Here is a 72,089-nt window from a genome sequence, read left to right as displayed (position 1 = left end):
CTAGCTGTAGGGAACATACCACACCCCTACTAAAGCATCTCCTCAGGCTTCCAATGAGTTTCCGGGCTCAATTCAAGGTGCAGGTTGTTATCTATAAAGCCCCATATGCTTTGGGTCCAAGCTGTCTTTGAGAGCACATCTCTTTCTATGAATTGACGTGGGCTTTAAGATCAGAAGGGGATGTCCTTCTCTTAGTTCCACCACCATCTCTTGGTGAGGATGAGAGAGAGAGGGCCTTCTCTGTGGTGGTTCCCCGGCTCTGGAATACCCTCCCAAAAAAGATTAGATTAACCCCCATCCATCAATCCTTTTGTTCCAGTCTGAAAACATAGATGTTTAAACAGGCTTTTGAGGATTACACTCTGGCACTTTAAGTCATGAATTGATGCAGCTAGTTTATCCTTAGATGTTCTGTGTTTTTGAATTATGTTATTTTGATTTTATGTTATATGTGTTGATTGTGGCTTGTTATTATAATTTTATATGATATTGTTTTATATTCATGTACCATTTTATATTGTATTTTGCATCTTGTGGTGCTTTTGTAAGCCGCCCCGAGTTCCTTCGGGGAGATGGTGGCGAGATATAAATAAAGTTTATTATCATTAATCTTTATTATTATCAATCATAATTAAACAGGAAGATATAGTTAATGTATCATTGATGTTTTCTGTTTTTCCTGCTTCTTAGCAGGGAGTTGGACTGGATGGCCCATGAGGTCTCTTCCAGCTCTATTTTTCTATGATTCTATAATGCAACAGCAATGAATTAAAACTGAAGTGTTTATTACAATAATTCTCAAAAACTGCCTTTGTTATCAGTTGTCTAGTGCAACTTTTAAAAGAAAAAAAGCAGAGTAATAGTTTTAACCTATCAATTATTTCAATAGCCTTTTAGGGGAGACATTTGGGTTGAAGGTAGCAGTAGTGGAACTATTTTAGTTACTACTAGATGAAGCGCCATTCATCAGCCTTCTTGCCTTCAAGGATTTTTGACCTAGAGCCCATTTATTGCATTATATTTGACATATAATGCTGTGGCGCAGGCTGGTGAGCAGCCAGCCAGCTGCAGCCAGCTGCAACAAATTACTCTGACCAAGAGGTCATGAGTTCGAGGCCGGCTCGGAGCCTATGTTTCTCTTGTCTTTGTTCTATGTTAAAGGCATTGAATGTTCGCCTTATATGTGTAATGTGATCCGCCCTGAGTCCCCTTTGGGGTGAGAAAGGCGGAATATAAATACTGTAAATAAATAAATAAATAAATTTAGTGTAATGGCTGCATCCTATGGAATCCTGGGGTTTGCCATTTGGTAATAACCTACAGCCCTCAAGCTGACAATTCTAAATGTCTCTTCCTAACCTCAGAATTCCAGAGCTTCATAGGATTTAGCCATGTCAGTTAAAGTGGAATCATATTTTTATAGTTGCATAATGTGAATGCGTCCCATGTTATGGAAACCAAAAGGCTATTGCCATTCTTTTTCACAATGGTGATGGTGGTCAATAAAAAGTTTATACCCTTATTGTTCCCCAAAACTTAGAGTCAATCAAATTCTTCCTCTCAGAAAAGAAATCATTGACTACTTCAAAACTGGGCCATAAACAAGGACAGTTCAGCCACATGGGTACTGACTGTTGCATCTCTCTCTGGACTGGTGTTGTTTGTTTCTTTCTTTGGTTGGTCAGTTGATTGAGAAGAACTTTGTGCCAATGGCAACCATGTAGGTAAGAGATGTAAAGCTACAGACACATATACACATATATGCACACTAAACTGTAAAAGACTGCCAACAACAATAGAATAAAGGGTTTATCTAAACTCAGCATCTTAAAGACAGCAACAAGACAAGAGGAGCTAAAAAAAACTTCTGCGTTCAGTTTTCCATGTAACTTGATGTGTATTTTGGTACAGCTTTTCTTTCTTTACCTCCTGTATAGATCCAGCATTTATGGAAGGGATTAAAGATGAGTGAACCCATGAAACAAGCTTAGATGGGTGTGGTTCAAAGAAGGAAAGGGGGAGTGAGAAAGAAGATGGAATGTGTACAGCATGCAGGGGCGGTTCAACTGCGAGGCAATTTAGACAATTGCCTGTGGGGCCATCCTCTAGGGGGCACAGTTGAGGCACTCCCACGTGCATGCGCATGCGTGCGTGCGTGCGCACCACCTGCCTCCTCCTCCCAGGGTCGCTCGCCTTTGGCTCTGAGCCCGCCTTCGGGGCCTGTGGCCACCTTCAGCCTGTGGCTGCCTCCGGGGCCAGGCCCACCTTAACCCACACCTATGGCAGGCATCCTCAGAGGTTGTGAGGTCTGTTGGAAGCTAGGTAAGTGAGGTTTATATATCTGTGGAAAGTCCAGGGTGGGAAAAAGAGCTCTTGTCTGTTTGAGGCTAGTGTGAATGTTGCAATTGGCCAACTTGATTAGCATTTAATGGCCTTGCAGATTCAAAGCCTGGCTGCTTCCTCCCTGGGGGCATCCTTGGTTGGGAGGTGTTAGCTGGCCCTGATTGTTTCCTGTCTGGATTCCCCCTGTTTTCAGAATGTTGTTCTTTATTTACTGTCCTGATTTAGAGTTTTTTTTAATACCAGGGGCCAGATTCCCTTTCAGTGGCCTTTTAATTATCTGCCTTGATATTCTGGGTTATATGGCTATGTGGAAGGACCCTCAGGGCTCTTCCACACAGCCATATAACCCAGAATATCAAAGCAGAATAACCCACAATATCTGCTTTGAACTGGGTTATCTGAGTCCACACTGCCCTATATCCCAATTCAATGTTTGGTGCTAAATTCGTAAATATAGTAATTCCTACATAACATTGCCATGTATTGAACGGCTTTTCTGTTGATTTGTTGTAAAACATGATGTTTTGGTGCTTAATTTGTAAAATCATAATGTAATTTGATGTTTAATAGGCTTTTCTTTAATCCCTCCTTATTATCCAACATTTTTGCTTATCTAACGCTTTTATTTTTCAGTGATTGGTTGGGGGGGGGCAAAATTCTGTTCGCTTACACTTGAAAATTACCTAGGGCCAGCCCTGACAGCATGACATGTTCTGAGAAGTAAAAGGATTGGATCGGTCCTCTGAATGCTTCAGTAAACACTTAATGTAGATATTTGTGTACATGTTAACCTCATGTATAATTCAAGGACAGGTTTGGGGTCAAAATTATGGAATATGATATAACCCATGGATAAGTCTAAGGCCATTCCATGGAGAGGGGAAGTCACCAACACTACCCCCAAGGGACCAGCCAACCGTGGCCACTGCTGCCATTTCCCTGCCTAGGCATTCAAAAACCTAGGAATGTCACACCATAGAGAATAGAGGGGGTTGGTGCTTGTTTTATGTTTTCCCAAGATTGACTTATCTCTTACCTTTCACCATTCTACTCAAGAGTTTCTTTTTTATACAAGAGTTAAAATACAGTGCATACACTTATCTGTAAATAAGTCAACACAGGATTTTTAGTAAGATTTCTTTACTGATGAGCAACTAATATTCACAGCTGTTAATTGTTTGTGTTTCTGAGATCTCATCATCATGACAAATAATATAAAATTGGTGGAAAAAGATAAAGAATTGTGTTCCTGAAAGACTTGCATTTCTCCCTTTAAACAAAACCATGCATCTTGTGTTCATGCAAATGACTTTATTTTTTGGAAAGCTGAATTTCTAGACCCTTCTGGTAAGGAGGATAGCAGATACAGCAAGACTGTCCACTCCTGAGTTACAATGTTGGGCTGGGATTTAACATAAAAAGGTTTTAGTCCTTACTGAGTTATGAAACTAACTGGTGACATTGAGACTGCCTATTTCAAAAGGCTGTTGCGAAGGTGACAGAAGAAGACAGGGAGCCATGTACCTCACTTTGAGCTCATTGAATGAAAGTCTGAATGTAAGTGTAACTAAAAAGTAAGAAATAAATAACAAAACCTACACATACACCCAGTTAACTCTGGCATATAAATATTCTGTGCATGTGCTCTTACAGTGCTGTACAACCCACTCTATTAGAGAATATGCCATTAACATTTTAGTAACCATTTAGTGCCCCATCTCCATGGGAACTTGGCAGTCTGTCTGTACCTGTCCTTTTCAAGTCTCCCATCGAATGTGAACCCACACTTTTTCATGGGAGTTGTGACTTTAACTTGAGAAGTAGCACTGACACTAATTAGGCATAGTTGCTGATAACACATGCTCCTTGATTGACAAGCACAACACAGAGAAGCATGCACACATCTCATTAACATGCCCGCCACCCAAGAGCCATACTATTCATTAGCTAGTAATTATTTAGGCAAAGCGCCTTCAGAAAAGTTTAACTTGGGTATCATGTCATCATTTATGAAAGAACCAAACTTTTCCTCCCTGGAAGTCAGACATAATTTATCAGACGAGCTATTTATCTGCTAATCTAAATTCTAACCAGCTCTCTTCCTTTGGTTCATTTAGTCCTTTTATCATTTCTTATCTTTGCTCCATACTGAAAATTCATAAAGCCCAGGAATTCTGTCTTAACTTGCACATTGTGTATCGCACTGACAAGCAGAAAGGATCAGATATTCTAGAAATTTCAAGATTTAAATTTTGATGAATCTTAGTGCTGAACCTGAAAAGGAAATTTCATAGCATCAGATCTTTTTGTTTTCTCTCTCCTTTTGTGTTTCCGTTCTTTTAAAAACAGTCTTTTGCAGGCTAATTCTAAAATATATTGTTGAATGGAAAGAAATAAACATGAACAAGAAAGCTAGAGACACATTACTATCTGCATAGAATGGGTAATTATTCCTCTTCACCATATCTGAACATCTCATAATTAGAAGACATCAAAAATAACAAGAAAATTTCATTTAAGAGTCCAGAAATTAATTAACTGAGTTACATTGGCACATCCCCTTGTAGCAATTCACTCTCAGATGAAAATCATATACTGGATCTAGGATTACCCATGACTAGAAAAATCAGGAATAGAGTTACTGTAAGCATGATTATATCTGTTATCCATTAAGATTAATTCCATTACTATTTAATCTATGTATATATGTGTATGTTCTTCAGTCTCATCTTTCTCTGTGTGTGTGTATGTATGTGATCATCTGAAAACGGTTCCCATCATGGTGGGCACCTGCTAAGGTCCTCACATCCCAGCAAGGAACCCACTTCTTGGGGGTCTGCTTCTTGTTGTGGTTTTTTCCTCATTCTTATAAGGAACTGAGAATAAGACAAAGAGAAAGAGTAGTATCATTTCTTTCCCTCTCTGTTTAGCTGCTGAGGGAATTGGGTCCAAAGAAAGAACAAAACTTTCTGGGTATCAGAAGATTGCAGAAGGAGTGGAAACATTTCTAGGGAGTAGTACTGAAGGCATCTTGCCCAAGACCCTCTTGCCCACCAAAATCTTAAGGCTGCATTGTTCCCTGATCCTTTTTTCAATTCAAAATTCCTAGCTGTTTCTGAGCTGAGGCATGGAGGTCTCCATATCCCCCCAACCACAAATAGATGAAAAGGCAAATTGAAAATGGTGTTTTAGAGGTGGAAAAGGAACTCCACAGAAGTGCTTAAGCAGTCCCTCTGGGCCAACTTTTTTTATTCACACTAATTTACTACCATGGATGTTCTGCCACCTTATTACACTTGGGGCTTTTGGCCCATTGCTACTCTTTGGGACAGGGTTTGCCAAGTATCATCACATGACACAATAATAAATAATAACAACGTTATTTGTATCCCGCCACCATGTCCCAAAAGGGACTCGGGGTGGCTTACAAGCATGTGGTAGTGCAGTGGAAAATACAATAAAGTATAGTTAAACATATAACAAAATACAGTAATGCACATAACAACTGTAAACAATAACAATGTCAGTAACATAAAACAGATATACTTAAAAGTATAAAACCCCTATTAATTAAAATGGTTTGCCCCCAGCCCATTCATGCCTGAAGTAGCAAGAAAGTGTTGCAAGACGCTTTCTCGCAAACGACAGGAAGGTAAGTGACTTTTGGTGCCTTTCACCAATGTGATGAGGGAAAGAGCAACGCAGCATTGCGCATTGCCACCTTTTTCTTATCTGATGGGGGCAGGGCACCAATGCGCCTTGTCCTTCATGTGATGGGGAAAGAGGGAGGGTATGTGGGGCACCAAAAGGCACCCCAAATGCCTTCTCTTTGGCCAGAATAAAATGGAGGGGGAGAGAGGTTAATGTGATAGTTTTTTTTTAAGATGCCTGAGCTCTTTTTTTCTCTGGAATTGATAGAACTTGTAGTATGACATGTATGGAAGTCATTAGACTGTGGAAAATTGTTTTACCCTAATCCCATCCTCCCTACTACCTAAACATCAATTCCCTACTTTCCCTCATGAGGCCTATGTGTCCTTCGTTTTTACACTTTTTCACTATTTCACTCCAAAGCTTTTGTTTAAAAGCTGCCCAATTTGTTTCTTTGTCTCATATATATCCTACTTTTCTTTCCCTCAAGGATGCAATATAGCATACACTGAAGTACTGTACCTTTACAACAAGACCACAGGATAGCTTGTTCAGATACAAGATGTAGTTGTTCTATGTACATATAAAAGTATGGATGCTCTGGAAAAGAAAGATGTGTTGACATTTTAGCAACTTTCCCAGTGCTACAAACAAGAAAAGTTTGACTTCAGCTCTCCCAAATCCAAGTTCAACATCTGACTTGCGATACACAATAATCATACCACATTTGTAGATTCCCTATAGAAATTGTAATATTTTACAGATTCTATGTTATCTCCAAGAAATATTTTCATGCATTGCATAATTAACAATAAAAATGTCTATGAATATGGCATTGAGAAATATTTGTTTCTTGCAATGTACGTAGCTTGAAATAATGGGGAAATTCATAATCATCTCATTTAATTTGGTTTGGAATTTTTTTTTAAACACACACACACACATTTTATTATTACAGCACCTAGGTGCTGTACTTGTTCAAATAATTTCCTTAACTGACACTAGGATTAGCCTTGCAGGATAAACTGCAACCTACTAATGTTTCATTTGGAGATCTATAGGTACCCAAAGTTTGGACCTGATAGAAAATTAATAGAATATCCTTTCTTGAGAATATAGAATCACCAACACCAGCAGCAACAAAATTGTGAGAACTGAAAATAATTTTTCATCATTTAGTTGCAATTATACTGTAAAATTACTGAAGTTTGACACCACTTCCTCTTATGGCTCAGTGCTATGGAATCAAATGAATTGTAGTTTTAGCCTTCACTACCAAAGACTGAAAATGTCTTGCCAATCTGCAAATCTCATTATTTCATAGCACTGAGCTATGGCAGGTAAAGTAATGTCAAACTGCACTAATGCTACAGTGTGAATGCACCCATTGTTATAATTCTGTATAGATGGAATGGTATATTGATTTATACTGTTATGTATCCAATGCATCAATATGTGTTATTAAATCTTTTCTGGCATTTTCAATAATATGCAATGTTGTCTTTCCATACATACATACAAGCATCCACAATTGTTTTTCACTACTTGCAGAGAGTCTAAAAGTCAAATACAGCATTTTGTACTTCAGCTGTATCTCAAAATTCAGTTTAACTTGCATTAAATAATCAATTCTATCTGACTAGGTCTTGCTTCCACAACACCCTTGGTGCCCGGCTGTCAAAAAACAAAGCAAAAGTTCTATAAGTCTGGAAATCATGTTTTCCTTCTTATCAAATATAGTTGCTATAGACCTTGCACTGTGATTTTTTAAAGAAAGGATGACATCCAATGAACATTTATTTTAAAGAATGAATGCATTTTTAAAAACAAATGCATGGCCAGAGTAAAATAGGACGGCTGTGGTTTGGAGCAGTACAGTACAGGCAGTCCCCAAGTTACAATCAAGATAGGTTCTGTAGGTTTGTTCTTAAGGTGAATTTGTACATAAGTCAAAACAGGTACATTTTAAGTGTAACTTCAGCCAAAATATATGCTATATTTTAACTTTTGGATAGGAAAGTGAAGGGTTAACATCCCTGTAGTGTTTGTTTTCTATCCGTGTCCCTGTTCAGAAGAGTCCAACTCATGTTCTGTCACTGTGATAATTGGATTTTGAAAAAAATTGGCTTGTTGTGGAAACAAGGATTGGTGATAAAGCTTCACTGGAAACACCTTTTCAGGAGTGAAACATCTTTCAGGAGTGAATTTCCCTTCCTCTGGGTAGATATCTCTCACTTCCTGGTGTCTCATCCCTGTTCTTAAGTATGAGTTGTTTGTAAGTTAGGTGTTGTAACTCAGGGACTGCCTGTATACTCAAAACCATGTGAATACAAATGGCAACTCTCATTTGCAAAAAAATGCATGTCTATTATCTATATTATTTGGACTTAAAGGTGCTGGAAGAAACATTAACAACCTTAGATATGCCGATGATGGCTGAAAGCTAGGAGCAGCTGAGGAGCCTTCTAACCAAGGTGGAAAAAAAAAGTGCAAAAGCTGGGTTGCAGTTAAATATCAAGAAAACCAAGATCATGGCAAACAGACTGATTGATAACTGGCAAATAGAGGGAGAAACGTGGAGGCAGTGACAGATTTTGTATTTCTAGGTGAGAAGATCACTACAGATGCAGACTTCAGCCAGGAAATCAGAAGTAGTTTACTTCTTGGGAGGAGAGCAATGATCAACCTCGATAAAATAGTGAAGAATAGAGACATCACACTGGCAACAAAGGTCTGCTTAGTTAAACCAATGATATTCCCCGTAGTAAAGTATGGATGAAAGAGCTGGACCATAAAAAAGGCTGAGCGAAGGAATATAGACGTTTTTGAACTGTGGTGTTGGAGGAAAATTCTGAGAGTGCCTTGGACCGCAAGATGATCCAACCAGTCCATACTCCAGGAAATAATGCCCTGCTGCTCACTGGAAGGAAGGATATAAGAGGCAAAGATGAAGTACTTAGGCCACATAATGAGAAGACAGGAAAGCTTGGAGAAGATAATGATGCTGGGGAAAATGGAAGGAAAAAGGAAGAGGGGCCGACCAAGGGCAAGATGGATGGATGGTGTTCTTGAAGTGACTGGCTTGATCTTGGAGAAGCTAGGGGTGGCCATGGCCGACAGGGAGCTATGGCGTGGACTGGTCCATGAGGTCACAAAGAATCGGAAGCGACTGAACAAATAAATAACAACAAATTATGTATTTTTAACACACACATGCACATATTCACACTTATAAACTCACCGTTATTCACCAAGTTATTGAGGTAAAATATTATTTTGTCATTTCTTGAAACAACCACAGATAGAATAATTGGGAACAATAGGGAAATGGTGTTTGGGGAGTTCATTTTCAAAGGCAGGAAAGGAAAACAAAGAACTACTAGGAAAATGGCAAAAAAACATACTTTAAAAAAAAATCAAAGAAATTGAAGGATGGCAATATCAGGCCATGACAGAAAAAGAGAAAAGATGAGGAAATAGCTTGTAACTGATTGAGAAAAACTGGAAGGGCAGGTAAGGGGAGGGAGAGAAGATTAGATTGAGGAGTCACCTGTTTTTCTCTATTTTCCAAAAGACTTATGTTGCTTTTTTCTGTTTCCCATCCTCAAGAGCATTCCACAAGATAGAAAAGCCCCTGAACTCAATGAAGTTCTGTCCCTAATGCTTTAAAAACCAATCTAGAAAAGAAAATGCTATCTTAGCAAACACAATTTGTCCTGTCACTGTGCTGTATGCCATGCCGGGGAAATGAATGGCAACAGAAGAATTGTGTTTGATACAAGTTGCGGGTGCCATTGGCTCGAAATCAGATGATGCAATGTGATCCTAAAGAAAGACATAAGACTTTTTTTTTAAAATGGCAAGTTGTGTCTGCAATATGATGAATGGTTGGGATTTTTGGGTGTTGGGAGACATATAAATGTATGTAAAGGGAACCAGAAGTGTGGGGGAAGTTAGAGTTGATAGAACCAAAAGAAAAGTCTCCAAAGTGGGAAAGGCACTGTATTCCAAAGATCTTGCAAACCAATCGGTGTTGTGTTCTGGAGCCTGGATCAAACCACATTAAGAATAACCAATATTAGAGAGAGCTGAGCTATTGGATGGAACTGTCTTGAATAGTCCCAAGCAGAGCATCTCTATTGAATCAATTGTTGAAGGTTGAGTCAACACGTAGGTAATTCTCATTGATCCAATGTTTCTGGTATATAGTGGGGATTAACAGTAGAATTTAGGCCAATGACTGAAAAACAATATAATATTGAAGAAATGTGTAGCTATTCTGTATACAGCAGGCAAGCTCTCCTCTTCTTCCAATATTTTACTAGTTCCCAGTCAGGTTTTTGCACACCAACTCTAGTACGATCATTTCTGAATATTGAGAACTTTCCATATCAATACTTTGAAAGATTTGCTCACACAATCACTTTTGAAGCATTGAGGCCATGCAAGGGGCACTGTCATATTTCCTGTTACATGCAAATAGCATTTATTTGTGATTTTGTTTATATATAAGCTCAGCCCATGCAGGAATTCAGTGCAAAATCATTATCATCCTTGGTCTCACTCTTGAAAACATAGAAATATAGATAGAAATAACAGCCTATTTGTTAAAATTGCTATTCAGAGGGATTTTGTAGCATTTTAGAGACTAACTGGGAGAATAAAGTAGGTAGCATAAACTTTTGTAGACTAAAGGTGCATCTACATTGTCGAATTAAGGCAGTTCAACACCACTTTAACTGCTTTGGCTCAATGCTGTGGAAGCCTGGTACAAAAAAAATAGCCTATATATTTGGCTCATGTTTCTGGCCTCCTGACAGCTAATCTTCCTTAAGAACACCCAAGTATGCAGAACACTTTTTCTTAAGAGAATCATTGTTCTATCTACAATAGTACTCTAAGACAAGATTTTTCTGAGAATTTGATTGCACTACATATCATTCCCATATAAGATAGGAGCCCTTGAAACTCTGGCGCATGCATTTTTGTACAGTAATTTGTAGCATAATGTGAGACCATTTTATTCATTTTCTTCTGTACAGACTCAGATAAGAGCCTGCTAATGTACTGCTTTTCACATAAAGTTCTTTATGTTGCTGAGTAGGTGGGGGGTAATTGGCTGGCATATTAGATCTCAGCTGTATTAGCTGAACTTAATTAATTGAACATTTTTCTCCTGTCTTTTCTGTTATTTAAGCCTTGTTGTTTTAATCTGAATGGCTACAAAATATTAGTCAGGATGTCGATTGCCAGTTCCTTTTAGAACTGTGTCCCTGTGCATGTGTATACGCTTGCACACTATTGGCTTTGGAGTTCCTTTAAATAAATATACTGTACCATGTATGCCCAAGAGAAATGGTGGGCATGAGGACATGAGAGCATGAGAGCATGCTAGGTCTAGCAAAAGCTCTAGCTAATCCTCTTACCCAACATGAAATTTGGTAACTGTGTAGCTATAGCCATTGTGACTATTACCTGTTGAAAGCCTTATTCTTGACAGCAGTGGTTTCCAAACTTTGATTCTCCTGGTGTGTTGGACTTCAACACTCAGAATTTTTGACCATTTGACAAGGTAGCTCAGGGTGCTTCCAGACTGCACTAAATCACGGGTTTTAAACAGGGGCAAAAAATCCCAGGACTTCAGAAGAGGGTCACATACCAAAGAGTTAGTCCTGGGATTTCTGCCTCCGTTGTCCAGGCATGCTGCTTTAGAGGCTCCCAAAATGGAAACCTCAGCAGCTTTTTTTAAAGCCTTGGATGCAGATATATGGATATGCAGATATATGGATAGGCGGATCTCTGCAAAACTTCCATTCTTTGTCCTGGCCAGTGTTATAGCCCAGCCTAGTGTTGGACCTGTTCAACCTGTGATTGTTCCTACTCCTGACTCTGTGATTGCTCCTGCACCTGCCTTGCCAAGAGACTCTGGGTTTGAGCCTGAGATTCCTATGCAGCCAGAAGTGGAGGAAACTGCTGTTCCAGGCCAGTCAGAGTTTCGACTGGAGGATTCCGGGAACAGGCACACAATGGTTCCTAGCTGGAAGCTTGAACCGTATTCCTTGAAGGAGTCAAGGTCAGGTTTGCCTTTGCCAGATGGGCATTCTAGTGAGGATTTTCGTTGTGATAAGTCTAATGAGTTTGACCGTAGGAAAGTGATTAATTAGCAGAGGAGAGAACGGGAGGGTTTTCGCTACAACCAGAGGTTGTCATTCAAAAAGAATAACGAGCAGTCTTCCCATGGCAAGAGGCCTTGAATATACCTTTAAGAGGAACTGTGTTGTCTAAGAAATTCAGATTTGGTAACTTTGCTCATCAAGAGAAAGAGATCTCTGCTTCATGCTCCATGTTCCTGTGATTTCCATGTTAATTCCTGCAGTCTTGTTCCAGTCTTGTCCTTGATTCTGGGGATTTTTTTATATCCAGTTGATGTTCCAATAATATGCAGTTTGGATTTCTGCTCAAGCCAAGGCCCTGCCTTGTGTTCCAGCATTGATCCTGTACCATGGACTAAACTTGGAGTGTCATCTCCTGTGTTCCAGTTTGATCTTCTGTGTTCCAGTTTTGCCTCCTGTGTTCCAGTTTGATTCTGTGCCTTGGACTAATCCTTGATACTTTGCTTGGACTAATCCTGATACCTTTATTGGGATTAACTTTGAGATCCTGTTTGGACTCTGATCTTTGAGTGACTTTTTTAGACTCTTGCTTCAGGATTCTCAAGTACTTTGTTCTTGTGGACTTAACCCCATTTTATTGACTTTGAACTTTGATTTGCTACTGCTTGCATATAATCCTCAATAAACAACTTGCTTTGCTTATATTCTGGGGTTCCAGTGTGGTTTTGAGGTGCCTCTGCAGCCTAAGGGTACAACAGCCAGAAAAACTGCGCTCTCCAGATGTTTCATGAAATATCTGCCACACAAACAAACCTAATGGGGTAGGATCACTTCTGAGCATCCTATGTACATAAACCGCAACCCCAAGGATTCCAAAGGATGGAACCATAGTAGTTAAAGTGGAATCATAGTGCTATCATGACATAAAGTGCTATAGTGCTATCATGACATAAAGACCCTGTTCACATTATGGTCAGCTAGATGCATCATGGGAAGCCTGAAAACAGGATATGGCTGTAATAGGATCCTCTCAACAACAACAGATAATGGGAGGTATTGCCATTGTTTCTATTGCCAGTTGGTAGCCTTATTCTCTAGGGGCAGAAAACATACATCTTATTTCTTTGATTCTATGATGCCATCGATTGTAAGATGCTCACTAATTTCAGTACTACCACCACCAACAAAAATACTTAAGACGTTCCCCATTTTAGATGGGGAATATAGGGAGGATGTTTAGATGTTTATATAGGGAGGAAGTGTATCTTGTTAGAATCGAAGAAATACAGTATATTTCAACCTCCAGCCAGACACGGAATAGGAAAGAGTGAGATTTCTCTGTATAGCTCATCCAAGTCAACAAAGCATCCTTCCCACAAAACGGAAGGGCAAGGACAAACTTGAACCAGCCTGTGCTACAGAGAGTGGCACTGAGGCAGACACCTCTCCGGAAGGCAGTTGCTCACTTTATCTACAGGTTAACAGTCTTGGCAACACTTCCAAAGACAGCTGGTCTCCCTGTAAATAAATGGGAGGCTTGTGTTTCCATGGTGACAGGGTCTTTTCTTCCCGCATAAGCCTCAAAACATGCTCACAAATTAAATGCTAAAAATACCAAAGAGAATAGGAGAGCAAAGGTTCCATTTTCCTTCCCCATCTTGGGCTAATTTAAATGCATTGACGCTACCCAAGAGGGAAGCAGTTCTTTCAAGTTCAAAGATTTCGAACTGAACTAATAAAAGAAAACACGGGGACTTCATAGCAGAATGAGGCGTGCAGAGTTTGTTGATGCAAGATAGCGCCTGAAAGAGCTAACAAAGTATGTGGATGCCTAGTAATGTTCATTCTCTTTTTAATTGTGCCACTTAATCTTTTCCTTTCCATCAGATGGGAACCAGCCAGGAGAATGGGATTGGCAAAGACAACTTCAGCCCAAATTCTGGAGAAGCTGTGGGTAAGCATTAGGAGAAACCGAGCGTCATTCCCAAACCCACACCTAACAATTTTCCCCTGGGGTTTTCTCAGGGAACGAAGTTGCTTGCAACTTGAGTACACCTGTATTCAAATATGGTAACAGGTCTTAAGGGGTCCTGAGCAATTGAGTTGATAAATCAGGTCACTTGCAGCCATAGCACATCAGCCATGGAGAACACAACGTTTCTCAGTTCCCCAAGCAATATATGGTGCCTTTTACATATAATTTCCCCTCTGAGGAAAGAGTACTGGAAAATGGTTGGGACAGATCTCCACTGACTCCAACAACATGGAAATGACCATTTTTGAGGGGCTCCTTTTTTGACAACATAGGTTTGGAGGACTGTGTGATTTTAAATTAATGGTTTTTTGACAACATGGGTTTTGGAGGACTGTGTCATTTTAAATAAGTGATTTTAATGTTTAATATGTTTTTAATTATTGTTTTAATTTATATGTTAATTTTATTGATGTATGTTTCTGGCATAGAATCGCTGCCTCTATATGTGAGCTGCCCTGAGTCCCCTAGGGGGTAAGAAGGCCAGAATGTAAATATGGTAAATAAATAAACAAATAGTATGAGAGACATAGCTACATATGTATATGCCACACCTACATCTCATGATACAGAAATCCAGCAAAAATTCTTAACAATGACTAGAATTTATGAATGTGATTTAAATGCTCATTATAATAAGAAAATATGCAATACATACCCAACCACTGTCATTTTGGTGACAGGAAATAATTACATAATCCTCTCATGGATAGCAGAAAGAGAAAAGCTTAGAGTTAATCCTTTTTATTAAGTAAGAATTCCATAAAATGCAAATCAAATAACACCTATAACAGCACAAACTACTAGGGCCATAATCAGAAAAAAAAATGGGGGGGGGGGGGGGGTTGAAGCTTTTTTTTAAGCGAATCATGAAGAGTAGTTTCATAACATAAAATAATTTAGAAATCAGGCTCCATCGATAAACTTGGACACTCGTGGGGATTTGATTAATCAGTTAAAATTCATGAGTAAACCAAGTTTTTTTTTAAACCTGAAAAATTCACACACACACACACACAAACCCCTTGGCTACAGCCCTGCAAACTGGTGGTCTTACTATCAACACACATACACACAATGAACTATCCCCGAGGAAGGAAAGGAGCAGCTGGGACTACCTCTGGAGCTAGAGTACTAGATTTCCCAGCATGCAGTTTAAATGTGAAAATATCTCAGGGCCATCTACATGGACCATGAAGCCTGAAGTGGTCCAAAAGCCACTCCAGGACATACACAGATTCATGGACTTCCAACCTCCCGTATAAGGTCAAATCAGTTAACCTGGTTTTGTCCCATATATGGACAAGCCAAGAAATACTCCAGAACTTCCCTGAAGCTCTGACACAGCCCTGCATTTCAGGATGGTATGAACAACTGTGGCAGTTATTATTTGAACTAACCCAATTGTTCATATGATCCACTGCCGCCATTCTGTTTTCCCGGCACTTCACAATACAGGAAAAAAGAAATGGCACTTACTATTGTTGTTGCTGATGCCTTTTGTTTCTGTGGCAGTGGGCACAGGGCTTCAAATCTCCTGGCTGTTTCACAGTTCTTTAGTTGGTGGCAGCAAATGAATCAGCACAACTTGGAGAAATCAAGAATTCACTGCACAATCAGAACTTTTATACCATTCTGGGCAATCCATGGATTTGTAGTTTGATGCAGGATTGAGCCATATCTATTTTGACCACATAACCCAGGGCCATTATGCTCTGGACTGGCCCCAGAAGAAGCATGATGGTGGCCACATGCCCCAAATGAAATCTTCTGTGATGCTGTATAAGATGGACCAAAATTGCATCAACCCCACTGTCCTGTCTCCTTGTCCTCCTGTTGCTGCCACTGCTCCTTGCCAGCCATGAAGCTCCCTATAAGTGCCTGGCTATCATGGTTGCATCTGCCGAGGTCGTAACAGGCTTAGTGTGATCAACAAGAAAGAGGGTGTCATTCTAGCCCTATTTTATCAGTGCTGGGGAAGGCTGATGGTGACAGTGTGCATGTGGATGATGTATCGAGCCAAATGTGACCTGTGTCCTGCATGCTGAGAACACTCTCTGGCTTCCTGCAAACTCCTGGGTATTCCTGACTTTGCTTACTGTAGAGCAAAGTTTGCTTAAGGTCTAAGAGGTTCAGATTCTTACCAGAAGTCATACTGCATTGTGAAACTGTGATATCCCTTAATTGATGGAAACGTGACCTTAGGAGATTACAACAGAAATTTAAATGTACCTCACTGGACTGCAAATTGCAGAAGTTCATAGGATGAAGCAAAAGTATTCCTATGATCGCGACCTTTCCCTCTCTCATACATACACACACACACACACACACACACAGACCCACAGACTCTTTCACACACACTGTCTCTCTGTTGCAACACATACATATATACATACATTTTTTGTAAATGTAGTACATACGTATGCAAGTTAATCATATGTTAGGTGGAGTTCACATATTAGAATGCCCTTGCTCCTCATATATTCTCTTCCCACAGCAATTATTCTATAATGACTTATTCTGGAAATATAACCTGTCATCATAGTGCAAAGAAGAGGTTTATTTCAACACAGTTTAAGCTGAGCTCTAATAAACCTCATTTGCAAATCTTGTCCTCCCGTTTTGTTGAAGTTCAATATCTTCAATTTGATTTAATGAGAACTATTCCATACAGCAGTAAAATATTTAAGGATTGTTAAAGGTACATTTATTTGAGTTCTAGTAGGACACCAAACCAGGTTTCCTGTAAAAATTTAAAACCACCTGAGCATTAACTATATGAATGCATATTTTATAATAATCCTAACTTATATTTCTCCTGACATGGAACATGCCAGCACTTCTCCTCATTTGTCAGCCTTTGCCTATAGTTATTAATAACAGATCTATTTGTTATAGCTTCATTCAAATCAAGATATATTATTTGTTAAAAACAAGTGGTAATGCTAAGATATTTAAGAAGGCATGAATCTCAAGTACCTTATAAGATGGGCAGGGGGAAAGCGGGGGACGGGGGAAAAAGTGGGGGACAGAGGAGAGAACCGTCAGGCTCTGTTTCCTGTCGAGGTCCATCTTCTTTCTTCCCACATTGCTTCCCCATTTTTCCCTGCTTCCTCATCACCTCCTCTTCCCTCTTTCAATTATTTCGTGTCAAAAGCATTGCCCGACAAATACATTTCAAAATGATGGGGAAGAAAAAGGAAATCACAAGCAACTAAATAGTTTTGGACCAAAAGCGGGCAACAGCAACCACATTGTCCGTAGCTTTCAATGAGGAGTCAGGTAAACACCCAACTCCTCTGGGCTCCATTTCTCATTACTGCCAAAACGGAGCCTCGCAGAGTCCTGCTGGAAGTAGTTCTGTGTTATGTTATGGGCTCCGTGGGATGCTGTTCTGGCAACAGAGAAAAGTGGGGAGAAGGCACCTCTTCCTACATCTGATAAGGTCCTTTATCTCTTCCACGATGGTCTCTTTGGTTACAGTTTGTTTTCAATGTACTGAAGGATAAATTAGAAAATAAGGTAGTTTCTATATAACAACTTTAAACAACATTTCTGGTAATTTCTCTAGCTTATATCCTCTATATTTCAGATTTTGCCTTTTAATTGTACTTAATTAAAAATTAGAATCCAAACCGTTTCATGCAAATAATGTGCTGTGCCAATATATTCATTTCTGCCAAACAAAATCATGTAGAATATATATTTTGGAGAACTGCTTCAAGTGTTCTGTTAAATGAGAAAAGTGGGGTATCAGTATGGCTGACAAAACAAATATAGTGAGGATGGCAGCGAATTCCAGTTTTTACACGGAGAAAGCATATACTTTGAAAAGAAGGTGGGAATGCAGCAGGGTTCACTTCTTATGTTCCAGAAAAGAATGAGCCTGAAGATGTGCTTTCATTCTGCAAAGACAGTAGACTTTGACAAACAAGAGACTGGAAATGTCACATTACATTTAATTTTCGCTGGCATCTTTTTGATGATGCAAGCAGAGACACAACTGGGGGTCATGACATTGTATGTACTTCTTCAGACTTTGCAGAATGGAGTAAGGTAAAGGTAAAGGTATTCCCCTGACATTAAGTCCAGTCGTGACCAACTCTGGGGGTTGGTGCTCATCTCCATTTCTAAGACAAAGAGCCGGCGTTGTCCATAGACACCGCCAAGGTCATGTGGCCGGCATGACTGCATGGAGCGCCGTTACCTTCCTGCCGGAGCGGTACCTATTGATCTACTCACATTTTCATGTTTTCTAACTGCTAGGTTGGCAGGAGCTGGGGCTAACAGCAGGCACTCATTTTGCTTCCGGGATTTGAACCTGGGACCTTTTGGTCCGCAAGTTAAGCAGCTCAGCGCTTTAACACACAGTGCCACCATCTGACCCAGATGTGCAAGAAAATGCAGAGGGCAGGCTGCTAGAAACAGCTCCATCTACATGGTCACCAGCCAGGATTTTGATTCCGAGGGGGTGGGGGGGGGGGGGGGGGTGAGTCTGGGTGAGAGAGGATCTACCCTAGCAAACCTTTTGTATCGTTATCCCAATACCCCCATACATATGGGATATATTGAGCATGGTGATCAGATCATGATATATATAAACATAACAGTTTAAATAATAAATGTTATTTATTTACTTTCATTAACAAAATGTTTAGAATACTTTTTGACTTATTTTTTTACTTTACAGCAACAGTCTTATTTTCTTCTCCCCGGCCATTTTGTCAATTACTTTTTCTGGTTTGATAGTGATGTCCCAATGGATGGAAATCATTGCTAGTCCACTAAGTCTCTGGTCTGTCATTAAACTTCTAGATACACTTTTCACTCTCTTCGTGGTTGAAAACGATCTTTCCACACTGCATGTCATTACTGGTAGAGTAGATAACACAGTCAAAAGGAAATTTATTGACCGATAGTAGGTTTTGTCACACAGTTCCAGCACTTATATCTGGGAGTTGCAGTGCGCCCTTATCCAGAGGGCATTGAACCAAGCCAACGCTGGATCTGGACTAAACTTGACACATAGAGCCAATGTGCCCAACTGTGCATAGAGGCAGGGATTGAGGAATGATTGCCCTTTTTCAAATGGGAGTTGTTGTTTACATGGATCCAGAGAGTCCCAGAAGGCAGCCGACGGGTTCGAAGCACTCCACTCCCAGCCACAAGTGTGGTGAGATTTCAATGCACAGGCGCGAAGGCCTGCCAAGTGCATGGGCGAGAAGGCTTATTGCGGCCTCCAAATGGTCTGTGGTGCGGCGGCATCCTTTTTGGCACCTGGGCTGTCGGCGCACTCCCCTTCCTCTTCCGGCACCGAAGGCTGAAACCAGGGGCACCGAAAAGGAAAGAGAGTATGTCGAGAGCCCAGGCATGGACAAGGGCACCACCGTGCCATGTACCAGTAAGGCCTTCTTGCGGACCACCCTGAGAATTGGGGGGGGGCTGAAGCCCCTCAGGCCCCCTCCCAGCTACATGCCTGATGGTCACTGATTGATTGTAAAGGAGCATCCACATTTATCCAATCTGCTCATGAGCTTCCTCCTTTAGTGCTCAAGAAGAATCTTATGGGTATCCTACCTCTTTATCAGTGGCCAGGGAAACAGATCTGCATTCATTGCACACCAGTGGAAGCACATAGACAGAGAGAGCTGCCTCTTCTGCCACTGCCTATAGGTATGGTGATGGAAACCTGTGGCCCAGTCACACTACTGCATAAACAATTCTAGTGCTATATTACAAGTACCTGTCCTTAAAACATTTTATTTAATCCTGGAGTTTGTGATTTTGTAAAGTGCTGGAGCTTCATAGTTGAGCATTCTACAAATTGGAAATACCCTGTACATCTCCCTCCTTCAACTTCAATTCCCAATAGGACTGAGCCATGGCTGTCCAAATGGAATAGTGTTATAATGACTGTAGAAACACTGTAGAATTAATGTAGTTTGCCACTACTTTAACTGCTACTGCGCAATGCTATGGCATCATGAGAGCTATAGTTTGGTGAGGCTCTTAAGAGAAGGCTTAAGACCTTGAAAAACTACAGTTTCTATTATTTCAAAGCATTGAACCATGTGCATCAGCCACATTAATTCTACAGTGTAGCTGAATTCTTAATGCCACCAGCATGTTGTATGGTCTTGACTACTGTTATTATTATTTTTTTTGCTACAAGGGCAGTACTAAGTTACATTTCAAAATTGATGGAATAAATTGGGGGAAAGGGTATTTTGTCAGTGTGATGAGTAATCCTTTTTGGTTGCTTTTAAACTTACTTTGTAAGCATTTCAGAGACATTTTACAAGGATATTCAAAGGGTTATGCTGCTTTCTAATCAATCAGAATATGTGTGTATATGTAAGTAATCGAGCCAGAATCCTGTTGGATAGTTATGCATGTATAACCTAGAGTTAGATACATATTGTGACTATTTCATACTCACAATTCCGATGAAGCCCCTGGTTTACATAGGAACTGTCAATGTCCCCCAACATCTGGGCAGCAACTACTACAATCAATGGGGCAATCCACTCCTCGTCATTCAGGAAGCAGCTCATTAATCCCCATCCACTCCAGCAAATTCAGTCCCTGGCAAATAGAGAAATTATGAGAGGGGTCCTGCTTCTAGCAGTTACAGTGGGCATTGTTCATGAAAGGGATCAGGAACATCAGTCAGCTGCTTCCCAATGAGCAACAGAACCAACTCCCATCAACGGCAGTAGCTGCTAACCCACAAGGGGGTGGCATTGAGACATAATCCAGTGTGTAGTAAAACCACACCTTCATAACATGTTATCAGGATTCCAGCTTGGAAACGTTAATGGAACAATAAAAAGCAATTCAATAAGTAACAGTATTGTTTTTAAATGCTCTCGTGAGTAATGGCAATAAATTACTTACAAAGAAGCAACTTCAAAATTCCAATCCTATGTTAAAGGACAGAGATCTTCAACTGCATGCATGCTTTCTCTTTTGAAGATGTAGAGAATAACCTGCCAAGTGTGTGATGGTAGTTGGCAGGGCTGAAATCAATCACATTGAAGAATGAAACTTTTCTCTCTCTCTTTCTTAACATTTTTTGGATATCCACCCCTTCTCTGCTGTTCCTGCCTCTTTCTCCCCATGGACTATCAAGAAAGGGACAGATCACCCTTAATAGGATCACTTGTAATCAGTGTCTTAAGTCAGCTAGCGGTTTCCAGTCTAGTAGTAGAACAGTCCAGACTAGATTTTAATTCAAAATTGACGGAGCAATCCAAGCTGTTCAACCTTATCGGCTATCCCAGGCATGGGCAAATTTCAGTCCTCCAGGTGTTTTGGACTTCAATTCCCAGAATTCCTAACAGCCCACTGGCTGTTATTTTTCTACTCCACCACCATCTCCCCAAAGGGGCTCAGGGAAGTTTGCTCATGGGACAAAATGTCTAACAGACATAAAAGCAAACAGCAAATAATCAATTCAAACACAAGGTAAAGGTTTTCCCCTGACATTAATCCTAGTTGTGTCCAACTCTGGTGGTTGGTGCTCATCTCCATTTCTAAGCTGAAGAGTCGGCATTGTCCGTAGACACCTCCAAGGTCATGTGGCCTGCAAGATTGCATGGAGCACCATTACCTTTCCGCCGGAGCAGTAGCTATTGATCTACTCACATTTGCATGTTTTTGAACTGCTAGGTTGGCAGAAGCTGGGGCTAGCAGCAGGAGCTCACCACACTCCCCGAATTCAAACCGCCGACCTTTCAGCCAGCAACTTCAGCAGCTCAGCTGTTTAACCCACTGTGCCACTGGGGGCTCCATTAAAACAAAACCACCTCTAAAATAAAATAAGAACATCATAAAATACATCAATACATATAAACACAATTAAACATAACAGAAAAAAACAGCTGCATTGAGGTCTCATCAGACCATGTTCAACAAAAACCAATGACCATAATTTTAAAAATGGGCATGACCAGGCTATAAAAGGGAGAGTGCAAAACAACATACGATAGGGCCGGGGAAATGGATGAGGTACAGAGAACAGAGTACTGTCTGGTGACCTAGGGACTGGGAATTTATAACTAGGGACTGATCATTCTCAAACGTTTGCTGGAACAACCAGGTTTTCAGATCCCTGCGAAAGGAGGACAGTGTGGGGGCTTGCCTAACCTCCCTGGGGGGTGCTCCAAAGTTGAGGGGCCACCACTGAGAAGACCCTTCTCATTTGTCCCCACCAACTGTGCCTGTGATGGTGGTGAAAGCAGGAGGAGGGCCTCCCCGGTGGATCTTAGAGCCCATGCTGGTTCATAAGGGAAGATGTGATCATGAAGATAGGTGGGCCTGAATTGTTTAGGGCCTTGTAGGTCATAACCTGCACCTTGAATTGGAACCAGAAACTTATTGGCAGCCAAAGAAGCTACTTTAATAGGGGCATCATGCGCTCCCTGTAATTAGCTCCAGTTAGAAGTCTGGCTGCCGATCTAAGCACCTATGCAGTTTCCAGGACGTCTTAAAGGGCAGACCCACGTAGCGTGTGTTGCAATAATAAATTTGAATGATATAAATAATTCCTATGCTTAAAGCATGTACAGTATATCAAAGTGCAGCATATCAATAATCTCCCTAAACTGAGACATTCAATAATCTTGAATAGCAGATGTCGAAGGCACATTGCTAAAGTCAGAGTCAGCTTCCAGTCCAGTTGGCTTCTATATATATATATATATTTTCGTGTCAGGAGCAACCGGAGTTGCTTCTGGAGTGAGAGAATTAGCCGTCTGCAGGGGCCCGTTGCCCAGGGGACGCCCGGATATTTTGCAGTTTTTACCATCCTTGTGGGAGGCTTCTCTCATGTCCCAGCTGATAGAGGGAGCTCATCCGCGCTCTCCCCGGGTGGGATTTGAACCTGGTAGCCTTCAGGTCAGCAACCCAACCTTCAAGTCATGAGGCTTTTATCCCCTAGGCCACCGGAGACTCCTTGCTTCTACAAATGGAAAGGGGAGAGTAACATGGTGTCTTTTCCTTCAAGCAACAAAAATATGTATATGTAAGGGATCCACTAATCAAATAAAAGACATTATGACTGGCAGACCAGATGTCAAGGAACAAGGAAAACTAATGGAAAAGAAAGTCAGTACTGGTTCAAAGTCACTTCCTGGAGCAAATGTACAGAACTGTTCTTGAATAATATGCCACTGAAGATTTATCCAAATATATGGTGAATACCCTAAAAGCATCAGATCCTGTCTGAGCTTAGAAGAAAAGTAAGGTCAGCCCTGCCTAATATTTGAATGGAAGATTACTAATATCAGGTGCTAAAAGCTATATTTCAGAGGAAAACCACCTCTGAATTTTCCTTGTTTAAGAAAACCCAATGAAATCCATGGGATCACCATAAGTAACTTGAGGGCACATGGCACTCTTACAGCAGACTTGATTTTCACTGACCTCCTCACTCATTTGTGAGAAAAAGGAGTATATTGATAGGTTCCTTCTTGTTTATGAGGCGGCATTAATGAACAGTTGAAGCAGTGGCCACAATGTGCAATAAAATAAGCCAAAAGAGAAATGTAATTTGCTCCTATCATTGGTGCTATCACAAGACATGATTAGCTCTTTCCCTTCAAAAAAAAAGTCTAGCAGATTGCTTTCCTTGCTTCGCTCCTTCCCTCCCCAGCTTTGTCCTCTACTTTCACAAAAGGTCCATGTTGATGTATTTCAGGTTGTTTAAAACTGACTTGAGGGAAGGTTAAACGAGTGGTGGGAAATAAGAGAGATGATTCACAAACACATTTTATACCTTCTCTGAAGGCATTGATTTAACTATAAAAACAAAAGATGGGACAGCTATTGAACCAGTTAAAAGGACCGGGGAGAAAGATGGAGAAGCCAAAAATATCCAGCTGACATTTAGATCCTCCAGTATCAAGGAGAATCTTGCACCACAAAAGAACTTTGACTCCATTTACACAGAAACATGTGTGAAGTATTATTTATAGTAGCACAGAAAATTAAAGACTTTCCCATTTTTCATCACTGCACTCACTTGCAGAGTTATTCCTGGCACAGATCAGAAGAGACAGCTTCCCAAATAGGTTCATTTTAGGTTAATATTATGCAACAAATTCAGGCAATGAATATATGGTAAATCAAACAATTCCATATGTAAAAATCAAACAACAATTCCAATTGAATATTCTCTTGATTCTTCTGTACCTAGCTGTATACCAAGATGCTTGTTTATAAAGCTTTTGTCCTCCCAACCTTGTTGTATGCCTGAAAAACGGATCGTCTACAGATGTCACACACAACTTCTGTAACGATTCCATCAATATTGCCTCTGAAAAATCCTACAAATCTCTTGGGAAGACAGGCGGACAAATGACAGTGTTCTGGAAGAAGCCACGACCACCAGCATTAAGGCGATGATCCTCCACCATCAACTTCACTGGACTGGCTACATTGTCCAAATGCCTGAACACTGTCTCCCAAAGCAGTTACTCTACTCTCAACTCAAGAATGGAAAATGGAACATTGGTGAACAAGAAAAGAGATTTAAAGATGGGCTTAAAGTTAATCTTAAAAACTGTGGCATAAACATTGAGAACTGGGAAGCCCTGTCCCTCGAGTGTTCTAACTAGAGGTCAGCTACTCTCAACAGTGCTGTGGAATTTGAAGAGGCATGAATGGAGGGCAAAAGGGAGAAACGTGTCAAGAGGAAGACCCATCAAGCCAACCCTGACCAGGACCACCTTCCATCTGGATATCAATGTCCTCATTACGAAAGAACATGCACATCCAGAATAGGTTTTAAGACTCTCTACAGTCACCCACGGACCCACCGTCAAGGCTCTACACTTGGAAGGCAATCATACACAGCCACGAATGATAACCTATGATGACATGGCTATGTTCAGCTTTGTCACTGCACAAGACCTAGTTTTGCTTTTCATTCTTTTTTCTTTTCTTTCAACTATTGTGGATGCTTTCTGGCCCATCCCCCACACTCAAAAGAAAGAAAAACCTCAGTATTAGCAATTCAGAAAATAGAAATGGACTCTCTAGAAACTTCATAATGCCAAGATATTTCTCATTGGTTTGTTCAAAGAAAATGGATAAGGATGCATCCAAGAGCAGTATCCTGCCAAAATACTTGCTTCTATCAGCAACATATTTTTCTGTTCATCCCAGCAGCCCATTGAACTCTCCCTCTCTATTTATTTATTTATTTTCAATATTTCTATCCCGCCCTTCTCACCCGAAGGGACTCAGGGCGGCGTACAATTGGCAACAATTCGATGCTGACACATCTTTAAAAGAACAACATAAAAAATGTATTACAACCAGTTAAATACTGTATAAAATATAAAATATAAAACATATGCTTAAAATCTGTTCGTCCAATATCCTCCTACTTTATCCATATAACAGTCTGGGTCGTCTTTATCATTTATTCGTTAAAAGCCTGGGCACATAGCCATGTTTTTAAGGCTTTTCTAAAACTCAAAAGAGTTGGGGCTTGCCGTATATCTCTGGGGAGGGTGTTCCACAGCCTCTCTACCAAAACAAATCTGTTCTAAAGAATTGGACCATTCAGATCAGATGTTAGAGGGAAGCAGAAACATTATCCTATGTTTCTAGATATAATCAATTTATCATTTATTTTATTTTACTTTCTTTTAAAAGGATATTTATATACCATGACTGACATAAATAGTATTACATTCGCAGTTCATGATGTCCATATTCACAAAGAGCTGCCATGATGTTTCAATATTCAGACATCTGTTGGGTAGTAGTAGCAGCCAGTGGACTGACTCAAGCACTATGGCACAATGTAGATTGGGCATCAATGCACATTGAGGTGCTCACCAAAGTACAGAAGAATACCAGCTAGGAAGTATCAGCACACATTGGAAATGCCAGGTATGCATCAGAACTTGCTAACTCACTTTGGAAGATTACAGTACCCAGATGCACATCTTCACTATCTGGTTCATTATGTTTCTGCAACATTAGCGACAGATTCATAAACTATGAAATATAAACTGTGTTGTAGTGCCTCAGTCTATCTTTGAACCTTAACGAAAGCCTCAAGACAAAATTGATGTTTTGACTGTATTAGATTAAGAAAATAGTTTTTAGTAAAACTTGAAAGAACAACATCAAAATATCACTTTTTTAAAAGAAAAGAAAGAAAGAAAAACAGAATTAGAACCTGGTTAACTGTTCAACTTAAGCTTAGGTTGGATCTACCCTGCCATGTAATGCTGCTTGAATTACATTCCATGGTCAGTGTAAATCCATATAATGCAGTTTGAACTGCATTGAACTGCATTATATGGTTCTGTGCTGACTATAGAATACATTTCAAACTGCATTACAGGCAGTCCCCAAGTTGTGAACAAGATAGGTTCTGTAGTAGAGGTGTGCATTTGTATAGAATTGCTGTTCGTTTTGTGTAGTTTCATTCGTGTCATCTCATTTTAGTATTCGTTTCCCACTAACGAAAATTGGCTGTCTATATAACATGAATTTTTGTCTGTCTTATGAAAAAACTAAAATTTTTGGACCATTGGCTGCAATGGGAGGGCTTCTGAGGCTCTCTCCCAGACCCAGACTCAGCTTAGGGGGCCAGAATAAGAGCTGTTCTTAACATTAATATAAATATGATCATCAAGACCCATTGATCCACATTGGATGTAAACTCAGTTTAGGGTACCAGAGTAACTATCCTTATTTATATTAATATTATTATTAACACCCATGGGTACACATCAGCTGTAATGGGAAAGCAGCCCTCTGTCAATACCTGCTTATTGTTATGAGACCGAAACGAAAGAAAACGAAAGCAAGCATGATGATTGTTTGGCTTTTATTTTGTGTCACCTCTCTTTCCTATGAAAATGTTGTCATTCGTTTTGTGTAGATGAATGGTCGAAACGAAATGATAGCACAAAGGAAATGAAGGAAAAAAATTTATGCACACCTCTATTCTGTAGGTTTATTATTAAGTTGAATTTGTATGTAAGTTGGAACAGGTACATTTTTAAGTGTTAACTCCAGCCAAAAATATTGATTTTTACAGCTTTGGATAACACTGTTTTGGTGTCTGTGCCCCTGCCCAGAAGATTTAATCCCACTTTTTTTATAGTACATCTCACCTTTAAAAAACTAGCAAGTTCCACAATTAATTCGAACAGAAGTTTTAGAGAGGGAATTGAACACCCCTATCCGGAGCTCTATTGCTCTGACTGCAGCAGCAGCACCACCCATAGCTCTTCTGGAATGAGAAAAAATCATGATTTCAAGACATTTTATTCAATCACACCTCTCTCACAAATGTCTTGTTTGGCTCAGAAAATGGTGGTTTAGCTACCATGCTGCTGATATGAACTCCTTGGTCTTTTGAGGCTGGTTGTTAAATGAGTGACTGACGAGCAGGCACAGCAGAACTGATTGAATATAAAAGCCAATGCAGAGTGACATAGGAGAAGCTTGGACATTTATGACTTGCTGATGTCTCCCATTGGAGCCACTTTAATCAGTGGCACATTGTGAACAGAGGTTGCTGACAGTTCGAGCAGCACTCTGCTGCTTTGAAGGACTTCCCCTACCATACACGAGATAGCCTTTCAAAACTAGAGCAAGATTTGCTATTTAGCAGAGGAGAGCATGTGGCACTACATGCTGACATGATCTCTTCAGCTAATATATGACATTTGATTTCTCTATTATTAGTTATTCTGGAGCAGAAGATGCTCCTTATCTATAACAGACGCCAAGTCAAAGGACTTCTGTGCACATGATATCTTGTTTTTGTTAAGTTTAAAAACAAGAAGTGATGGAAGAACTTTGCCCCAAGCATTGTTCACACCGGTGCCTGAAAATATGAGGTGCAGGAGGTTGGTGTATGGTGCATTGATGTGACATCACACGTAGCGTATATCCAATTGTTTCAAACAAAGCAGAGATGGAGAAGAGGCAGCTGTCTGTACTGGAGTATCTAGTTAAGCACTAAACACATGGAAGCCTGTCTGTTCAGTTTAGCGGTTTTGTCTTCCTTTCCTATTCAGTCACTTTGTTTCCACAAATATCAAAATTGAAAGCTTTTCAGAATAAGAACTGACCTTCGGACCTTCCTTCCTTCCTTCCTTCCTTCCTTCCTTCCTTCCTTCCTTCCTTCCTTCCTTCCTTCCTTCCTCCTATACCATTCAGTCCCTTGGAAGGAAATCCCATTGCACAAATAATATATGTAGTTATTATTTTACACAACAATTTAAATCACTGTTTACATCCTTTTGCTCCTGTTATGCTTCCAATTTTTATTGTGATATTTTGTTATTTTATCATATTATATTGTAAGACCTTTTGGCTTTTATGCCTCTTCTATACAACCCTGAGTAAAGAAGTGGCCTTAAAATATTGTTAATAACTAGACAACTCAACAAATAAACCTAGAATCATAGAATCATAGAATCATAGAATAGTAGAGTTGGAAGAGACCACATGGGCCATCCAGTCCAACCCCCTGCTAAGAAGCAGGAAATCGCATTCAAAGCACCCCCGACAGATGGCCATCCAGCCTCTGCTTAAAAGCCTCCAAAGAAGGAGCCTCCACCACGGCCCTGGGGAGAGAGTTCCACTGTCGAACAGCTCTCACAGTGAGGAAGTTCTTCCTGATGTTCAGGATGTTGCTCCTTTTGTTACACTGTCCATATTTTTATAGATGAGCCATGGATACTGATTTTGTCTCATGACAGATGAGAAAAAATCCTAACCAGCATCAACACAAGAATAACAAAACTGTTCAGCAGAGCTGTTCAATGTGGGAACTTTCTGCCTTGGAGTGTGGTGGAAGATCCTTCCTTGGAAACGTTTAAACAGAGGCTAGTTAGCCATCTGTCAGGGATATTTTGATTGTGCTTTCCTGCATGACAGGAAGTTAGACGAGATGCCCCATGTGGTCTCTTCCAACTCCATTATTCTATGATTCTATGAAAATATTGTCTCATTTTGGAGATGCCTTCGTTTCCTGCTTAACCTTAGTAGTAAGCATGTTAAAGCAGTAGAGTTGGTAGATGGGGAAGGAGAGGGAAGGGACTGATTTCTTCATTTCTAAAACAGTTTTACACATATGCTTAGCACCTGCCCCTAGTAGCATCTTTTTGTTTTAGTTAATTTATTTGTATAGATAGATAGATAGATAGATAGATAGATAGATAGATAGATAGATAGATAGATAGATAGATGTTCTGACCATTTCTAACTTAAAGTAAACAGCGAAACAAAACACCCAAAACCCATGAAACTTGGCCACAAAAGACATGGTCATCCCCGCTGTGTTTAGACATCAAAAAAACAAGAAAAATAAAGTCCTAATTAGAGGGAGAGGAATAATTGTTTTTTCCCATTGCTGCCAGTTAGAAGGCTAAGCTCCGCCCACTTTGTCTCCTAGCAACCCACTCAGCCATTTAATGGCGGCCAGGGCCTCTTCAATCAGGCCTCTGCCATGCTGCCTATAAAATACAGATTATCTGATTTGAACTGGATTATATGGCAGTGTAGACTCAAGGCTCTTCCACACAGCTATATTACCCATTTATAATCTTATATTATCTGCTTTGAACTGGTTTATCCTTAGTCCACACTGCCATATAATCCACTTCAGTGTGCATTTTATACAGCTGTGCAGAAGGAGCCTCATATCATCCAGTTCTAAGCAGATAATATAAGATTATAAATATACATTACAGTCTCACTTATCCAACATAAAACACTCCGGCAGAACGTTGGATAAGTGAATATGTTGGATAATTAGAAGGGATTATGGAAAAGTCTATTAAACATCAGATTATGTTATGATTTTACAAATTAAGCACCAAAACATCATATTATACAACAAATTTGACAGAAAAAGTAGTTCAATGCGCGATAATGCTATGTAGTAATTACTGTATTTACGAATTTAGCACCAAAACATCACAATGTATTGAAAACATTGATTACAAAAACATTGACTACTAAAAGGCCGACTGCGTTGGATAATCCAGAACATTGGATAAGTGAATGTTGGATAAGTGAGACTCTACTATAATATGAAATAATTACTGTGGTATAATAATACAGAACAATATAATCTCTAAAACCAGAACAGTAAATAAAGAGCAAAACTTTGAAAGCAGGGAAATTGGGAATTCCAGAAAGGAAACAATCAGGGCCAGCTAACACTTCCCAACAAAGGATTCTCCCAAGGCAGGAAGCAAACAGGCTTTGAAGCTGCAAGGCCATTAAATGCTAATCAAGGTGGCTAATTGCAGCATTCATACCTGCCACACTGAGACTATTAATTGCTATTCAAACTGGCCAACCAAGGATTCCGCAAGGTAGAAAGTGGCCAGGCTTGCAAGTGGCAAGGCTATTCAGGGCTATTCAACCTGGCCAACCAAGATTTCCCCTAGATAGAAAATCCCCAAGCTCTGAAGTCACGAGGCTACTCCGTCCCGTTCAACCTGGCCTAGCAAGGATGTCCTATGTAGAAAGCGGCCAGGTTTTTAAGCAGCAAGATTATTCAGTGCAGTTCAAGCTGGCCAAACAAGGATTCCCCTACTAAGGAAGTAGCTAGGCTTCAAAGCGGCTCTTTGATTGAGGGTGCTACTCCAGCTACTCCAGAAAACAGACAGGCTTTGAGGCTGCAAGGCTATTCACTGCTATTCCTCCTGGCCAACAAATGATTCCCATAAACCACAGCAACGCGTGGCCGGGCAAAGCTAGTTTCCTATATTTATGTCGTGCCTCGCTTTCAGTAAGCTCAAGTACTTGACTCTCTTCTTCCCACAAAAAAATCTGTGAGGTGTAGCCTCTCGTTATGGGTCATAGATTGGCCAAAGGGATGTGTTCTGTTGCCTTCCGTCTGACTAGAAAGAATAACAAGACCTCTGTCCCCTCTGTCATAAATGCAGAAGGTGGTTCTCCTTTTCCAACTGTGCCCAGATGTGTTCAAGTACAGCCAATCACTAATCAGGGGATCAAACTGCATCCAGCTGCCCTAACACATCCTATCACACTTAATTGCTATAGCACTATTATTCCACTTTATTTGCAAAGGTATTGCACTAGAACAGTGGTCTTCAACCTGGGGTCCCCAGACGTTTTTGGCCTTCAACTCCCAGAAATCCTAACAGCTGGTGCACTGGCAGGGGTTTCTGGAAGTTGTAGGCCCAAACACCTGGGGACCCACAGGTTGAGAACCACTGCACTAGAAGGTAATGGGCAATTCCTTCTTTTCCTTTAAAAGCTCTTATACTTATGTAAAAGGGGGTCATATGAGCATAGGTCAACAACAGGGTTCTGACCAATGACTGTGGCGGTCCTCAGGTTATGAACAAGATTTTGTAGATCCGTTCTTAAGCTGAATTTGTATATAAATCGGAACAGGTACATTTTAGTTTTAGCTAGCATATTGTTGGCTGTGCTGCTGTTCATAAGATTTCACCTCACTTTCTGTCCCTGTGACAATTGAATCTTGAACTTTTGGGTTGATTTAGAAACAAGGATTGGTGATAAAGCTTCATTGGAGATACCTTTTCCCTATGATAACTCTTACAGGGTTGAATTTCCCTTCCTATGGGTAGATTTCCTCTCACTTCCTGTTGTCTCATCCCCGTTTGTAACTAGGAGTTGTAAGTAAGTCAGATGATTATAATTTAGGAACTGCCTGTATTTGAAAGCCCATATCTACCTATACCAGTGGTTCTCAATTTGGGGTCCCCAGATGTTTTTGGTCTGGGATTTCTTGGTGTTGTAGGCCAAAAATATCTGGGGACCCCAGATTGAGAACCACTGCCCTATATGAATGTACCAGAATCTTAAGATCCTCAGAGGAAGGCTTTTTCTCAGTCCTGCCCCCATTGCAAATCTGTTTGAAGAAGACACAAAAGAGAACATTCTTTTTGTTTGTTGCCCACATCTGCCTTTCTCTGCTTTCTTTCCCCAACAGGCAAAGATGTTTTTCAGTCTATCAGACTTCTATTGAGTAATTGTTTGCAGGAAACCTTCTTGGGTCATACTCTAGTTATAACTTTTGTATGTTTTGAAATGATTTTATATTCTGTAATTTATGCTTTTAATATGGTGATATTTTAATTGCATTTTAATTTTCTTGTTAAGTTTTTATACAATTTTGTTTTATTGTTTTGGGCCTCACACTGGAAGAACTACTGCATAAACTGCAACCAATCAACCAAAAAAGCATAAGCTAAGGACATACAGTGGCTTTCATGGCTCATTGGGGACAAGAATCTGGATCTCCCAAGTCTCAGCCCAGCATTAAAACCATTAAACTACACTGGTTTTCCGCTCGCTCACTGTTAGAAGGAATAGTAGAATCTATGGTCGGGGGAAATAACCTTAATTCAGTTGTTTCTTCACTTCTTCACAAATGAGAATGCAATCAATACTTTCAGACTCTTTCTCCTCACCATCCTGTAAAGATGCTAATTTTGGAGAATAGTTGATCTGCTCTTCCCTCGAATGCTTTTTTTTTTTTTTGCTTCTCTGTGAGAGTGAATTTTGACAATCATTACTCTGTATTAGGGAGACTTTAAGACTTTGTCAAAACCTGATGGATTTGAGTTTGACTCACAGAATAACTCATTTCTGAGTCATTATTAATTAATCAAAGGAAGTCAATGTGTTGAAGATGATCCTACAATGCTTATTTATTCAATCCAAAATGTGATCTTTATCATAATTCTTTTTTAAAAAAAAATTGTTTTGAATTCTATTCAAGACAGGATATATGGTTTAAAGTGAATGAAATAAAAGAGATTTCCTCACATTTGGCTTTGAAAGGTTTTTAAGACCCATTTGATAAGAAAAGTGTATTTAAATATATGTCCTCCTAATCATAGTTCCAACCCAGATTCATGGAAGTTTCTTGGGAACAAACTATACACATAGAATACATCTCAATGATTCAGTATATTTGATTTGCTTTAATGTGTCTGTTATTTTGGCATATAATGAAAAATGCTTTATGGTAGTTTTAATTTCATATTGGGTTGTTGTATTTTATGTTTTTATTCTTTGTTTTGTATTTTTACTAAAGATTATTTCAAAAAAAGACCAGAAAAAATATGGCACACCTAAAGGAGCCCCAGGTGGTACAGCAGATTAAATTGCTGAGCTGCTGAATTTTCTGACTGAAAGGTTGGCGGTTCAAATCCCGGGAACAGGGTGAGCTCCCACTGTTAGCCCCAGCTTCTGCCAACCTAGCAGTTCAAAAACATGCAAATGTGAGTTGATCAATAAGTACCACTCCAGCGGGAAGGTAATGGCTCTCCATGCAGTCATGCCAGCCACATGACCTAGGAGGTGTCTACAGACAATGCCGGCTCCTCAGCTTAGAAATGGAGATGAGCACCAACCCCCGGAGTCGAACACGACTAGATTTAATGTCAGGGGAAAACCTTTACCTTATAGATAATAGCATTGTTGCCTCTTTTTCCTGTTGACCATAAGAACAGTGAGTAAAATATAGTAAAGGTAAAGGTTTCCCCTGACGTTAAGTCCAGTCGTGACCGATTCTGGGGGTTGGTCCTCATCTCCATTTCTAAGCCGAAGAGCTGGCATTGTCTGTAGACACCTCCAAGGTCATGTGGCCGGCATGACTGCATGGAGCGCCGTTACCTTTCCGCCGGAGCAGTACCTATTGATCTACTCACATTTGCATGTTTTCAAACTGCTAGGTTGGCAGGAACTGGGGCTAACAGCGGGCGCTCATTCTGCTCCCGGGATTTGAACCTGGGACCTTTTGGTCCACAAGTTCAGCAGCTCAGCGCTTTAACACACTGTGCCACCAGGGGCCCCTAGTAAGATATAGTCATACAGTATTGCTGATTTACTACTCAGCAAAGTTGAACATTATATGATTAACAGAAACGCATGTGCAGAGCTAATCAAAGAAAGATTTCTGCCACAGAACAGTTACATTCAATTTGTGTTCCACCAAGCCTTGGGGAGATAACACTTAGAGACATCACACTGGCAACAAAGGTCCACATAGTGAAAGCAATGGTATTCTCTGTAATAACATATGGATGCGAAGCTGGACCATAAGGAAGGCTGAGTGAAGGAAGAGCAAGATGGATGGATGGTGTCCTTGAAGTGACTGGCTTGACCTTGAAGGAGCTGGGGGTGGCCACGGCCGACAGGGAGCTCTGGCGTGGGCTGGTCCATGAGGTCACAAAGAGTCGAAAGCGACTGAACAAATAAAGAACAACCAAAAAAGCCTTGGAGACTGCTGGTGTTTTCACAACCTAGTTACAAAAGGTCCCCATTGGCTACCCTACCTGGCCAATGGCAGATTTTCAGTTATGCAAGCCACACATTCTGCAGACCTGATCAAAATCACGGGATACTTTATTTTCACAAGGATGTGAACCATCTGTAGAAGCCCAGCTTTTATTCAGAGCGTAATTTCTTTATAACAAGCAATTAAGAATGTGTCTGTCTGCAATTTATAGTTACAGTGCAGAAGATGGTGTTTTTTTTTGAGTGTACAGGTAAGGCACTATGTGACAAGTTAATCTGGAACAACAAATACAAGAGGGGAGCAGAGGGAACAAGATAATTGTATTATGCCGCATTCACCTGACCTCTGTTGCCTTTGCCTTCAAACTGTAACAACACTTAGCGCAACGTTAAATTAAATCCCATGTGGCAGTGGTGCCTTTTAACCTTTAATAGAGGCTTTGCATCTGGTTTTTCTAAGGAACAAATAACTACAGGCACTAGTCAATTAAGACTCCAAGTGTGGCAAAACATCTCTTTTATTACAAAAATTCAGTGTAGCAACGAACACATTAGGCAATGGCTTTTTACCTTGATTATGAAAGAAGGATTCTAAATCTTTTTAATACCTTGAAAAAACTTTATATAATTGCCCAACAGATTTGTTTTGTTTTGTTAAAACTATTGTTGGGTTCAAAGTGAAACTCATTGAGTTTGCCACACACAGAGACACACACACAAACACATATGTATTTTTTTTCCTTGTTTGAAAGCAATCACAACATTGATTTTTCAAACAAATCTTTCAAAAGGCTTCATTTGTTTCATTTCAAAATATGTTCCGGAAAAAGTCTTGTTAAATTAACAATCTAGACATAAAAGGACTGTGTAATGACACGAAGTACAACTACTTGGACATCCAGCCTTTATGAGATTACAGTTGTATAAGGCAGAAAGTGGGGTTACATTTGTTAGGGCCTGCCTCTCTGACTGCAGGAGCATCACAAGCTTTGTTTGTGTGTGTCTTTAAGACACCTACTTATGGTGATTCCCTGAATTCCACAGGGTTTTCTTAGGCAAGGAATATTCAGAGGGAGGCTTGCCAGCTACTTCCCTTGAAATATTTATTTATTTATTTATTTATTTATTTATTTGCAATATGTGTACCCCGCCTTTCTCACCCCAAATGGGACTCAGGGTGATCTTACAATCGGCAGCAATTGAATACCATATGAACAAACACAATAGAAATATAGCTCCAGCATCTGATATTCATTGGTGGTTTCCTGTCCAAGTACTAACCAGAGCTGCGTTGCTTCCAGTATCAAACACAATCTGGTGCTGGGTTATTGTGAGTTTTCTGGGCTGTATGGCCATGTTCCAGAAGCATTCTCTCCTGACGTTTTGCTCACATCTATGGCAGGCATCCTCAGAGGTTGGGAGGTATATTGGAAACTAAGCAAGAGAGGTTTATATATCTGTGGAAGATCCAGGGTGGGAAAAAGAACTCATGTCTGTTGGAGACAAATGAGAACGTTGTAATTAATTATCATAATCAGCATTTAATGGCCTTGTAACTCAAGGCCTGGCTAATTCCTGTCTGGGGAAATCCTTTGTTGGGAGGTGTTAGCTGGCCCTGATTGTTTCATGTCTGGAAGTTCGCTGTTTTCAGAATGTTGTTCTTTATATACTGTTCTGATTTTAGGGTTTTTAAAATACTGGTAGCCAGATTTTGTTCATTTTCATGGTTTCCTCCTTTCTGTTGAAATTGTCCACATGCCAGGCCTTGAGGTCACTGGGCCATCAAATGCTAATCAAGGTGATTAATTGCAACATCTACACTTGCCTCCAACAGACAAGAGTTCTTTCTCCCACTCTGGACCTTATATATATATACACACACACCTTCCTTCCCTAGTTTCCAACATACCTCATAACCTCTGAGGATGTGGGCAAAACGTCAGGAGAGAAAGCTTCTGGGACATGGCCATACAGCCCAAAGACTCACAGCAACTCAATTGGCACTCAACTCAGCAGTGAGGAGAGGACAGGAAGGGGCAAAATCCTGGTAAACCAAGGCAAAAGCAAACGAATACAGCCTCTAATTGCTTGTCTGTTCTTCCTCATTAATAACTTCTATCATCTACACACTCTAATGTTATTTGGCCACACATGTCCTTATTGTTATATATAAAATGTTGTAGTCTGTTGATTTCATGACTCCTTTTTCATACCTTTTTCATAGTGGTTTAGGGAAGGGTGTGTGGCACCCAGGGTTCCCTCCAACATGTGAGATTACTGGAAAGTTTAGGAAGAATGGTTGGAGGACAGACAACAGCTGTTACCACTATCTTGGACCTTTAAGCATCTGCTGCTGGAAATTGAGCCCACCGTCTCTGGTGTTCCATCCAATTCAAATATTCAGCTCAAACTCCAGTTAGCATTATGCCCACCCATAAGCAGTTTTGTGCATCATTTCCTTCTCTTTTTTTAGCAGCCTGTCAAACTCATGGGCTCTTGGTTTTCTCTTTCCCCTTTCAATTCTTCTCATCTTTTCAACCACCTGCAGAGAGGCAAATGAATTGGAAAAGGAAAGGTCTTGGGAAGTCAGGTTGATACTGTTAGGGCATCGAAGACACTCATCAAACGATACCTGGACATTAAGGAATATGTCTGGAAACCCAGTAGCTGGCATTCACTTACCAGATATGCACAAACTGACCTTGGATGGCTCCCTGCTGTGTAAATCGCAGCAGGTCACTCTGAGAATTGGAGATGTTTTTATAACATGAGTAACAAACGGTCAGATTCATTTCTTGGTTCAGCAATTTGTAGCACCTTCCAGAAGCAAAAGACTTCAGTGAGGGTACAACTTGCTCCCTTCTCGTCTGTAAGATCAAACAAGTAAAAACGAATGATTCCCCCAACACTAACTCCAAACACTTAATTGTCAGATTCTCACATGGCTTGTGGAGTAAATCATATAAAATTCAGTTGTATTGTGAAAAATAAAATCAAAAGCACCGCAAGAAATTGCTAGGTATTGGCATGCCAAGACATAGAGGCAGCATTAGATGTAGAGGATATGGTCATGTTGTTGAAAATATGAAAAAAATGGGTTTTTGAAGGAGCTTTCCAATCCCTTTGGAAGCATTAAATCACCCAGGCCCAACCACCTTAGTTTCTTCTAGGTGCTCCAATAGGTCTCTTCCCCAACCTAAACCTCTCAAACAGCTTTCTCTGATATTATGCCCATTCTCTGTACCCTTGAGAAACAGCACTGTAATAATGTGTAATAATGTATTATAACTCTAAATCTGACTGTGGAGTCAAGGGAGATTGATTGCTCTCTTTAATGCAACTGCGGTTTCCATTATGCAGAAATGGCTGTAGAAAATGGAGCTGTTGGAGTGTCCAGTTAATGGAACAATTATAAAAATGATTGCGATAAAACAGTGTACTTACAATTTCAAAACTACACTTGACATTAACATCAGGTTTTTTTGTTTTGTTTATGTAGTCAGTCATTCATAGTGAGCACATATCCCATGGACTCAAGCAGGACTCAAATGGCCAAGCTACATTACAGTGTGGTCTGGATGGCAACAACAAAGAACACACAAGCTAGGAGAGGCTCCAGTTTTTTGTTTTTTCCCCCGGGTCTACTGAAAAGAGCAAGGTTATGTTCCTTCCTCTGCTCTCTGACTTACTGAGTTAACAAAGTGCAAATTACATTTCTACATTGAACTCAATTTGCAGCATTTGAAGCAAGGTGAGGATAAAGGGGGAAAGTAGGAGGAAAGAGAAAAAATATTTAGATATTTAAAAAAAACAAGTGGGAAAAGTGGAATAACAGAAAATTATTTGGGAATGTACCTGCCAAACTGGGACACTTGGAGTGTATATGGGCAGCTCCTGCTGGAATTCCTGAGCATAAAGATGATCAGATCAATACTGACACCTACGCCCATTTGCTGGGATAGTTAAGGCATGGCAGATACACAATAGCAACCCTAAGTGCTGAAGCCATCACTTCTTCAGTCACCTCTGGACTTCAGTCACCTCTAAAGTCATCGCAGGACTTTTTGCTAGAGACTCCTGTGCCTTCTGTAACAAAAGCAAACATAATTTTGAAAAGGAGAACTAACAGTGAGGGAGAACTTTTGCATATTATTCACATACGTAAAGTTTTCTCTTTGTTGTTTCTTGCAGAGGGCTGTAATTCACAATTTCTCATGCTGTAACCGAGATTGGCATTTGCCCCAGTTTTTTTGGGGGGGGGGAGGTGAATCTTCTGCCCTGGGAGACACAGGTAGCCCAGGGGTTGGCCAAAATGAACAAAAACAAACAAAAAAGTCACCAGAAGTGCACTGAAAAATGTATTTATGTTAAACAGTAGTGAGTAGGATCATACAACTACTTAAAAGTGAAATGTCACTCTTGGAGAAGTTCAGACTGTGCTGTGATTCTACTTTAACTGCCACGGTTCTACCCTATGGAAGCTTGTGATATCTAGTATGAGGAAGGCCATTTAGACTCTTTAGATAGGAAGCTCTTCTGATGCCTCTGACCAAACAATAAATCCCAGGATTTCATAGGTTGTAGCCATGGTTGGAGCCCCCGTGGCACAGTGGGTTAAACCGCTGAGCTGCTGAACTTGCTGACCGAAAGGTCAGTGGTTCAAATCTAGGGAACGGGGTGAACTCCCACTGTTAGCCCTAAGCTTCTGCCAACCTAGCAGTTCAAAAACATGCAAATGTGAGTAGATCAATAGGTACCACTCCGGCGGGAAGGTAACAGCGCTCCATGCAATCATTCCAGCCACATGACCTTGGAGGTGTCTACGGACAATGCTGGCTCTTCAATTTAGAAATGGAGATGAGCTCTAACCCCCAGAGTCGGACATGACTAGACTTAACGTCAGGGAAAAACCTTTACCTACCTTCTATCTCCCTTCCTTTCATTTTACAAACACAGTAGAAATGCTAATAGCCTTGGCAGTAGAAATGTAGCACTATGTGGGTAGTGTAACAGGGTTCTAGGAGTTAATCTTCCTCCTTTTGTTTTGGCCAGAAAAGGAGCAGTCCAGAGAATCTGGAAGGGACTCAAGATCCAAAACAGTGGTGGAAAGACTTCGTGTTACTTTAAGGCACCACAAGATTCTTTATTGTAGTTTTTGCTGCAAACAAAGTAGCTAACGGGGAAGGAGGATTCGCTTAAAATGGAATATAAACAACTCATAAATGTATGTATTAAAACTCCTTCATTGGATGCCATTTGTCACTATGATTGGGTAAGGATAGTTTTGAGAGAAAAGGAATGAATTCAATTGATCTGAAATATCAGATCTATATGTTCAAATGTGCTATGCAGAAACCATTTATTTTAAGGATGAACACATATTTATGGAACAGTTTTCTATTTCTTCCCCCATCATAACTATCAGTGGATGAAGACTTATGATGGACTTTAATTTTTTTTTAGGTGTGTGAGAAATGTTTTTAGCATTCTAATAAAGGTTTTTGCCAAGTCTGATTTTTTAAAATTTAAACAAAATACTATCACACTTTTATGTGGAATGATTATATCACATCAATGGCAATCTCAAAAAAAAAAGTCAGCAGAGGCATTATTGAAAAGTGCTGCAAGAACAATAGTTTACAAATTATTTGTAGTTGTGTTTGAAATTACCTCCAGGGAGCCATTTTAATTAATATCCTTTTACTTTAATTCATTTCTAGGTGTGACATCCATCCCTTTCCACCATTAGAACAGTGCAAGTAGCTTTGCTTATAATTACAAAGAAATGAAGAGATAATAATTTTTGCCCAGATTTATGCAGAAACTTCACAATACCGTACTGAGGGGATTGAATTAATTCTTTGATGTTAACTAACAAAAAGACATATTTTCCAATGAGAAGAGAAAAGCTTTGGTAAGAACAAACATATATTTTTTTTAGATTGTTGCTCACAAACCAATCAAATCATCAAATCCTTTTAATGTTTTCACTGGGCAAGGATTTGAAGGGGGTTTATTTTAGTTTGTATCTGAAAGCCTCTTCAGATAACTCTTTCTATTCTCTCTCACCAGTTATGCATTTGGTGGCACAGAAAAGATCTGGGATATATTATCCATTTTTTTTCTTACCAGCCCGCAAACATATTTAGGATTTTGTTGGCATCAGCAGCACCCATCCAAGATATGATAATATCTGAGGTGAAACAAGAAATGACAGTTCTCTCCAAAAATCATTTGCCTATATTCTAGTTTGGCTACTTAGTTATGGAATTCAAAACACCCTGCATGAGGGTTTTCTGTCTATGAATATCATCAGATCCAGCCTGCCTAGCTTTAATAAGGTTGTTGTCATGGGACTGAAGCCATATACAAAATAACTGGTTGCTATTTAAAAAACCTTTTGTTCAAGGATACATATGACAGTCTTTACATATCCCAAACAATGAAAGAGAAAACAGGCAGTCTCTGAGAGACGTTTCAAACAGCCATATAACCCAGAATATCAAGGCAGATAATCCACAATATCTGCTTTGAATTTGATTATCTGAGTCCACACTGTAATATAATCCAGTTCAATGTGGATTTTATACAGCTGTATGGAAGGGGCAAGAGTTACAAAAATCTGACTTATATCCAACTCTTAGTACCTTATCAGTTGATACCTTTGTTGATACTTTTCAGTGCCGAAATGTATCAACAAACTAAAACTGCCAGAACTACCCAAATCTAAAAACATCTCCAACATCCACATACAAGTAATAATAAAGACATTACAACAAATTAGTCAGTAACATAACAGAAATATGTTTTCACATATAAACATTAAGGGAACTAAACTTAAAATTAAAACTAATCCAAGTATAAAATTTTAAAACCAACACAGCCAGAAGTGATAAGCCATTTCTGTTCCATAATGTCTGTACTAGATATTCTATACGTCCTCTTTTTTGCACAGACAACAAGGGGGAACCGCTAGTTACTAGCTAGTTACTAGCAAGGGTGACACAACAGGAAGTGAGAGGAAATCTACCCTTAGGAAGAGAAATTCATTCCTATAATATTTATGGGAAAAGAGTGTCTCTGCTGAAGCTTTGTCAACAACCCTTGTTTCCAAAATGTTCAAAATTCAATTATCAACAGGGACAGAAGTAAGGTGAAATCTTTGCAACAGAAAGCAAAACAAATATTACAGGGCTGTAAACCCTTCCCTATGCTATCTGAAACATTTAAAAATATTTTTTGACTGGAGTTGCACTTTTAAAATGTATCTGTTCCAACCTACATGCAAATTCAACTTTAGAACAAATATTCGTAACCCAGGCCTGCTTGTGCTGTCAAGCGCACTAACAACATCGACAGCCTTCCTCCTCATTGTGTATTTTGGATTGTATTGCATTTTGCAGCAAGCCAACATGGCTATCCGTGAACACATACTTTGTATTAAAGAGTAACATTTTATTAATTTTAAATATGTCCACAAATTCACCCCATGGTCATCCTCATTGCGTTTTTGAAATAAAGAATGACTATTATTGAGTAACATTGTTCCTCATCATTGCATTGTTTTGCAAAGATGACATGATAACTTTATTTCCCCCATAATCTATTGCACTACAGGTAACATTGTTATTAAAAATGCATTGCTTCCAACTTCAATAAAACCTGAACACGATTATTTAATCACATATTTGATACCGTTTCTATTCATTGTCATTGTTTCCTAGGTATTGTCACCACTGGCCTGTCCAGACTGATTCATTTTATCCTGTTTACCACTTTGTACTGCAAAAGCAACATGACCTATTATGTGTCTACACTTGTTTAGCCAGCCCTCTATTTGTTTATGGACTCGGTGCTGAACTGAAACCTTTTAAAATAAATCTAAGTTCGGGCATTTCAATCTATTACTTTGATTTCTCTTCTTTACATGATCAATCCTATAGATCCATGTCTTCCATGAAAACAGGAAGGAAATTCCTCCCTAAGAAGTGTGTACATTTGTATATCTGCTACTCTATTAATAAAATAGCCTAAATAAAGAATAAAGAGACTGATCATTCTCCCATATAAACATCCTGAATTTCTCAGAGTATCTAAGTGGAATGCCAATGCTAATACTGACTGTTTAGATTATACTGTTGATCATGGGTTGGGCAAGCAGATGGTAAAGACAAGGACTTCCAAAAAAGATACTAAGATAGTTAAGAACTCTCATTCCAAAGAAAGAGGGGTGGGATACCACACTTGTTTCACCATCAGCCCTAGCCAATGGTGATTAACTGGGGCATCTGGATCTTAAAACCCTTGGAGGACACTGAATTGAGTAAGGCTCCCATACACTAGTGTAATTAGCCTAGAAGGGTTGCACCTATCTCATACTATGACATACATCGACTTAGTAGTCTCAACAAGAATAGAAAGAATGAAATTTATATCAATGTTGATTTACCAATTACTCCTAAATTAAACTGGTTTATTCTAGTAATTGGATTTAGGACAATTAGCTTTCTTTTAAATACAAGGTGCACATGAACTGTGCCATACCAGACATCCAGATGTGTCAGGAATATCATTCTGATTTATTATTTAAACATCAAGACCTTTCCCCTTTGATATAGATTAAATGATTGGTGGCAGGGGTCAAAAGAGCCTTTGCCTTTATGAACAGCCTTTGCCTTTCCTTTCCTTGCTTTCTCCTGCCCAGCTCTTATCACTTTTCACTTCTGTCCATGCCACAAACCATTCTTATGCACCCCATAACAATCCTCAACTGACCTTCAAAGTAAACTGTACTTTGCATTTGGCTGACACACTCTCACAGTCCTATTGCTAACATAAAACAACCATTTGCAAAGAATTGGATGGTTTCAAGTGCACACAGTAAGGAGCTGCAATTTGCTTCATGAGCAATTTTATTTACATCGACAGCAGCAGAACTAAATTGAAAAGGCCATTCCTTCATTGACTGGAAGCGGCTTCTGTGCGAAGGCCAATAGTCTATTTAGCTTCAAGAAATCAATTCCCCGTTGATTTAGCCTTCTGTGTTATTAACACCACAATAATACAGGATATAGATTTCCCACTTGGGCAAAATGTTGATGTCTTCTTTAACGTCAGGATAAAAGCCACCCAAATATCAAAAAATACCAACTTGATTAAGGACATCATATTTTTTACAAAGAAACCTTGGTCAGCCACTTTTGAATGCCTTTCATTGTCAGATATTCCTTTGTTGTTCATAACATTTATTTAGCATTTGAGCTTTTTATTATTTTTATTCTGTATTTCCTTTTACTCTGTCTCTAGTCATAAACCCTTGAAGCAGAATTTCAAGAGCCAGTGTGCTCTGTAACGGAGTATTGAATTGAGTAAGACTCGTGTTCAAATCCAGATACCATTACAAAATGGAGAAAATAAATCAATCTTTACCTATTGTCCGAATGCAGAGAATGAATGATAGGGTGGAGTTTCAGAAGTGAGACACTATAAGTAAAATGTACTTACTTACTTACTTATGCGATCCCTCGTAGTTCAAGGATGATGGTCCTCCGTCTTCGCTATCTTGGGGATGGATCCGTAGATGGCTGAAGAGACCTGTCCTTGATCGGCATGTTCTCCCGCAGTGAGGACATCGGTTTCCAGGTGGAAGGCGGTCTCGGTCAGGGTTGGCTTGATGGATAAGTAAAATGTCCCTGCCTTTCATTGCCATCTACTATACCTTAGTGTGCTGTAGTTGTTTGAATGTTGGATTGCAACTTTGAATAATAATGATTATAATGATTTAATTTCTTACCCGCCTCTCCTCGTGGCTTTAGGTGGGTTACAGAATAATTAAAACACATAAACATTGTAAAAATACCACAAATACACATATTAAAATGTATTTCTATAAAAGATACATATTAAACGTATTTCTATAAAATACATATTAAAATACACAAAATAGAGATTTAAGAAAGGACACTAGTTTAAAATTCATGCTTAAAAACTGGCTGGGTAGGCCTGGCTGAAGAGATGGGTCTTTAAATGGTTTTAAAATTGTGACAGCTGATCTAGCTGTTGGAGCCCTTCCGGCAGGTCGTTCCACAGTCTTGGGGCGGCCGATGGAAAGGTCCTCTGGGTGACAGTTGCCAGTCGGGTTCTGGCTGGTTGGAGTAGCCGCCCCACAGAAGACCCAAGTGTTCGGGGTGGATTGGGTTACCTACAGGATTGTACAGGCAATCCTGTAGGTAACTCAAACCATGTAAGGCTTTAAAGGTTAAATCAACACCTTGTACTTTGCCCAGAATCTAATTGGCAAACGGTTGAGTGACTTTAGGATAGGTGTAATATGCTCACTCCTGGATGTTCCCATAACCTATCTGGGCTGCCGTATTTTGAACCAGCTGGAGTTTCTGAACTTGGTACAAAGGTAGACCAATGTAAAGCACATAGCAGAAGTCCAACCTTGAGGTTACCAGTGTGTGCACTACCATCTTCAGGTCATCCAAATTTAGGAAGGGTGCTGCTGGGGTATCAGCTGAAGATATTAGATCTTGGTGTTGCAACCAATCTTTGTACAAGGTCGTATTAAAGAATGCAGGTTGGCCTGCCTTCTCTTCTCTTGCAATTCTTTTCTTATAAAAATTATAGGGGAGAACCCAGCAACCCAAAAAAATCTGCAAGTCTAGAACATACATCCTTTGATTAAAAAAAAACATTGGTAACACATGGTCATGCTTTTGCCACCTCTGAGAAAATGACATTATAATACTAAGCATTGCCTCCAAAGTCGGCATCCCATGGCACACATAACAGCTTGAAACTGATTCACAGATTTGCATTGCACTCACAAAAATGTACAAGTGCTTGTGCTCACAGAAGTCTTACCTACCATTTCATTGCCTCACTCATAGCAAAAGGTAGAACAGTGACAGGCAGCTTCAACAAGGAAAAAGAAGGAGTTGCTAAATTATGGATAATGAAGAACAGTGCATTTTTGGGAAGAGCTAAAATGATCTGCAGCATTGTTGATTTTTACAAGACAATTAAAAGCCCTGAGGCACTAAAGCCCATTTATTGGAGTATAGTTAAAAAGAGGGGTGTATTTAATTCTCCATCCCTTAAAGATGCATCAACAATGAGCTTCTTTCTTTGGTGTCCAATTATGCTATAATTAAACTGAAACAGCTATAGCTGGAGCACCGGCAAGAGAAGAAACAGGCAGCGAACAATTGAGCTTGACACACAGATTGTCTTTCTAGCATCTGTAAACTAACACAGATGGCTGCAGGTGCCTAGGGAACCCAAGAAGATAATGGAAGCAAACCACAAGCTTCTAGAATTAAAATACTTTTCAAAAAAACTTTTTATCCTTTGGTTCCAAAAAGCATTGTCCACTTGCCTTAGAAATGTCTTGATTACATGAGAGGATGGGGGAAAAAGGTGATGAAGAAACTGTTCTTCTGCCATCTAGAGTTTGAAAGTTTGGATGATGCAGAAATGTGAAATGCAGATTAAGGGAGAGTTGGGAGAGAAAGAAAGAGTGAAATTTGTGAATAATCTGGGATAGGAATAATCAGCAGGTAGCCCATGGCCTCCAAAGCCCTTTGACAGCTCTCCCAAAAGTTTGTTAAACTATAATTAAAATATATCCTTGAGAGCTTCATATGGCCACAGGACCATACTTTTCCCATCTCGCATAAAGCACATTTTCACAAACTATATAGCACTTACTCTAATAGGCAACATTTTATGACACCAAGAAACATATACTTTATCAGTCATCACCTTATTGAAAATTGGGTCATAATTATGCTGTGATCCCCCTCCCGCACGAAAAAAGCAATATCATTTGTTCCAGGCTCAGGATAAAATGGAAGGGTGTGCTAAAACAGTCCTGACTTAGTAGTCCAGACCTTTTTGAAAGTGGATCTAGCCAATCTGGTTATCCTGAAGTCTCTGAACCATTTTACTTGTTAACAGAAAACAGCAACATATAGAATATCCCATTGCGCACAGTTTATTAAAGATTACGTTGTGCTGTCCGTGATTAAAATTGTGTATTTGAGTTATTGACTCAGCTCATATTTCTAGTTTTTGTTTTGACATCATGGCAACTTGCAGTAGTCTGTGCAGTGATATATTGACAGTAATGGCCTAAATATAATTCATGGAAACGACCTTGGGTCCTGTGCAAGGGGGAAAGTAGAATATAAATTAGATAGACAGATAGATGCATTAGCGTAAGGATCTCATCCCACACAGTCTGGGCTCCGTTTCCATGTGCACAAAGGCCATCACATGACGTAAGGGCATTTCTGGTGGAACTCAGTTTTCACAGTGCATGGAAAGAGAGCTTAGAATGTGTCTTCAGGAGTTGGGTGCTACCACAAGCAGGTTGCTGAGAAAAACAGGAGAAAATGGGGGAAGACGGGGAAAGGACGCGGGATGGCTGACCACCCCAGAAAATGGACCTTGAGAATAGGGAATGAAGTAAGATAGTTCACTCCACTTCCCCCCCACTCATGGGATGAGGGCCTAAGTTATCATTCTTCTTGAGTTAGAATTCCATCTCTAATACTTGTTAAATGTATCATTTTAATAAAAGGATTTATTTGATTATCATTTTCAACATTTGTTGTAAATTTCCATGTCCTTACACATGATATATCTGCAGCTGAAAAGATACATTTTGCAGAAGAGATTTTGCACTTGTAATTGTTTTGCCCCTGACTGTAATATGGGCCACGTGTTATTTTGCTGTGAGAAAAACAGTTTCTTAAGTCATCCCTTTCCACCTTTTCTGTCATGTATTTGAGCTTGTAAGCCTGTGGGTGAAACTGTCTTGTTTTTATTGATTGAATTTAAGCTGCTAAGAGAAGCTTTTTGGCTGAAGAGTGGAGTAGAAAAGATATTCTAAATGAATAAACAAGAGAAATGGGGCTCCAATGTGCTGCTCGTATGTGAGACAGAATACAGTTTGAGGGAATAGCAGGTTTGGTGGTTAGCAATCTCATTTGCTTTTGATACAAAATGCAAGATGTCTTCAGTTTCAGGTAGCAATGCAAGAGTCCAGCCCTGTTCACACAGTTCTGAAAAGGACTTAAATTGGGGTTACACATCACTTGTCCTGTGTGCATTGTTCATGCCCTTGAAGCAATTGCCTCATGTGGTATGTTACTAAAAGTGGCCATTTTAGCACACATATCCCTGTCTTAACAGAAAACACGAAACTCCCCAGGAGAGCAACTTTGGATGCCCACCTTCCCAGCAGCTCAGAAAGAAGGAAGAGGTTGCAGAAGCAGCGTTTTTGGCATCCCAACAGAGAAAAAGGTTCAATTTCTGAACCATTATCCAGAAATTATCATCATTCTCACCACAGTCACATAATTCTCTTTCTTGTGGAGGTGAAAAGCTTTGCCTTCTTCTCTGAAAGAGAGGGCTCACCACTAAATCCCCTTCATCAAATCATAGCATCATAAAGTTGGAAGGGGCCATGTCAAAGGAAGATCTCCAGCTATAGCATATCATCACATCAGGTAGTTAACCCATCTCTTTATGAAGATATCTAGAGAAGGAGGTTTCATCTTTCGGGGGGGGGGGGTTATGATGTTAGCAAGGTGAACATTAACAGTAGCCCTGAGTTACATCAGGCAACAAGAAAGTATGAACAACCTGCTATCCTGCTAGTAGAATTAGCACATCTATCTCATTTCAAATGGCAAGTTTAGGAAAAGCAGTTCATAAGATATTCGCCCCCCAACTATATGTTGTTTTTATGTTATTGTCTTGTTGTTGTAATGTTGTTGATTCTATTGAGATATGTTTTAATCTATGTTTGGTTTTAATTTTTGTTGGATCAGGCTTGTCCCCATGTAAGCCACCTCGAGTCCCTTCGGGGAGATGGAGGCGGGATATAAAAATAAAGTTGTTGTTATTGTTGTTGTTGTTATTAAAGGCAGGTCTGCTTCCATTTGCTTGAAAGTTTATAGAACTCTCAGCATGGCCAAAAGACCTGATAAAACATACAAGTAAATAGCAGTAAAATTTCTTTGCAAACCTTCTTCTTCAACACAATCCAGCAGAAGAGCTGATGAGGGCAAAACCAACTCACATAGGAACATGGTCAGTCCTGTGAAGATTTGCCACTTAACCCACCAATTTTCACTAAATGTGAGGCTCTGCCTTAACTTCCACTGCAACAAAGTGGAGACTCCATAAATCTCATGCTTACAACCAAGAGTGTGAGCTTTACTTTGTTGCCACCTCAGTCACCAATGTAAGGACCTCGTCCTGTTCTACTAGCATGACCATGGGCCTTCTAGAAGCCCTCAAAATAATTTTGTGAGATATTATGCAACTCTGTATGTATATCGGTTACCACTCCTCTTTCTCACTGCCGCCAATATGGATATCTTCATAATATACAAGGTGTATAATATACAATAGGGCCCCTGGTGGCACATTGTGTTAAAGTGCTGAGCTGCTGAACTTGCAGACCAAAAGGTCCCAGGTTCAAATCCCGGGAGCGGAATGAGGGCCCGCTGTTAGCCCCAGCTCCTGCCAACCTAGCAGTTCAAAAACATGCAAATGTGAGTAGATCAATAGGTACCGCTCCGGCGGGAAGGTAATGGCACTCCATGCAGTCATGGTGGCCACATGACCTTGGAGGTGCCTATGCACAACGGCTTATGAAATGGAGATGAGCACCAACCCCCAGAGTCGGTCACGACTGGACTTAACATCAGGGGAAAACCTTTACCTTATAATATACAATAAGAGTCCCATAACCACATAAGCCATATCCATGGTTTCACATACCTGCACCCAGGAATAAATCATCTCTCTTGGAATTTGCTAGATCCTCTAGAAATCCTCCAGATATACATCCCCTAGAAATTACCATAGAGTTGTGTTAGAAGACTTAGCACATTTCCTAAAGGAGAAATCTCTCTGGGAATCTCTGTCTCATCCAATGCAACTCTATGGTATACTGGAATCAGAAGTGAGTTGATTCAATTGTGTTTGGTCATATTTGCAGTTCCATATAACCATGGTCCAGCTGGGATCATATCCTCATTCCATAGCTATGGAAGTCTTACATTATAACATCCCAGAGGCCAAAAGTGTGTGTGCACGTGTGTGTATGTATGTGTGTCAGATTATTTAATACTTTTAGAACACAGCTCACACTTTTTCAGTCATACTTCATTCCTATCTAATTCAGACTCTTAAACCCCACACATTAATATCTAAACCTGACTGACTTCCTTAACCACAGTTCTTACCTTACTCAGACCTTCTTTCTAATTTCACTAACCCACTCTGTCTAATTATTCGTCCTCCATATACCACTTGAGTATCATTCTTATTGTCATTCACCAACCTTATTCAAATCCTTCAGACATTCCACCAATCACCACTCACCATTCTTCACCCCTCCTGATGGCTCGTTACCTTTTTACCTTTACTATATATAGTAAATTAAACAACAATTCATAACATCACAGGTTTTCAGCCCTGCTGCATAGACACAGAAAGGTCTTTTTTCCTCAGCCTAATTGGCAAGCAATGTAAGCCTTCCATATTGGGAGAACAATGCCTAACAAAAACACATACTGAATAGCAACAATGGGTAATTTAAAAAGATATGGTATTTAAGGAAGAAAGAGCAATACAATTTTTAAAAAACCTAAGATCTAAAGCACACCCAAGATTGCTTTTTAAAATCAAGAATTGCCAGGTGAGATGTGCCTCCCTTTATTTCTCATTTTAGAATTAAGCACTCTTGTCTTCCACTCAGCCCCATGCCCATTTCAAAACAATGCACAAACAGAACTTCTGAACTCTGAAGTGCAATTAAAGCAGAGGAGGCTTGAAAATTACTTCCTTCTTTTGTCACCCAAGGGCCCCTCTTGTGCTGCTGACTGACAGCTTTGCCCTTCCCTCCATACAAGAGTGTCTTCAGGGGCTGCTTGGATAATACTGCAGAGAAGCAGCTACTTGGAAAGAGCAAGCCTACATTTCCCTTTCCTCTTGTCACCAAGCAACCTCTTTCAGAAATGGAACCAGCTTTTTCACAGGTATAGAGTCTGATGTATTTCCCTCAGCCTGCAGTTTACTGGAGAGATCCCTGACATCTGCAATTACTTTTAGGCTTGTACCCACTCCTTGTGGGAAAACAGGGTGTTGAGTTTTTATCATAGAAAACTCTGAATGTCCACACCTGGTAAATCATTCCAGTTTATGCTTTGGTTTATCATTCCAACTTATGCTTTGGTTTTAGAACCATGAGCTGTTTCCTCTAGCACCTCAATGACCTCAGATTTCAAATTAGTTTCAGAACAATTGCTTGGCGATTCTACACAATGGAGTACAATGCCTCCCCACTCCTTAGGGTTACATTTGCTATACATACCTTGGAGTGTGGTGGAGGTTCCTTCTTTTGAAGCTTTTAAACAGACTGAATGGCCATCTGTCAGGGGTGCTTTGATTGTGCTTTTTCTCCATGACAGGGGGTTGGACTGGATGGCCTATGTAGTCTCTTCCAGGTCTGATTCTATGACTTCTGATGGAAATTGTGTGGAACATGTGGCTCAGCCATACCTCCTAACAGTCCTAGCCAATATATCCAATGGTAACAGATTGAGCTGCATTCCAAGAATGTTTGATTCCTCATCTGTGGATATTTCAACTAGACGGTTCTAGTTGCTTTCAGATGGCACCATTGAAAGTAGGGATGACCTATGAAAGATACAATGGTAAATAGCTCCTTCCTCATGAAACTGTTTACTCCTTTAGGATCTGGAGAAGAAGAGTTACAAAAGTTGAGGCCACTCATTGGGCTCTCTTTATGGCCAAGTGTGACAGATCTCTTTTCACAGGTTGGCCCCTCAGTTCCAACTCATGGGATCTTATTTATTTATTTATTTATTTATTTATTTATTTGTGGCACTTCTACCCTGTCTTTTTCAACCGCCAGAAAAAGGCGGCTTTACAACATAGGCAATAATTAAATGCCTTTAAAAACAGTGTACAATAAAATGCCACTAAAACTAAAAAAAACAGTACAATTAAAATAATTAGAAGCATTTAACACAATACAACACAATCTTGCCACTCACCCTGCCCTTGTTCCCTTATTTGATCTCTTTCAGAATTGTGTTTCTGAATCTTAGAATTGTTGGGTGAGTGGGCTTATTAACAAAATACCCTCCCCATAAATGTATAGCAGGGTAACTTATTACCAGTAGTGTGACCCAGCACCAGTAGCCAAAAGTGATAAAAAGAACAAAAAACCACTGACCAAGGTGGCTTTTCTTTGTCGTAAAATAATATGGTTGCACTATTTACAAATGCAAAGTTTCCATAAGTTCTTTATACTTCTTTGTCTCTTTGCTTTCATGCTGGGCTTCTTTCTCATACAGATGAACAGCTTCTAGCTTCGCTCTCACAGAGCCTGCTCTCAACCAAACCAAGCTTCTCACAGACTGAGGCCTACTAAGTTACAGGCACACCTGCTTGTATTGAACTACAGCTTTTGCTAACTCATTGCATCCATTTAACAATTTCAGTGCTTGACCTAATTTTTAATATTTCTGACAAGAGTGACTCCCAAAATATGGATCTGTAGTTGTGTTCGTGTGTGGGTTCTTTATCGTAACTATGGCCTGACTCCTTATCAGGCTCAATAGGACAGAAACAGTTTTGAAAAGAATGACAAATGTAAATTTATTAAAACACATTAGTACACCACATTAATCTTTGAAGTTCACATTCTTTCTCTGCTCCCAAAAACTAGAATCAGTTTAGTCTTGTCCTTTTAATAATTCTAATCACCCACAGCCCACCCCTTTCACAGTCTCCCTGATCTGTGATTGGCTACCTACTGCCAGACCTGCCCATCAGCTCCCTTCCCATCAAGGATAGTTAAAGTTAAACTGCATTTCACCTTTGCAGGTGGGAATTTCCAGTTTTCTCCTGGCTGCAAATAATATGAATATTCATGTTTATAACTATTTCAGGAAGATATTCTGCAAAATTGTCAAGTTTTCCAGGCTCCATTGTATTTTTTGGTGCAAAATACAACAATCTTGCACGATAAATATCTTGTACCGAAGACGTCAATCCTGTGTAACGAAAACACTTGGTTCTTTTTTGTCTAAAATCCCTGGATTTCCCCAATATTTTTTGTTTAAAATTGTTGCACAAATATTATGCAAAATTTTCACCAATGTATCCTTCTTTCTGATCAAGCTTCTGACGAATCAAGAAACCCATCTTTTGATTAGAAATAAACAACTGACACTACTCCATGCATTCTGGAGTTAGGTAAACATTTTCAAGATAGAAATACTATTTTAAAGAACACTTTTTAAGAGTCAAGCTGTAATCTTGAACTTATATATCTGGGAACAACTTTTTTTGAACTCATTGGGATTGAAGTTGTGAATAGATTACACATAGGACTCTACTCTAGGCCTATTTTAATTTCTTTCCCCATCCCTCCAAATCTGTGTTGCTTGGCAGGCATGCATAGCAGAATAGATTATGATGAAGACATAAAATGCATCAAGAGGTTTTCCAGATGGTCCTGAGAGGTGGTAAAAGATTTAGTTTTATTTCACATGAGTCCTTATAACATCACGCACAGAGTCTCGATACATCAATGTCTCACAGCAGGTGCTGGCTTTGCAAGGAGCTGCTGGGAATGTATACGTCTTCTGGCTGCAAATTCAGTCCCCTTCCTCCTTTTCTCCACAGCACAGATGTGGGGTTTTGACTTGGCCAGTTTGGAATAAATGAGAAACCCCTGAGGGAAGCAACCATCAGGATGCACAACTGTAGCTTCCTTGCTGAAATCCTTCTCCCATAGACACACCACGATCTTCCTCCAGCTGCCAAAATGGGAGAGGGGAAAGTACACTGTAAAAAACAAAAACAAATGAACAATTCAATCCTTCCTCTGGCTCCAGCCCAAGTTGACATCCCTTAATATTAAATAAAGAACCAAGTGCAGCTGTGCAACCTCCTGCAAGGCAGCATGCTATATAGATCTTGGTGAAAAGATCTATGCGACTTTCAGATTATTATACAAAATGACTGGGCTATTCCATGCTGTTTACTTTGCCCCTCGGCTCATACCAGAAGTTAGAAAAGTTACTTATTATACTACAATTTCCAGAATCCTATAGCCAGCATCGCTGAGAATTGTAGTCCAAATCAATAAACTGTATAAACTTTTATTCATCGCGTCTTGGCTCATGAAAAAAGGAATTCTGATTCTACTCAGGATACAAAAAGACAAAGCTTAAGAAAAGCACACAAAATATAGAAAACTGTCTTGTACTAGGCCACATTGTAGTAAACTGACAGGCAGTGACTCTCCAGGGTCTTTGGTAGAGGATTTTCACATCAGCTTCTGCTTGATCCTGTCACAGCTGCTACCCGCATCCTTCAAAACATAATGCAGGTACTTTGAGTATGCTCTGCCAGTAGCATATCTGCCTAGGAATGCTCCCATTTTAGTCTCATAACAAGCTCAGAGGTAGATAAAGCTGAATCAATGTTATTACTCATAATCAAACTAGGTATTTAAGGGTAAGACTCATGTGGATTATCTGTTCTGATAATTTGGATAATATGGGAGTGTAGAAAGGGCTCTAGTTTCCAAAGCAGGAGAAAATAACCTGCTCCCTCTTTCTTATGACATCTTTGCACATATTTAAACATTGCTATCATGTCTCTTCTTGACCTTCTCTTCTGAAGGCAAAATAAACACACCCAGCTCTTTAAGACGCTCCTCATAGGGCATGGTCTCCAGACCTTTGATCATTTCAGTCGCCCTCCTCTAGACACCTTTCAGCTTGTCAATATCTCTTTTAAACTGTGGTGCCCAGAATTGGACACAGTATTCCAGGTCTAACCAAAGCAGAATAGAGAGGTGCCGTGACTCAGGCAAACACCATGCCCTCAGATGAAAAAGACTGGAGCTGGGAGCTTTGACACTTCATCAATGCATGGTTTCCATGAACTCCCAAGGCTTCGTACTTTAGTTCAGCACTGGTTTTCTTCCAGTATCACTTGCCCCATGGGTAGCCAAGAGGTTTTACAACACTACAATGGCCATGTCTATATATCCCAGAAAGGTCTGGTTTAAAATGCTCCAGAGCTAACCTGATAAAGCCCTTTGGCCTGTCAGCCTGAGTTCCCATTCTACTCTGCCCTATAATGCAGTTTAGCTGCATTGAACTACATTATGTGAGTCTACACTGACCATTGGAGCCCCCGATGGTGCAGCAGGTTAAACTGCTGAGCCGCTGAACTTGCTGTCCAAAATATCGGTGGTTTGAATCTAGGGAGCAGGCTGAGCTCTCGCTGTTAGCCCCAGCTTCTGCCAACTTAGCAGTTCAAAAACATGCAAATGTGAGTAGATCAAAAGGTATTGCTCGAGCAGGAAGGTAACAGTGCTCCATGCAGTCATGTTGGCCACATGACCTACAGACAACGCCAGCTCTTCAGTTTAGAAATTGAGATGTGCACCACACCCCAAAGTCGGACATGAATGGACTTGATGTCAGGTGGAAACATTTACCTTTATACCTTTACACTGGCCATATACAGTAGAGTCTCACTTATCCAACACTCGCTTATGCAACGTTCTGGATTATCCAATGCATTTTTGTAGTCAATGTTTTCAATACATCGTGATATTTTGGTGCTAAATTTGTAAATACAGTAATTACTACATAGCATTACTGCGTATTGAACTACTTTTTCTGTCAAATTTGTTGTGTAACATGATGTTTTGGTGCTTAATTTGTAAAATCATAACCTAATTTGATGTTTAATAAACTTTTCCTTGATCCCTCCTTATTATCCAACATATTCGCTTATCCAACGTCCTGCCAGCCCGTTTATGTTGGATAAGTGAGACTCTACTGTAATACCATTTCAAACTGCATTATACAGCAGTAGATGGGACCTGAGACTACATTGGAGCCACCACTGCTGCTGCTGTTTTGCCCTCAGCAAGACACTCTCTCCTGGAGGCTATCTGGCAACGTTGGATTTCTGCTCAAATCATGTTTCTGGGCATGTAATAATGTTCTTTTCATTGCTCATGAAAGACTTTATTGTCCAGATTGCACACAAGGAATGAACAAGGAATTGTGCTACTTTATTTTAAAACTCTCAATGATAAAGCTTTTCATTACAGTTATTCCCTGTACAAAAGAACACAAAAACATGCCCTCTAACATTTTACAGATGAAACCAGTAAGGTCCAAAATATTTGCCTTCCACACTGCTGCATAAAATCCACAATGAACTGGATTATACGGCAGTGTGGACTCAGATAACCTAGTTCAAAGCAGATATTGAGGATTATCTGCCTTGATATTCTGGATTATATGGCTGTGTGGAAGGGTCCTAGGTAACAAGACAGCAAATGTTATTAATGAGGAAGAACACAGAACTACTATTTTAAGCAGAGAATTTCAGGTGCATGTATCTAGTGAAGTAGAGTTAAACCTTCTAAAACATATGCTACCAATTTCTTTCTCCCAGTTAGTCTACAAGATCAATTTACATACTAATCCAGACTAACATGGGCCCCTTCCACACAGCTGTATGAAATCCACATTGAACTGGATTATATGGTAGTGTGGACTCAGATAAGTCAGTTCAAAGTAGATATTGTGGATTATCTGCCTTGATATTCTGGGTTATATGGCTGTGTGGAAGGGCCCCATGGTTATGTCTTTGAATAAAAATTGTGTGTGGTCATCTTGCACCAACCATAGCATGTAAATCTAACCAAATTCTATTTGGAATGGAAATGTGGGTGGGGAAAAATATTTTAGCTCCCAAAGATAAATGGAATAAAATTAATTCAGAAAGACAAAGGGCCCTTCCAGACAGGCCCTATATACCAGGACCTAATGCCAGGTTTTCTGCTTTAAACTGGATTATATGAGTCTGCACTGCCAGATAATCCGGGTTAAAAGAAAGCCTGGGATCAATCCTGGGATATAGGGCCTGTCTGGAAGGGTCCCTATATATTAAGGGGAAAAAAATGTCATAAAGAAATTCCTATATTTTAATGGCCTTTTTGCATGGTTCCTTTGGGCTACAATTCTGAGCACATTTATTTGAGGGAGAATCCCATTAGAGCTTATTTCTGAGTAGATGCAGGTTGATTGTTAATTTAACTGGAACATTACTCTGTGGGTTGGTGAAGGGAGACTTTTTCAAAGGACATAGATCATAAGACTCTGTCAATATTGAACTTGTAAGAGAGTGTTTCTTTTCTAATCTATGGCACTGTGTAGACCTGGTAACCAAATGTGTGAATACACACATATGTCAGAGGATTCGTGGATCAAAAGGTATGGGGTTAGCAAAAAAAAAATGCTTTATCTTATAAGATGTATCCACATTTCAAAAACAAATGTGGATACACCTTATAAGATAAAGCATTTTACCAGCAGAACAGAAAGGTGAGGAGGAAAAGCATTGTATTTCCAAATCAGAAATGCTTCTCTGCATTAGTGATCTGTATTATAAGATAATTGTTTTATTTGAAAAAAAATTCTTTGATTTTTTCCAGTTGCTTGAGAGTTCCAGTTGTTTGAGTTCCACTTAACCAAGAATCTATTGCAACACCATTATTTCTGAATATGGCTGCCACTGCACCAATAACAACGGTTTTATTTGTCAGGGAATAACCAGCCTATATAAACTTAAAATCTCATTCATGGTATGAGACCTTATTAAATAGAATGATATTGTATGAAAGTATTCTTTCATATATTTCTATCTGTCCAATCTTATTCATTTTCAGTGACTCAATGTCTCTTTTCCAAAATAATAATGACAAGAATAAGAGAAATCAGAGGATCATGAGAAATATTTTAAAACAAATGTTCACGTTGGTTATTTTATCTGTACCAGTTCACATGGGTTAGAGTGAAAGAATCAACTTCCTCTGTGATTGCGGCCCCTTCCACGCAGCTGAATAAGATCCCGCATTATCTGCTTTGAACTGGAATAAATGACAGTGTGGACTCAGATAACCCAGTTCAAAGCAGATATTGTGGGATTTTCTGCCTTGATATTCTAGGTTATATGGCTGTGTGGAAAAGCCCTGAGCCCTCTTTTGAAATTTTGTAGTCTTTCCTCCTCCCTTCTAGAGTTGCCATTAATCCTTTCTTTTTTAATGTTCTAGAAACAAAAGATTTCTCCAAGCGGAGTCTGGTTGAATTTTTCCATTCTTCCATTTTTCAAATGCAATATTTTTATTTTTAAGTAACTTACTACTAAGGTTTATCAAACTTAGGACAAATGGAATAATTAACATTGCAAAATATTATAAGGGTGAATTGCTGAAATAGCGGTTTCTCCCACATCTGTGTCAGACAGAATGTTTGCAGAATTACATGTCTTTGTTTAATAAGTAGAAGGATCTTACTGATTGATTTGGAATAGAACCAATTTTAATTAACATTTTTAAAGCATTGCCATGGTAATTAATGAAATCATATTCTGGCCTGGATTCAGTCATAATCTTATTACTCAGCAGCAAAGGGGCTGAAAAAAACTGGTATGATGGCATAAGTAAGACATATTGCAAAATATCCTTTGTTTATAATCCTTAGTGGGAAGCTGCTACAATCTACATATTCTTAATTACTGCAATTTAAAATGTAACAGCACATACATCAAACATGTGGAACTCTAGGCATATGCATCATTAGTTTCCTTTGAACGCATAAACAACCAAGGCCCCTTCTATATTGCCCTGTATCCCAGAATCTGATCCCAGATTAGCTGCTTTAAACTGGATTATATGAGTCTCCACTGCCAGATAATCTGGGATAAGAAGATAATCTGATTCTGGAATATAGGGGCAGTGTGGAAGGGGCCTAAGAGATCTATTTGTTAACTTGCCACACATGAGTGACCTTAACCAACTGTCGCACCTCAGCCTTGATTCACCTTGCTCTGGCACATAAACTCCACAGCAGGTTTGAGTCTTTTTAGTTTATTAAAGATAGATAGTAAAAAGTTCTTCAAAAAGCAAAAGTAAAGCATCAAAAGTCAGTTACAAATAAAGTCTTGAGATATAAGTCCAGAGCTTACAAGGAATAAACAACATCCAAGGAGAGCATGACAAATTCCAAGAAACATGGATACATGGGCTGCAATATAATCCAAAGCACAGCAGGAAAACTGGAGCTTGCTTCTACAATAGCGAGAAAGTTGCTTTGACAACAGCTTTTCCCCAAACGCACCCCTTTTAACACTCTTTGGAAACATGAAAGCATTTCTCTGCCCTCTCACCTCCCCCCGCCTGTTTGCAATTCTTACACTACACCATACCCTCAATTCCAAACACTCAGCTCTATCTAAGGAGCCCATCCCATCAAGGTCAGCTTGCTCGTTATTTCGCTGAGACTCATTATTAAGCTGGGAACCTTCTATCCTCCCTTCCCATGTCAGTGTGCACCTGGCTGGCTTCAGTAGTTTCAGGGTCATCAACTCCAACCCTCCCTGTGGGAAACTGAACCTGCACTCTCTGTTCCTCATCTTCCAAAGCTACATACCTTTTGGGGAGATTCTGAACCTGAATTCCTCTTTCCTCATCAGAGACAATCCTAGATTCAATCTGGGTCACAACAGCCACAGAACTAAATCTTCTAATCCAGTGATTCTCAACCTGTGGATCCCCTGATGTTTTTGGCCTACAACTCCCAGGAATCCCAGACAGTTTACTAGCTGTTAGGATTTCTGGGAGTTAAAGGCCAAAAACATCTGGGGATTAGTTTTTTGCATTTGTATGAAATCGCTTACTGTTCCTGTTTGTTTCATTCATATGGCTCCGTTTCCGTGTCTGCCCAGTGCTTCCAAAACTGTCATCCATACAAATGAGCTCTTTCGTTTTACCATCGAAATATACGAATGCATTCGTCCCATTGGCGAGCTGCCCAAGCTCCCCTCCCCCTCAGTTTTAAGACTAGAGGGGTGAAATTCGCCACGTATGGAGGGCATATCAACCACTTTTAGCCCACCAGCTCTTACAAGCTTTCGGTCATCCCCTGAATTTTAGGGATTTTTTTCTTTCCATAAATAAAATCTCCTTAAAAACATTCCCTCTTTCCCCACTGGTCCCGCCCTCTAACCTAAGGGCTTAGGATACCAATGGTTCTGAGACATTTTACTTTCAATCTGCAGAGGAGACCTGAGGTTAAATACAGAGCTTAAGGCACCACTTATTCTGAGACATCTCCTTCTCGATCTACGAGGAGACCTGAATTTAAAGGCAGGGTCTTAAGGCACCACTGAGTCTGAGACGTCTCGATCTGCGAGACCTGAGCTTAAAGGTAGGGTCTTAAGGCACCACTTATTCTGAAATGTCTCCCTCTTGATCTGCGGGGAGACCTGAATTTAAAGGCAAGGTCTTAAGGCACCACTGATTCTGAGACGTCTCCCTCTCGATCTGCGAGACCTGAGCCTAAAGGCAGGGTCTTAAGGCACCACTGATTCTGAGACATGTCCCTCTCGATCTGCGAGAAGACCTGAGCTTAAAGAATAAGCAGGCTGCAAGGCAGGCACTGAGGCAGGCAAGAGGCAACAAGCAGCAGGCAGGCAAAGGAATAAACAGCAGCAAAGCAAATGGTTTTGTACTGCTTTCACTTTCATTTCACCACTTCATCTCTGTGGGGGGGGGGGGGGGGAGGGGGGCTATGCCGTACTGAATGGTACAGAAGCACAGATAAATCATATGAGACAAATGTCAGGCCCTACTCTACTGGGGGCCCCAGGTTGAGAACCACTGTTCTAATCCAATATGTATACTACAGCACTGAAAAGGAAGTCAGCAGATTTAAGGTATGCCAGTCCACGGGACTACTTTTACCTGCCCACATCTGACAAACTATGTTTTCTCTAGGAATTTTCTTGATCCTCCAGGTGATTATATGGAATGCTTCCACTACCATAGATTCTCAGTGGAGGAGATAGAAAATTCCCAGAGTCATAAATGTTGCTGCTGTTGTTATAATTATATGGCTTCCTTAGCTGTTACATTTATAAGTATACAAAGTGGCCATAACTATACTGAATATTTCACAAAATAACTATTGGATTTTTTTGTTTTTGTTTTACCAGTATCCACAAATTGTAATTAAACACACACACATAGATACACAAGATATAACTGACTTGAAAAATGTGTTGTGCTTTTCTCTTTCTTAATCCAGAAAACGTTTTACAGTTATCAAAAGGAAATCAATTGCCGCCCTGCTGTTTGTGGAAGTCAGCATTTATAGGTATATCTGCTCATAGCTTTAATCAAAAGATTGCCTCTCTGGAGGCCGAGATCATCTTTCCAACTTGTGGAAAGGCATGACTGTGGTGATGTAATTTATTACAGAATCTCAGTATGAAAAAGAAATCAAGGGTGAGATGAAAAAAGAGGTTTAATGTCAGTAAGAATATTATGTATGCCATTGTGCTTCTCAGCAAAGAAATGAATGTATTGCTAGTGAAGTCAGCTTTATAAAGTTATTGATTTCTCTACTAGTTTCAAGTATTTTGTTATTATTACAGTTTTATCCATGTGCTAAGCTCTTGATGTTAAGGATGCTAGTTACTTTGAAGAAAAAAAATCTGAGGACTATAACGTGCTGACCTGTTGTACAAAACACTGTCCTTCTGCTCACCTTATCATTACTTCAACAGAGTATGTGCAACTGCTGAAACACAGCATGAGCCAGCAGTGGAAACAGCAGGTTGTCCTCCTCCATGATTAAGTGAAGCCACAATCATATAACTATAAAATTAACCCAAAACTTAGGTACAACCCCAGACCTGATGCATAATTCCCATATGGACATATTAGTACATTTTTGTCCAATGAAGAATGATTGCTTTCATTTGCAGATTTCTGCATGTGATTGCTATTACACATGAAGCATTGAGCATAGAAGGGTATTTCTGTCAGGGTCTACAATACAGACAAAGATGAAGGGCTGCCAGGCCCAGCATCTGAGTCAATAGCCAGCAGGGAACAACAACTGCAGTTTGACACTGAGGAAGCTGCACCTGCAGTGCAGAACCAAGTGCCTCAGACAAGTGGGAGTCCTGAGTTAACTCAGGATCAGGAGAGCAATGAGGCAGAGTTAAGTATCCCAGAAAAGACTACAACTGAGGACTCATGTTATCCAGCTACATAGATCCGCCCGGCTGCCACAGAGAAGGGACAACACATGAGAGCACTTGTTCTATGGGCATAAAGAGTGGCAGTTTGGATTTAGTCTTTGCTGGGAGCAACGTTTGGAACCTGCTACAGCTTGGGGCTGTCTCGGAGGACTTTGTGTGCCTTATCATGTTTTGTACCTTGGCTTTGGAATTTGGATTATGTGCAGTCTTGGATATTTTGGTGAGGAACTTTGGAATGGACTACTGACTATTTATTTATTTATTGTGTCAGAAGCGAACCAAGGGTACAAGTTGTAATGCATTTGAAAACACAAAGTTTTCAAAAAACAATTTGGCATTACAGTGTTCCCTCACTTATCGCGGGGTTACGTTCCAGGACCACCCACAACACATGAAAATCCATGAAGTAGGGACACTATATTCATTCTATATGTGAAGGAGAGCAAACCACAGACCACTTATTACAATGCAGTCTGTACTTAATTTTAGCAGTTCAATATACAGTACACCGGCAGAGAAGAAGAATGAAAGCTAAATAACCCTTTTTTATTTCCAACCCTTCCCTATCCCTTCCCCCTCTCCCTTTATTTCTCCCTTCCCCCCTTTTCAAAACCCTTTGCACACTGCAAAAACCCGCGAAACAGCAAAGATACCGTGATAAATGGTTATATTAATATTTATTGAAAACCCGCAAGACAGCGAAGGAGCGAAAAGTGATCTGCGAAGTAGCGAGGGAACACTGTATACTAAATGTCCTTTGACCAGTAGCTGGCCATTTGGAGTGCCTCTGGTGTTGCTGTAAGAAGGTCTTCCATTGTGCATGTGGCAGGGCTCACATTACATAGTAATAGGTGGTCTGTGGTTTGCTCTTCTCCACTCACATGTCGTGAACTCCACTTTGTAGCCCCATTTCTTAAGATTGGCTCTACATCTCATGGTGCCAGAGCACAATCTGTTCAGCGCCTTCCAAGTCACCCAGTCTTCTATGTGCCCAAGAGGGAGTATCTCATCCAGCATCAGCCACTGATTGAGGTTCCGGGCTTTAGCCTGCCACTTTTGGACTCTTACTTGCTGAAGTGTTCCTGCAAGTATCTCTATAGATCTTAGAAAACTATTTCTTGATTTAAGGCATTGGCATACTGGCTGATACCGAAACAGGGGATGGGCCGGAGATGTCAATGCTTTGGTACATTCATTGCTGGTTGCTTCTTCCTGGTGGATGTCAAATGGTGCAATGCTGGCTAAACAGTATAATCTCTTCAGTGATGTGGGGCGCAGACATCCTGTGATGACGAGGCATGTCTCATCTGGAGAGGGCCTGCTCGTGATCCCGCCTGCGTCGCAAGCGCGGTTGGTGGGGACACGAGACAGGGCCTTCTCTGTGGTGGCCCCCCGACTCTGGAACACCCTCCCCAAGGATCTCAGACAGGCCCCTACATTGGCAGTCTTCAGAAAGAACTTGAAGACCTGGCTGTTCCAATGTGCCTTCCCAGATTAACAGGAAATCTCCAACACCAAGTCCCATAAGCACTTTATTAGAACTAAGATCGTATATCGCACTCTGCACTTGCCCTAGAAGCCTTATATATCACCTGTCACATCAGCACTTTTAATCTTGTACCCATTACTCTGGCCCGGCCCAGTTTTATTGTGTTTTAGCGTATTGTTTATTGCTTGTTGTTTATACTGTTTTAATTGTTTTTAATTTGCCTTTTGTTTTGTATTGTTATATTGTGTGTTGAGGCCTTGGCCTTTGTAAGCCGCATCGAGTCCTTCGGGAGATGCTAGCAGGGTACAAATAAAGTTTAATAATAATAATAATAATAATAATAATAATAAAGAGCCACATCTACTGTATTAACGTGGTGAGATGTATTCCACACTGGGCATGCATATTCAGCAGCAGAGCAGCAAATCACAAGAGCAGATGTCCCCAGAGTGCCCAGCCATGATCCCCAGACCGCGCCAGTCAGCTCTCGCATGATGCCAACTCCAGCACCCACCCCCTGCCTGACAGTCAAGCAGCTCCCCCCGCAAGCCAGGGCACAGCCCAGGGTAACCCCTAAGCACCTTGGTGTTCTGCAATGCTCCAATGGGATTACTTCCCACTATTGACTATGACTTCTGGATTATCCCTGCGTAGTTTGTTGTTTGAATATGCATTGGCTTGAATCCTGGATTGGCTGACGATGAGCGTAGTAAGTGACTGTTTATACTGAGAAATGCTGTGCAGGGTTACGACCATTGCATATTTATGTACATTTGTCTATTGAAAATGTTTGCCATGATTGTATGTGCATATTGGCTTATATATTGAGTTGCTCAAAATCACAATTCATTACAGAAATGGTGCTGCAGAACCACTGTATACCTTCATGATCAAAGATATTCTCCATTTCCTCAATATAGGATATCAGCCACAACTGGAAACCTTTGCAGCCAGAAAAATGTCTACATCTGGCCTACAAAAAGTTCAAGAGATGTCCTGCCCCTCTTTTGAGGTCTTGTTACCTCCCTAAAACTCTACTTCCTGGAGTTTGGGAGATTCCCCCATGCTCATCACAAAACTCCATGCATCACTTTGGGCAGAAAATATCAATTAGCTCGGCAGTTTGTTCCATGTGGGCAAGCTATTCCCTACCCCATTCTGGATCAGAACGTACTACTGCCTCCCTTGAAGTTGCTGGTGCTCTTTGGCATACTTTTGCTAGCTGACAACCTTATTTCTTCTTGTTTCAGTGGTCTGTCCATTTGTGATAACATTAATTGTTTCTTAATCCTTTGTCTCATGCTTTTACAAAAATTTGCGCTAACTCTTGACCCCTTCAGGACCCCTTTTTTCCAATAACCATGTCTAGGTCACAGAATGTTTGGGTGTTATTTTCTAGGATGAATGGCATTAATTATGTTCTGTGGATCTGTTTTCCACAAGGGCACAAATCAACATAAAGAAAATTGGTGGCAGTGCGGGAAAGACTGAACAAGAGGCAAGGAGAAACATTTTAAGTGGTACGAGTTAATTAGATTACGCTGGTGGTGTAGCAAAGCAGGAAGATTCCACAAAAGCCTATAATAGAGGCTAATGAGAATTTTATCATGCTTGTTAAACGGGACATTTAATTGTGCAAAGGGGCTGTTGGATGTAATGTAAAAACTGGTTAATAAAAAGAAATCTTAATTGCATACTCAGTCCTGTAATGTCTAAGCTGTCCAGTAGAACGGAATCGCCGCAGGCCATAGCAGTCAATGCTTTCTTCATTCTGTACTGACAAACATGTAATACGATTAGGGCAGTTAATTTCCTCTGACTGGCATGAAAATTAATGAAGTGTGGATGAGTAACACTGGGGGATTTAATAATTATGCCAATTGATCCTGGTAAAATGGTTGTTTTTTCTGCTGGAAAGGTAGCATCTGCCTACATACGTGTTTGTTTCCACCCACGATTTCCTGTCAGATTACATATAGAACAGCACAAATAAAACTTTGCAGAGAATTACTGTAGTAGAGTTAATAGCTAAGGGTGGTGGGAAAGAACTAAGAGAGAGCGAGAGTAGTAATACCAGAAATTGTCAGTTCAAATCTTCCCTCATTGGTAAATTCAGAAGAAACTTTTATCTGAGGCTTGGTTCCAGAACCCATTGATACGAAAATCTGTGGATGCTCAAGTCACATTATATACAATAGTAAAATGATGTTCCGTATATAAAATTTCCATATCAAAGTTTACTCTTTGAAAGTACTTTTGTTTTGGAATATTTTCAGGCATAGATGTTTGAATCCTTGGATGCCTAGAATTGACTGTATAGCCAACCCCATTTATATAAAGGAAATGATCTCCCAGTTGGAGGGAATGTCTTTCAGAGACAGCTGAGCTTTATTAAGGTACATGGTTAAGTTTCTCTGTGTGTTAAGAGCAGGGCCATAGCCAGAAAAAAATTGTGAGGGGTTTGAAACTTTTCTTTAGCAAATCATGAAGAGTAATTCCATAACACAAAATAATTTAGAAATCAGGCTCCATCGATAAACTTCAGTGGGCACTCATGGGGATTTAGTTAATCAGTTAAAATTTATTGGTAAAAATCTGAACAATTTCGGAAGGGGGTGTTGAACCCCTAACACCCCCCCCCCCCCTTGGCTACAGCCCTGGTTAAGAGAAAAAGACTCACCTTGATTAATGGCAAGCCACAGGCTAAGTAATTAAGATCAATCAGTTTGGGCTACTCCCAAAGGGGTACAACTGGGGAGTGTTTGTTCTATGATTTGGGCTTACTGAACGTTTGCTCCTGGGCTTGCTAATCCTTGCTACTCGGCATAAGCTCCTGACTTGAAGCCCATTTAATCCTGACAAGTTTGTCTCCACATCCAAGGAAGGAGCATTGTAAGAGGCATATTTTCTACTGGAAGAATTGCATAAATCAAATGCATGGCCTATATGTGAGTGTAATACTCAGAAGTGTAACAGACTGATGATGATAAATGGAAGCTCTTACGTGTGCCTGGGATCCAGAATCACCCGCAGAACAATAACATGCCACCCAGGTTTGCAGAACAAAAATACAGGGAACGTTACTGATTCCAAGAGATCAAAAACAGTCGTATTTACAATGGTCCCTCTGATCACTTACAGAAGTCTACAGTCATAAGCAATCCTTCCTCAGTCCATACATCTGCTTCAGAGAAGAGTGCAGTCCTGGTTCTTCTCCCTCTTTCCTCAGCAGCAAACAGGCCTCAAAATAACAAGGTATCTCTCTGAGTACACTGCTCTCTGCATTAGCAGTATTCAGCCAGCACTGAAAAAAATTGTCCAAACAGGTTTTGCAGCAGCAGAACAGAAACAGTATCAAATTAATCCCCAGGTCTTTGCAGGCTCAGCCAATCAGCTTCATGCACTTCATTTTCCAGTTAACACACACAGCACAGTGCCTTTGAAAACCATGACAAGAACTGTGACCGTATTACTGTATTGTGTTGAAGTTGCTGTTTTCTTGAACTCTGCTTATACAAGAGTAAATTTGAGTTTTGCATTCTTCTATTTTGAGTTGCTCATCTCTGAACAAAGGGGCTATTCTTCTGAACCTGCACGCACTGAAAAAACCTAAACAAGTTTTACCATCCCTCTTTCAAAAGTAACCATTGGTTTGGATAGCTACCATAATGCAGTTGAAAAGATCAGTGCTGAGTTTCAGCTATCAGGATTCAATGGAATGTTGACCGAGCCCTTCGCTGACATGATTATAAGCTTTCATTACAGCAAAGAGTTTAATGAGAATTCTTGTATTTAATTAACTCAAGAAAATGTTCCTACTGAGTGCTGAAGTGGCAAGCTGTGAATGGGATGTTTAATTTCCTCAACCCCTGAAATACATTTTAAAATATTATTAAAACATGGTCTTAACAATGGTTTTTTGGAACCCTTAAGAGCAGTAAGAACATTTCCCCTTTTTTCTGAACAGAAAGGATAATAACTGTTTTAATCAAATACATTTGATTTAAACTGTTGGTAGAACTGAAATTTAGTTTTATGAACATTTTCATGCATTTCCAAATATCTTGTTTCACATGTGAACTATGGGTTCCATGTCATTACTCCTACTTGACTTTATTGCACAAAGCTGCTATTCTACAGCAATCATTGAAACAGGATACATACTGACATGATGAGCACGTTCATTATCACATATCTCTTCATCTGCACAATTGCGCATTTTACTCAGCCATGATCCCATTACTGTACTTCCAAATACTCTCATAATTCCACCTTTCCACACTCTCACTCCTCCATAATTATTTTTAAAGCAGTTTTTCAATTCCAGCCATAAATAATAAAATATAGACAAATATGACTTTAAAATTTAATAAATAACTTAGGAACAGTGAGGAGGAGAGGAGAACTGGGAATGAAGGAGCTCGCAGATAATAGCATGCTGAGGCTCCCAGATCTGCCCGATTAGCAGAGAAATGGGCTCTACACAGGCAACACTTGCAAACATAGAATAAAAGGCTCTCAAGGCTTCATCCTTGTCAAAGAAGACAATGCTTTTTCTTTGTGGTGTGAACCTAGACTCTGATGCTCTTCGAATTATTCGTTTTGTTGATTCTGGACTGTATGCTTGACTGCTGCATTTTGGTTTCTGATTTGGACTTCTGACTTTGTTGTTTTCAGGCTACTGGATTTGTTGACCTTGAATTGGAATTCAGGTTTGTGTTTGTTCTTGAATGAACTCTGAAACTCTTTTGGTGTGACCATGACAATTTGGACTCAGAACTTGGGCTTTATCTCTCTCCCAATGACTTGTGTGTGTACGTTAAAACTACTAACCTACAAGGACTCTAGCATTTGGTGCTGATTCTTTTCATATACTGGGACTTTGCTTAACTCTCCTGTTTCTTGGGAAACCTTTGTTTGTTTAACTGGGACCTGGTATTACATGATAGGGATAATCACTGGGATTCCAACCCTTGTTTTACTGTGTGGTGGCCAATTCACTGCCCATCATGAAAGCAAAGCAGTATAGGTTGACCTACCTGATTATTTCAACAATAAGACCCTTCCAGCTCTGATTATATATTCCTGCATGACAGTGGTTGGACTGGATGGTCCTTCTGATCTCTCCCAACTTCATGATTCTGGATCCCCATCTCTCATCTCACTTCTCTGATGACCCATTCTGAGACAGAGACTGGATCTACTCTGCCATATAATCCAGTTTCTGAATCCAGATTATCTATTTTGAACTGGATTAATTGAATTTACACATAATCCAGTTCAAAGCAGATAATATGGATTCAGAAACTGGATTATATGGCAGTGTAGATGGGGCCAGAGTAATAGGGTTGGCTTTGTTTGTTCAATAGCCTAATTTGCGTATTTACATGGCACTCCAATCCTTGAACATTTAACAGATGAAAAATGTGATACATGTGGGCAAGCAATATCAGAGAATAGTGAGATGACAAGTGTTCTTAATGAGGAAGAACACAAAAGCTAGGAGAGGTTGTACCCATTTTCTTTTGTCTAAGCCTACTGAGAAGAGTGAGGTTTTCTCCCTTCTCACTGCTCTTTCCTGCTGAGATAGTGATATGCAATTGTTTTTGTATTTAACTCAGCTGGCAGCAACTGGAGTAAGATAGGGACAATAAGGGGGAGGAGAGAGAAAACTGGAATATATGCAGCTGAAAAGGAAGATGACAGATGATTAATGGGGATTGTCCTTGCCACATCAGGGCAGTTGTATGGTATCAGCACTGCAACATCACCACTTTCTCCTCAGTGATTCCTAGATATCTACCACAGGAGAAAACTATTTGCCATAGTAAGCTTTACATTTGTTTAAACAGGATAAATGTGTGGGAGGGAGAATAGAGGAGAAGGAAAAAGAATGCAGTGATTTCTTTGGGTGCATCTACACAGTAGAGTTAATGCAGTTTGCGACCATGGGTCAATGCAATGGAATCCTGTTATTTGTAATGCACTAACACTCTTTGGTAGAGAAGGCAAAAAGTCTTGTAAAGCTACAGCTCCCATGATTCCATAGCACTGAGCCATGACAGTTCAAGTAGCGGCAAATTGCATTGATTCTGCAGTATAGGTGCATTCATCAGATCCTTCTGGGATCCAGGTTTTACCTGAAAACTTCAATTACTGTAGTTGTTTTTTTTCAATAGTCCCTCTCTCTCTCTTAACACATCCACAATGCTTCTTTCTACTATTCTGTCCTCATCCCTGCTGAGTGAGCTGTCAAAGAAAGGATTGATCACTCTTGTCAGCAATCTGACCTAATCACTTGCAGAAAATCTTTGAAATCTGGCCTAGGCCTAAAGTCAGAGGTCATTCATCCCTAGTGAGGTAGATGATTCTTGTGTGTGGTGACAAATGAAAGCAATTGATCTAGAAGTTGAAAGAAGCAGCTTGGAGAGTTGTAATCTCTGTTCTAATGGTAAGTGGCAATTCATGTAAACATCAAGCTGAGAGGCAAATTACACGTTTATTCTGTGACCTGGTGTAATGAAAGCTGAAGACTTGTGACAGCAAGTACCCTTTGGAACTGGTAGGGCAGGGTGATCAATTGAAGGTGAAGTCAGAGTCAATAGTAGACAATTTACTAATTCTGGCCTTGTCCCCTTCTTGCTCCCTAAATATGAAACTGCATTACACCAATTCTTGAACATTTCAGCTTCTAACTGAACAGATCAGTAGTGTCTTATGTTGGTTCAGCATGTTTCCATATGATCATACTTGATTCTCTTGATTCTCAGTCTCGCTCTAGTATAAGTTGGTCTTAAACTAGCCCAGTGGTTCTCAACCTGGGGTCCCCAGATATTTTTGGCCTTCAACTCCCAGAAATCCTAACAGCTGGTAAACTGGCTGGGATTTCTGGGAGTTGTAGGCCAAAAACATCTGGGGAGCTCAGGTTGAGAACCACTGAATTAGCCTTTCTAGCCAACTGCATAAGACAAAGTACAGGATGAGAAATTCCAGGCTTAAGGAGAGTGATACTTGGGGAAGGAGGGGAAGTGTCCATAGAAGTCAATTCAGAAGCTATCCATGGTTCTGGATCTATTCTGAAGATACAGGGAGTCCCCAAATTACAAATATCCAACTTACAAATGACTCATAGTTAAGAACGGGGCTGAGACAACAGGAAGTGAGATAAATCTGCCCCTAGGAAGGGAAATTCACTCTGAAAGAGTTATCATGGGGAAAAGGTGTCTCTATCGAAGCCTTATAATCCCTCTTTGTTTCCACAATAAGACAAATTTCTGAAATCCAATTATCACAGGGACAGAAAGTGAGGTGACATCTTCTGAACAGGGACACAGACAGTGAAACAAACACCACAGGGATATTAACCTTTTCCTGTGTCATCCAAAGCTTTAAAAGATATATTTTTGGCTGGAGTTATGTGTAAAAAATGTACCTGTTCTGACTTACAAACAAATTCAGCTTAACAACAAACCTACAGAACCTATCTTCTTTGTAACTTCGGGACTGCCTGTAGTATCTCATATAGATTCAGGTACACACACATGGAAGCCGGCATTGGTTCAATTTGCATAGCAACATGCCAATGATGTACAAATACAGAGGGGAGGATATTCTATGTTTTATATCTCCCCCCATAAAACAAAACAGGAGTTCTCCAAGATATGTTTCCTTGTGCCTGTACTTCTGAAACAGACAGTAAAGATTTGTTTTTAATTCTCTTCCCCTCCTCATCATCCCAAACATCCATGATCAGGTAGCAGCCTAGGCTGACCTGAGACAAACTATACTGGCTCACCCAATCCAGGCACACTAGCTCAAAAATAACACAAGCCAGAAAATGATAGACTTATAAAGACAATGCATTTTCATTTTTAGCAAGTTTACACCATGACATCAATATTTTGTTCCTTCAAACAAGGATGGTAATTTTTCATATATATGCAAAACAAATGACTAGGTTTATCTAAACAAATGTCATAGTTGGCAATAGAAAAACTTCAGGATTCTCATCTGTCTCTACTGGAGAGATGGGATAAATGAGTCCTTTTCTTTTTTCAGTCTACATTTATATGTGGTTCATTATCAAATATTTCCAAATGCCTCTGTTCCAAATTACATTAAGAGAGATACTTTCTAATTGGACTCCCAATTGAAACAGTTACTATAAAAAGTAGTTTATACAACAGGGGGTAATCCAAAGATGTCAGAACTGGAGGTATTCGTTCTTCCTCCAGGACATGTGATATCATTTGCATTTCATGAACCCTTTCCTCGAGTTAAGTAGCAGCCAATAATGAAAGAACCAAGGAAGTGACAACTCCAGCCCATCCCCTGTTCGGATATCAGGCAGCATGCCAACATCTTAAATCAAGAAATAGTTTTCTAAAATCTACAAAGGTACTCACAGGAACACCTCAGCAAGCGAGAGTCCAAAAGTGGCAGGTTAAAACCCGGAACCTCAATCAGTGCTTGAGGAGAGACTCCCTCCTGGGCACACAGAAGACTGGGAAACTTAGAAGGCACTGAACAGACTGCACTCTGGCACTATTAAATGTAACTTTAGTCCCCCATATTTCTCTCAATGCAATAAACTTAAAACTTCAGTTAAACATTTAGAAATAGAAATTAAGCACCCACAAAAAAGGAGACAGGTGAACCAACCAAGCACAGGTGGACATGGTAGGTCTCCATATTTCTCAGTGTCTTATTAGGGAAAATGCTAGAAATTTGGAGACTAAAGGAAAAATTAATTTGTGGTGCAGTGCCCTCTGTTTGCCATTCCCTTGTAGCTCCATCCTTGTTCCTCCTTTTTTTCAAGCAGTCTTGAACTATAGATTGACTTGTGCTCAAATGGAGAGAAAGGCTCATTGGATCTCGGGTTGGAGGAAGGGATGAATGATGAGATGACTGAGGGAAGGGGAGGGTTGTTGGGTATGTATGGAAATGAAAACATCTTGGATTG

General features: G+C 40.0%; 2 long non-coding RNA genes across 2 annotated transcripts; one reads left to right on the top strand and one right to left on the bottom strand.

The window, feature by feature from the left end:
* The first annotated feature begins 13,893 nt into the window (after window positions 1-13,893).
* LOC134295305 (uncharacterized) lies at window positions 13,894-42,338 on the top strand. The gene is made up of 4 exons (XR_010001842.1): window positions 13,894-14,061; window positions 39,487-39,658; window positions 40,155-40,348; window positions 42,159-42,338. It is a non-coding gene; the product is annotated as an uncharacterized LOC134295305 (long non-coding RNA).
* A 9,790-nt stretch (window positions 42,339-52,128) lies between these two features.
* Window positions 52,129-68,346, bottom strand: LOC103280284 (uncharacterized). Its single transcript, XR_010001841.1, has 2 exons — window positions 66,267-68,346; window positions 52,129-53,340 (listed from the first exon to the last, which is right to left on the bottom strand). It is a non-coding gene; the product is annotated as an uncharacterized LOC103280284 (long non-coding RNA).
* Between the last annotated feature and the right edge of the window lie 3,743 nt (window positions 68,347-72,089).

Source organism: Anolis carolinensis, chromosome 1 (genome assembly GCF_035594765.1).
Source record: "Anolis carolinensis isolate JA03-04 chromosome 1, rAnoCar3.1.pri, whole genome shotgun sequence".
NCBI classification, from domain to species: domain Eukaryota; kingdom Metazoa; phylum Chordata; class Lepidosauria; order Squamata; family Dactyloidae; genus Anolis; species Anolis carolinensis.
This window is presented reverse-complemented; position numbering and strand designations above follow the sequence as displayed.